Source organism: Pseudonaja textilis, chromosome 16 (genome assembly GCF_049901715.1).
Source record: "Pseudonaja textilis isolate UNSWEBS1 chromosome 16, rPseTex1.2, whole genome shotgun sequence".
Classification (NCBI taxonomy): domain Eukaryota; kingdom Metazoa; phylum Chordata; class Lepidosauria; order Squamata; family Elapidae; genus Pseudonaja; species Pseudonaja textilis.
The window spans coordinates 2,716,833-2,777,780 of record NC_142005.1 but is presented as its reverse complement, the minus strand read 5'-3'; the positions used below and the strand labels follow the sequence as shown (position 1 = coordinate 2,777,780).

At 52.3% G+C, this 60,948-nt stretch overlaps 5 protein-coding genes across 5 annotated transcripts in view; 3 read left to right on the top strand and 2 right to left on the bottom strand.

Annotated features, from left to right (window-relative positions):
• Positions 1-200: 200 nt before the first annotated feature.
• UBQLN4 (ubiquilin 4) lies at positions 201-9,840 on the bottom strand. The gene is given in 12 exon segments (XM_087913811.1): positions 201-983; positions 2,425-2,576; positions 2,579-2,601; positions 2,713-2,828; positions 3,019-3,102; positions 4,061-4,200; positions 5,046-5,274; positions 5,671-5,829; positions 7,093-7,355; positions 8,105-8,380; positions 9,301-9,451; positions 9,545-9,840. Coding segments are annotated over 12 exon segments (1,941 nt in total). The 5' UTR covers positions 9,740-9,840; the 3' UTR covers positions 201-830.
• Positions 9,841-10,048: 208 nt separating this feature from the next.
• On the top strand, positions 10,049-13,006 carry LAMTOR2 (late endosomal/lysosomal adaptor, MAPK and MTOR activator 2). The gene is made up of 4 exons (XM_026717750.2): positions 10,049-10,283; positions 11,595-11,757; positions 12,139-12,228; positions 12,822-13,006. The coding sequence occupies exons 1-4, from the start codon at positions 10,216-10,218 to the stop codon at positions 12,876-12,878; spliced, it is 378 nt and encodes a 125-aa protein (XP_026573535.1). The 5' UTR covers positions 10,049-10,215; the 3' UTR covers positions 12,879-13,006.
• A 4,584-nt stretch (positions 13,007-17,590) lies between these two features.
• On the top strand, positions 17,591-27,248 carry RAB25 (RAB25, member RAS oncogene family). The gene is made up of 5 exons (XM_026717749.2): positions 17,591-17,825; positions 22,163-22,358; positions 23,367-23,560; positions 24,122-24,202; positions 25,096-27,248. The coding sequence occupies exons 1-5, from the start codon at positions 17,777-17,779 to the stop codon at positions 25,230-25,232; spliced, it is 657 nt and encodes a 218-aa protein (XP_026573534.1). The 5' UTR covers positions 17,591-17,776; the 3' UTR covers positions 25,233-27,248.
• A 1,934-nt stretch (positions 27,249-29,182) lies between these two features.
• LOC113447438 (ras-related protein Rab-11A-like) lies at positions 29,183-37,998 on the top strand. Its single transcript, XM_026717660.2, has 5 exons — positions 29,183-29,470; positions 31,977-32,172; positions 32,733-32,926; positions 34,000-34,080; positions 36,596-37,998. The coding sequence occupies exons 1-5, from the start codon at positions 29,431-29,433 to the stop codon at positions 36,736-36,738; spliced, it is 654 nt and encodes a 217-aa protein (XP_026573445.1). The 5' UTR covers positions 29,183-29,430; the 3' UTR covers positions 36,739-37,998.
• Positions 37,999-56,630: 18,632 nt separating this feature from the next.
• The window catches only part of MEX3A (mex-3 RNA binding family member A), a 16,183-nt gene continuing 11,865 nt past the window's right edge, over positions 56,631-60,948 (bottom strand). Inside the window, 1 exon segment of the mRNA XM_026717695.2 lies at positions 56,631-58,862. Coding sequence (XP_026573480.2) covers positions 57,760-58,862 — 1,103 coding nt within the window. The 3' untranslated portion in view covers positions 56,631-57,759.

Below are 60,948 nucleotides of genomic sequence, written 5' to 3'. Positions count from 1 at the left end.
GGGGCCCCTTCAGGCACATCAATTGCCCCCAATCCCTTCAGACATCCCCCCCACCCCTTTGTGCTGGGACAACGCAGCCCCCTCCACGGCAGAAGCAGGTCCCAGCACCCACCTTGGGGAGGGCAGAGCCAGCTTCCCCCCGCCAGGCACACCGGCTGATGCCTGCTGCTAACTGAGAGACGGGAGTCGTCGTGAAAGGGACAGAAGAACTTCTGGTTATTTTTACTAGCATTTAACAACATTGTCCCTCTTTCTCTCCCCACCCCCACGAGACCCTCCTGGGCAGGAAGGCCACGGCTGGCGTTTCCTTCTGGTTTAGCTTGGGGGAAAGGGAACAAAAAAATAAAAAAGAAATCTAAGCACAGAGCAATTAATTAATTGAACACAACGGTTTGGGTTACCTAGAAGTTAAAACTTCTCTAAACTAAAAGGAGGGGAGGAGCCTAATTTTGAGAACAAAGTGGGGCGGGAAGAAGGGGGAGGAGGGGATTTAACACAGCCGTGGGGGGCTGGAATCCATGCACAATGCGGCGTCTCAGGGGTGCCCAACCTTAAGACCTGCGGACTTCAACTCCCAGAATTCCCTAGCCAGCCATATTGTGCTGGCTGGGGAATTCTGGGAGTTGACCTCCACGGGTCTTAAAAAGTGGCCCTGGTCTCAAGCATTCGGTGCAAAACTGGGCATGCTACACAGAACTGGAGGCGTTGTTATTCCAGTCTTTTAGGGATTGGGGGTGGGGGGTGGGGGTCCCAGTGGCTGGGTCTGACCGTGGCTGGCCCTGGAGAGGTCCTTGCGTGCCAAGAGGTGATCGGAGGCACCTTGCGTGGTGTTAGGAAGCCTGGAAGCCCAAGAGTCTTTCGATGGCGGCATTGATGTCTCCTCCGGTGGCAATGAGGGCCTGGAGGTTGGCCTCGCGGTTGATGAAGCCCATGGCGCTCAGCTGCTCCAGCTGTTGCTGGAACCGGACCTCGGGGCTCTGGGCCTGCTGCGGAAAGAAAAAAACCACCCGTGAGCTGCTGAGCAACAGGCGTGGCCGTCAGTCGGTTCCCAACCGCTATCCAAGGGGCATCACCTTCCAGCTGTCTGACCTGACCCGTATACCCTACTAAAACTCTGGGGCCGGCAGCCCGCAAGTGGGCAGAACCAGGCACTGCAGGGCAACCGTCTAGGATAGCGGTCACCAACTGGTGCTCCGTGAGAAAATGTTGGTGGTCTGCAGAGAAATGTCCCCCCCAAAAGCAATTAATCCAGGCTGCGCGGGAACAAAAGGCTACGCCGCCCACATAGCCTGCGGGAACACAAGGTTTGCGTCGCGAACAACACGAGACAGTGAGAGGAGGGGGGAGAGGCTGGAGTGGGGAGACTTGTCCCACACGCCTGGCCTGGCCACCAGGCTGCTTCTTTCTTCTGCTTTTGGCTGAACGCAAGGAAAGCAGCCAAAGTCTTTCTTTCTCTCCCCCAAATTCCGCCAGAAATGGGACTTTGGGACCCTGCAAGGCCTCTCCTGCTCCAAGAGGCTGCGCCGGCAAAGACTCATTCCTGGCAGAGTTTGGGGGAGAGAAAGAAAGACTTCTGCGGCTTCAGCTGCTTTCCTTGCATGAAGCCAAAAGTCTCTCTCTCCCCCCCTGAGAACGGAGCTGGAGACGGTATCCTGCGATCTCAAATAAAGAACGATCGATCGGTAGGAAAACGGGGTGGGGGATTTTCCTGCAGACTTTGGGGGGGATTTTCAAAGGTTGGCGACCCCTGGACCAGGAAGCAAGGTCAGTTCATGGGCTAATTTGCAAAATGGGTGCAAGAGCCCATGACTCTTGTGGAATTGAAATTTGGCAAACTTTATAAAACATTTTATGGCCTAAAAATTATAGGATGGCAAACGATCATAAAACATTTCCAGGGGGAATCAACCGCTGATGTTTGACTGCAACCCCCCGGAACATGGGCTACTTTCAAGGCGGGTCGATCTCTGACTCTCTCCTCCCTGAAATTTTGGGAACTTTTCTGTCCCCCCACAAAGAAGCTTGGTCGTTACTGAAGTTGATAAGGAAATATCTCTGAAACTATGGCCCAAGAAGTCATAGGTTGTCTAGTAGTAATTTGTTCTATTTACAAACCAACCAATCACTAAGGACCCCGGCCGCTTACAGGTAAGAATACAGGTTAAAAAAGCCCATGCGGTCCTGAAAGACACAAACCTCGAACCACACGACAATCAAGCCCAGGTGGAGCGAAGGGTCAGGCACCCTCTGGAAGAGATCGGGGGGCCACCCAAAGAGCCAGGAGGCCCCACCTGGCTCTCATTCCAAGGTGGAAGGAAAGGAACTTCCCAGCCCCCTTGAAGTGGGGGGCGGGGGGGGCAGCTGAGCAGTCAGAAGAGGACGAAGGCAGGTGGGGCACGAGGGGTGACCTCCGCCACCGCCTACCTGAGAGTTGGCGCTGGCCAGGAGCTGCACCATGTGCTGCATGAGCTGCTGGGAGGGGTTGGTGTCCCCAGCTGGGGAGGTGCTGGCAGGGGCCAAGCTGCTGGATAAGGGGGGCTCCAGGACTGGGGTCCCTCCGGCGGAAGGTGCGGGGGCTGAGGGGCCCCAAGAGATCCCAGGCTGCAAGGCAAGAACACGCCCGTTTAGCCAGGAAGCAACGCTGCGGGTGGAAGAAAGATCCCACTCCGGGACACGGACCCCACCACTGGGACCACCTGGGCCCCTTCGTACCTGGGCATGAGGCCTGGCGCCTCCGTCTGCAACATCTGGAGCCCCTGCTGGATCTGCAGCAAAGCCTGCATGGCACGAGGGTTCGTCAGGACCGAGAGCGAGTCGGGGTTCTGCATCTGTGGGGGCGTGCGACAAAGAGCCACAGGTCTTCCCAAGGCCACGGGGCGGGGGGAACAGCTCTCCTTGTGGGTCCAGCACTTGGACCCAGAGCTGCAATGTGGGGGGGGGAGGGGGAAGAGCGGGGCTGAAAGGGAGGGGCCGCGATTCTGGCTTCCAGGCCCCGCCACTTTTCCCCGCCAGGCGCACCTGCTGTAGGAAGGCGGGCAGCTGAAGGCGCAGCTGCTCCTGAAGGGAAGGGTTGCCAGCAAAGACCGGCGCGTTGACCATCATCTGCAAGGGAACGGCAGCCAGGCTTAGCGGGCGGAGCCTCAGCCCTCCCGGGACTTTGCCGTGGGGGCGAATAGGTGTGGGACAAGAGGGTGAAGGGCTCGTCCTCCGAGCTCGCGGGTTGGTTTCCGGACGTTTGGCCGGTGCGGGTCAATGGGCCCTCAACCTCGACCCACACCGAGACCAAGGAACCCCAGTTCGGTTGGAGCAACACCACCACCACCGGCCACGTTTCCACCCGCCACGCCTGGCCCTCCCCAGGCAGCTCCACCAGCAGAAACCCCCGGGCTCAACCAGCCCAGGAAAGAGTCGAAATCAACCGCCCAGCCAACCAGAGACGGCCCCCACCCTCGACCGACCACACAAAGCCCCCCGCCAGCAGTTCAACCCCCCCAAGGCCCTCGCCTGATGTACCCTCCCTGTCACCAGACCCTCGGCCCCAATCAGAAGACCCTCACTTGACCCACCCACCCCCGAAGCCCCAGGAACAGAAGAGCAGCGGAGGCCCCCAGACTCCTCGGAAGACGAAACCCACCACGAACCTCCCCTCCCCTCCCCAACTTCCCTCGCCAGGACCCTGCAGGGGTGACCGCGTCACTCCCACAGATCTATTATGACAGAGAGGAACCATTCAGCAACCACAACCGGGACCGGCCACTTGGTCGTTAAGTGAAGCTGAGTGAAACCATAACTGTGCTTTATCCTCCGACTTGAGGCCCCTTTGCCTTATAGGCCTCCGAAGGTCGTAAATGTGAGGGCTGGCTGCAACGTTTTCATCCCCATCGTAACTGCAAACGGTCACTAAACGAGGATCCCCCACCCCTGCATTTTCCCAGAGGCAACCATGCTGCAAAGCTGCCCTGCAGCGGGAGGGACAACCGTTCCGGGGAACCAGAGCATCTCTCCAACTCATTCCCCCCACCCACCCACCCACCCCGGCCGGGTGTGAAAAGAGACTCACCTGAGCGGCAACCTCTGGGTTCTGGGCGAGGGTCTGCAACATCGTGCGCATGTAAGGAGCCGAAATCACGCTCTGCATCAGCTGAGGATTCTCGGAGACCTGCTGGAGGAGGCCCTGCATCTCGGGGCTGCTGAACATCCCTGTGGGGGTTTGGGGGGGGCGGCAAAAGGGAGGTTCATCCGTAGGGAATCGTGCCATAGCGAGAATCCACCCCACAAAAAGCCTCTCTCAGTTGAAAGGAAGGAAGGAAAGAAGAATACAAGCGGTTTTGGGGGTGGGTGGGGGAAGAGACCCCGTCTGCGAAACACCCAGAAGAAAATGCCAGCGGAGTTACTGTCCTTTAGGGCAGGTCTCCAACCTTAGCACGTTAAGCCTGGAGGATTAACTCCCAGAATTCCCCAGCCAGCTGGCTGGGGAATTCTGGGAGTTGAAGTCCTCCAGGCTTAAACGTGCCAAGGTTGGAGACCCCTGCTTTACGGGACGAAGACCAGCCACCCTCCCCCCCGAATAAAGGGCACAGCTGGAGCCCTGCAACCCCAGGCAGTGGCAGAATACAGAAAGTGGGGCGGCCTCGGCTCTGTGGGGAGGGTGGGTCTTCCTCTAGGGCACGCCAGGGGATTTCACTCGTTTGCATGTCCGTCCAGTTCCCCTTCTCCACCCCCCCGCGCCCCCCAGCTAAATAGCCAGGAGCCTTCAGTTCCCAGCAGCCACAGCCGGAGTGGTTCAAGCGGCGGGTCCAGCCTTCCGCCTGCCCGCAAATGCCGCTTTGCCCAAACTCCTCCGGGTTGCGCGAGAAGGCGGAATCTTCCTCCCTCGCAAAGTCCAACGGGTATTCCGGAGGCGTCCCACGAAAAGCCCCTCCCCTCGCTCACCTTTTAACAGAGATGCCCCGGGCGCCAAGGGGAGGGGGCAGCTCGAGGCCTCCCCCCGCCTCCCTCTGAACGGAAGCGGAGGGTGCTGAGCAGGAAGGGCGGCAGGGCTGTACCTGATCCCAGAGCGGCTGCGTTGATGCCCAGAGGGTTGGAGATGGTGGGCGTGCTCCGGCTTGGGACCGGCTCGGGGTTAGGGCCTCCTTCGTTCTCCGGCTCCTGGCCCTGAGAAGCAGGAACGGGATTCCAAGGGTTGGGCAACGGCTCCCGGTTCTCCGTCCGCAGAGGCGCTGCGTTTGGGGCCTCCGAGCTCCCGGAGAGCGCAGAGAAGGGATTGTTCCCAAACTAGAAGGAGAAGCCAGGGGAAATGGAGCTCTGCACCCCGCGCCTCGTCGCAGGGGCCGGGGGGACCGGCAGCAGAGCAACTAACACCACCAGGTGAAACAGCTCAGCTGGCCTGGGGTGCCCAGAACCACCGCAGAGGGAAGCCCCGGAGAAGCTCGGCTACACCTGCGCTTGTCAGGCCATTCTGGGTTCGGCTGCGTCAAACTGCAACCCCTATTGGAGCCGACGAGGTTCTCTTCGAAAAGCCCCAAGATTTCCACCCGCCTGGGCTCCTAAGGACACCCAAATATACGACCCTCCCCCTGGAAGACTGGGGGGTGACTTTAGAAGAGGCGCAGCCCCGGAGTCCCTGCTGGTCGCGATTGAGACCGGGGGAAACGGCCGAGCCACGCCCACCTGCTCCCTGGCAGCGCTGAACATCGGTTCCTGGATGTCCGTGTACATGCGCCGCAGGGCGCTGTACCCTCCCGGAACGCTCTCCAAGTTGCTCAGGGCTCGGTCCTGGTTGCGCATCATCTCTTGCATCATGGCTGGGTTGCGCGCCAACTCCATGGTCTGAGGAAAGAGGCAGAGGGCTCTAAAAGCCAACCGGAGGGGAGGCACCTCGGTTGCCATCAGCTTCTTTGTGGCATGAGACCCGTCCGAGTAGAGCCACCTTGTAGGGGAGGAGGGTGGCGCACAAAAATTACATTTAATTAAACACGGTCTAGACTCTTTTTTTTTTTCCCCCTAAGAGTCTGCCTGAACCCAGGATTGACCCTCGTTGAACCGGCTTCCGGAGTTGCCGGCAGAGCGAGTGAAAAATGAGCAAGCGAGGCAGAACCTCCCTCTGGGTCAGTGCAAGGGGACCTGGCCAGACCCAAGTCAGAAACCGGGGTCCAGGCAGACAGGACAGGGTACCCGATACCGTTTGGAAAAGCAACTGTAGCTCTTGCCTGCTTCTGGAAATAGGCTGGGCAGGAAAGTGGCTGCTCAGGTCTTAAAACCGTGATCCGTTAACTCACACGCACACCTTCGCTGGTCTGCAGGAGGACTTGGGTCTTGGACTGCTGAGAGCTGCCCAACCTTTTCTCCACGGAGGGAGGGGGGCGAAGAGGAAGCAGGGCCTGGCTTCCGGCGTGCAGAGGACAGCCAGACCCAGGAAGAACCACAACCAACAGGGCCGAAGCCCACGGGGGAGCGTTCCCTCGCCCAGCCTAGGCCGTCCACCACATCCCGCAAAGCACAGAAAGCCCACCCAGACACAGGGAGGTGAGGCTACGGAAAGCTTCCACACAAAAGTTCTGTGCTTGGGTGGACCTTCCGCACCACCTATGTCTCCAACCACCTCGCCCCCTTCCACGTGGGAGGCGTCGTCCGAGAGAAAACGTACGGAAGGCATTCAGCAAACGGACCGGGGCCGCCTGAGCCTGCAGCCGGTCTGCCCCACAGCACCGGGCGCATCAGCCGCCCCGACCTCAGGGGCTCAGAAGCTTCCACTGAGATGGGACTTGGCATCACTCAGGCCTTCTGACCGGGCAGGCTGCCCAAGGGCTGGGCTTGAGGGTCTGCTGCCCCTGAGCCACCAAGACATGGATCCGCACAAACTCCTTTGCGCTGTGCAGGCCTTCCTGACAGCGTCCCCTCCTGTCTCCCTGCTTCAATGCAGGGAGCGTGCGACCATCCCTGGGCGCAGAACAGCAAAGGCCCCATACTGGCTGGGAACAGCTACCCGTCGCAGCTGAAGGAGGCTGGCGGGCCGCGCTGCTCACACCTGCCTTGGTCTCACCTGCAAAGGCAGCCGATCCCCACAAGTCAAAGAATGGAGGAGGTGCCCACCTGGCGCATCAACTCGGGGTTGTTCAGCATGTGGGTGATTTCTGGGTTCCGTTCCATCAGCTGCTGCATCTGGGGGTTGGCCGTGATCATCCGCCTCATGAAGTCCGGGTTGGACATCATGCTCTGGACCAAGGGGTTCTCCATGATCTGGGACAGCATCTCCGGACTGGACATAAGCTGCCGCTGCATCTGTTGCTGAAGCTCCATGAAGTTTGCCGAGCCCATCCCCAGGTGGCCAAGCCCAGCAATGCCACCAAAGCCGGCTGGGAGGGGACAGAGGAAGAGCAGCTCAGACCACGGCCTCCAAGGAAGGGGTCAGTTCTGAAATCTTCGGCCATCCAAAGGTAAGGGGTGGGGGGCAAATAGGCAATAAACACGTAAGGGGGTGTGATGGGAAATAGCGGGGGGGACGACACACGATAGGTTGACCAAGACCAGAGAAGAGGCGTGGAACCAGTTTGTGCCAACACTGAAGGCCACGCACCCCGAGAGTGGAATGTGGATTGCCCCAAACATCTCGACGATTCTCGAAACACCTATGCAGCTCTCCGCTGGCTGAAGGCGAAGCGGTCAAGGGGGCCGGCACTGTAACTTTTCATGAGGGAATCTTGGCCCTAGCCTGACTTTACGGCAGCCAGCAGCAACTTTTAACCAAAGAACCTGTCGCTTCACCCAAATGGAGTTGAGGGTCTTTCTTTCCTAAGGGATCGGAACGGCGGCAAGTCGGACAGCAGGCTTGGGGCCGACTATCCAGATCTGGTCTGGAACAGATCTTGAAGAGAAGCAGGAAAACGGCCTCTCATATTCTGGCTGCCTCTCCATCACTCCTGCGTATAGGTACTCGAAAGCCAGTCCCCTCGCCGTTTTTTGGCCCTCTCTGGATGGATGACCCTGCCGCAGGGCCACCTGAGACACTGGCAACTCAGACCTCCCCACCCACCCAAGGAGGAGCATCTGCCTCCCTGAGCTGCTTCCGAAGAGCTCTGCCAGTCAAGAGGCCTCTCTTACTTACACAGGATGGAGGTGGCCCCGCTGGGCGTTCCTTCCCCAGCTGACCCCGGCGTGCCGCCCAAAGCGCTGCTCCTCCAGCTGCTGTTTCCCACGTCCGAAAGGCCGCTGCTGGATGTGGATGGCTGGGAGGGGGCTGCAGGGGATGGAGGCGCCGCGGAAGGGGCCAGAACTACCCCAGTGGCAGAGGGAACAGGAGGGGAAGCCACCGTCACCCCGGGAGGTTCTTGCACCCTACGAATCAAGCAAGACACGGCCATTGCCATGGGGGAGGCAGCCACTGGGTGAAGGAGAGCAGGTCCCAAACGGGGGCGGGGCATAAAAGAAATCCCAGCTGAATGGACTCCACGCAGGGGAGTTTAAGGGTCGAACTCTTGGGTTTGTGAGGGGTCTTTCCTGAGCACGGCTGTTTTCTTGCAGGCGTTTCGTTACCCAAACTAGGTAACATCACCTCCGGTTTGTATGCCTCATTTTGCAAGGGAAGCCAGCACTCTTCTGTGACGTAGCGGATGGAAACTAACCAAGGAGAGGAGCGACCTGGAACTCAGGAGGAATTTCCTGACAGGGGGGACCATTAATCAACGGGGTGGCTTGGCTCCCGGAGTTGTGGCTCCTCCATCACGGGACGCCTTTAAAGACAGCCACTTGTCTGGAATGGTAGGTGGTCTCCTGCTTGGGTAGAGGGTTGGGCTAGAGGACCTCTCAGGTCCCTTCCAGCTCTGCTGTTCTGTTTTTCTTGCGAACGGGGGACCAGCAATGAAGAAACCTGTTTCAGCCATTCTGGGAGCTGTTCTGGCTGCTTGGGGCGGCCAAGGCTGGCCCTCCCTGCAAAGGAGCCTCAGCCCGTTCAATGACCCATCGGAGGCCGCATCCTCTGCCCGAGATCAGAAGCCGCCAAAAGGGAAGGACACCCCCCACCCACCCCACTGTGGGCAAACCACTGGCCAGACTGCAGAGGTGCCCAGCCTTGGCCGCTTTAAGGCTGGTGGACTTCAACTCCCAGAATTCTCCAGCCAGCAGAGACGATGAGCAGAGCCGGCTGGAGAATTCTGGGAGTTGAAGTCCACCAGGCTTAAAGCGGCCAGGGCTGGGACACCCCCACCCCAGCGCCCCCCACCTCCGCTCAGCCGCGCGAGGGGGGGGAGGCTGGCCAACGGGGGGTCACCGAAGGAAGCCCCTCCCCTTCCCCCTTCCTCTCACTTCTGGGGGTCTTGATGACCAGGTGCACCGTCAGCCCGTCCTTCACGCCGTGCTGGAGCAGCGAGTCGCCGTCCTTCAGGATCTTCCCCGCGAAGATCAGCACCAGCTGCTCCTGCTTGGCCTTGAACCGCCGCGAGATCTCCTCCTTGAACTGGGGGGTGAGAGAGGCCGGGGTCAGGCAGGCCGCGGAGACCCCCACCCTCCCACCCCTCCCCCCACCCCCGGCAGCCCCGCCCGGCCGGACCTCCCTGACGGAGATGCGCTCGCCGGTCAGGATCTCCTCCTTGTCCTTCGGCGTCTTCACCGTCACGCGGATCAGGGCGCCCGTGGCTGCCGTGGCCGCAGGCTCGCCTTCGCCGCCGCCGCCGCCGCCCCCGCCGCCCCCGCCCGGCTGCGAGGAGGACGAGGCGCCGCTGCCTCCGCTGCTCAGCTCCGCCATCTTGGCCGCCGGCGAGCGAGAGGGAGCGCGGAGAGGTGCCGGCAGGGTACTTCCGGCGGTCTGGGCGCACTTCCGGAACTCTCGGAGGGCCGCCGGCGGAGATCAGAGTTCAAGGGTGGGGTTATCCTGGGAAGCCGCGCCGTTCTTCCGAAAGCCCTGTCCCCGGGAAGCTGGGGCCTCTGCGATAGAAAAGCGTAGCGCCCCCTCCTCGCCCCAAAGAACGGCGCCCGGCCTCCTACGGACTAGGGCTCGGCGTCGCCTGAAGGACGGGCGGCGCAGCGAGACGAGCTCCCAGAGCGCCCCACCTGCCTCAGAGGATAGAGGCGCGGAGATAGAGTGGTGTCGAGGAAAGGGCAGGAACCGGAAGCGCCGGAGATTACGACTCCCAGCGTGCACCGGGGTGCGGGCCCGATCAGCTGAGGGAGCCGGCCGCTGGAGTGTCCCCCGTCTCCGTTCCTGAGCGCGCAGAGGCGGCCATGCTGCGCCCCAAGGCCTTGACGCAGGTGCTGAGCCAGGCCAACACGGGAGGCGTCCAGAGCACCCTGTGAGTCACCCTGGGGCTCGGCGTTCCCGCCTCCCCCGGCCCTGAAAGCGGGAGACTCTCCTTCGCCGCCTGGCAGTTGGGAGGCTGAGGTGGGGGGTGACAGGGAATGGGAGTGTGGCCCCGTTGGCTGTGGAAGAAACTGGGGAAGGGCAAAGTCCGGCTGGGCAGAGCAGGGAAGAGGTGGAGCAAGGCAGAAGGAATTCGGAGGAAGACCCGGGCCCACCCCCCTCTTCATCCTAGGGCACTCAGGGAGGAACGGAGAAGGGAGCAACGTGGGTTGCGTGGCTTACGGGGGAGGAAAGGGCCCTGATTCCCTTCATTAGCTGCAGCTGGGAACAGTCTATAAAAAGGGAAGTTGCCCACAGCAACTTATTGGAAGCAAATTATCTTTTATTGTCGAGGTGTATCTGGGTTCCTGGCCTCTTCCCAACTGTGTGTGTTTTGTTGGCCTTTGAAGTCTGCAATTCCTTCTCCTGCCCTGTCCAGTTAATTGGTGCAGCGTGATTTGTGTGGATTTTTAGTTAGAGTTTATATGTATGTTGTTCTAGGACGGAATTTCTTCCCTTTAAAAACTGTTCTTGTGAGTTTTTTCTCCAGCTGAAGGTAAATGGACAGTGTGGGCCAAGCTGGAGGTATTAAAGGAAAGAAAGTGACTTTATTTCTTTTGTGCCATGCCCCAGGTCATCGCATTGGTATTTAATTTCATTGTACGAGGTGCAATGACAAACTAAACTCAATTAAAATAAGAGCCAGTTGCCAAGTGGCTGAATTTTGATCAGGTGACCACGGAGATGCTGCAATGGTCATACGTCTGAAAAATGGTCATAAGTCACTTTTACCCTTGCTGTTGTAACTTTGAATGGTCACTAAATGAACTAAGTCGAGGACTACCTGTAACTCTGGGAGAGATTTCTTAATTGGCATTTCCCCCCCCCCCCTCTGGATTTCTCAATCTTGGCAACTTTTAAGATGAGTGGACTTCAACTCCCAGAATCCCCACCAATGTAGGACACTCTCGTGCTGCATGCTGGGTTACTGTTGTACAGCCCTGTATGGCCTTTCTGTAGCAGCATGTATGTAAACTGTAAGTTGCTGGAACGGTAGACAGTAGCTGCAGAGGGAAGAGAGATGTTCCGAAGTTACCCGATGACTGGTTTGTTCCGTACCATGGTCTGTTTTAGCAAGGTAGTTCTTTATGGTCACAATGGTTGCCAGAGTGCGGCAGTTTTATCTCAGAGGGCTTTTGGGCAAGTCTTCCAGGACTCCAGCCTGATCCCTTTGCTTTAGCATCCTCTCCTCCTCCTCCTCCAGGCTTCTGAACAATGAGGGTTCTCTTCTCGCTTATTCCGGCTACGGAGACACGGATGCCAGAGTCACAGCTGCCATAGCCAGCAATATCTGGGTGGCCTATGACAAGAATGGACACCAAGCATTCAACGAAGACAATCTGAAGTTCATCCTGATGGACTGCATGGTACGCGCACCAAGATTTGATTTTCTGTGGACACTGTTCTCCTCAGAAGCCTTTGCAACAAGGCTGAACAACTCTGGCCCCTGAGTAACCATGACTTCCCAGCATTCTGGAAGTCCACAGGCCATCAAGGGGCTACAGTTGCTCTGGAAGGCTGGAGGGTGATCAGGGCTGTAGCCAGATTCCTGCAGAGTTCTCTCAAGTTGCAACACGACCCCTTTCTCTATAACGTTCCTTATGAAAGAAACATTGGAGACAAGGCGGAAGTTGCCCCAGGTTGCTCTGGGGCCAGAGTGGACGGATGCTGGGGGCCAAGCTAAGAGATCTCCATTTGGGAATCGCTTCTCCTTTAGCCTCCCTTTTCTTTTCTTTCCCAAAATCCAGGAGGGCCGTGTGGCAATTACCAGAGTTGCTAACCTGCTGTTGTGCATGTATGCGAAGGAGACGGTGGGCTTTGGCATGTTGAAAGCAAAGGTAAGGGGGAAGAAAAATAGAAAAGAAAGGAGGTGTGTGTGTGTGTGTGTAAAGTTTTTGAGGGTATTTATATATAAACTTAAGAAAACATAGGGGGGGGAGAGAGAGAGATGGATTCTGATATTCTTCACCGCAGTTATAAGTACAAAGAAAGTTATATCATATTGCCCTTCTTTCTATAATCTAATAATCATAGATCACAGATTCATTTTGCTCATTTCTACACAAAAAATCCATAAGAGGCTTCTTGTCCAATAAATTAGACCAAAAGTCTTTGGAATATTTCCAGTAATATTTCATGACATGCTTATACATGGTTATCTTAAGTACTGGATAATGAAATTAATCCTAGCTGCACCCCCATGGCCTACACTATATTAGACAAAAATAAGGTTAGCCACTCCATAATTTAAAATTGAGTAAAACCCTCCAGAAAACCTTAGAAGCGGCGTTCTGTCTTTCTTCCCAGCAGCAGGAGAGGCCCTGGCAAGACAGCAGAGATCTGTACTGCAGCCGCTCCGGCAGCTGAGGGGAGGCCAGGCCTGGCTGCAGGGCTTTCTTGACAGACCCGACGTTTTCCCTTCTCTCTGCAGGCCCAAGCCTTGGTGCAGTACCTTGAAGAACCCCTGACCCAGGTGGCTGCCTCCTGACGGGGCCTGGCCGGCCGTTGAGTCTGGGAGTCCTGCCTCCCAGCAGACCACGAAGGGTGCTGAGCACCGTGTGCTTCTTTTCAGACACTGGAGGGATGCGGGGAAGAGAATAAAGGACGTCCTTAGCAGCTTTTCTCTGCCGGGTGGATGGATGGACGGAAGGGGCCGGGATGGTCTGGACCTGCCACCCAGAGCTGTCCGAAGGGGGAAATGGGGTGGTTAGAAATAACTGGAGCCATCGCTCCAGAAGGAAGAAAGTGGACGCTAGCATGGCAGAAGGGAATAATGCAGACAGGAGATCAAATCAACGATTCGCGTAAAGAGCAGCAGCGCTTGGCGTAACGGCCCTTGGCCCAAAGCCATAAGCTCAGGTCTGACTGGCTTCCCCACCCTGCTTAGCAGTGGGAATTCTGGTCCCAATTCTTTTCGTAGGTCAAGGATTATTATATGGGGAGGGGGGGAGGCAGGAGCCCCTCTTCGGCTGGGGTTCTTGAGTTGGAAGGCAGTACTGAAGGTGCCCACCGGGTGTCGCCCAAGGCTCAGGGAGAGAACGCCCGCCGGCTGGTCTTGCTTTCAGACCTGCCCAGCCGCCTCGGGGGACCCTTTTCCGAGGGAGGGGGCTGATACTGTGCCTTGGGAAAGACCCAAAGGGGGGGCTCATCGGGGTTGGGAGGGACCCTGTTGGCTCGGACTGCTTCTCTCAACCGACCCGAGACCCCTGGAAGGGTGGATTCTCCCCTCCTGGGAGTAGGAGGAAGGGCCCCGCCCTGGGTGGGGTGGCAGGTTGGCCTCTGTGCGTTGCGGGGGGGGGGGGGCCCAGGTGGGAGGGAGTTTCAGGAGGCTTCGAGTGCCAAGCCGCACCTGCCACACCTCCCTCTCAGGTCCATTGTGTCAGCCTTCAGGGGCGAGGCAGCCCTGAGTCACCTCACCGGGCCCTTCCTGGCACGCGGAGGCCTCCAATTCTCGAGGCTGGGAAAGGCTTCTGGGCACGCCGGAGGCCTCCGCTGCAGCTCCTCCTGACCCGAGAAATTGGAAGCGATTCCCGGGTGTCTCCTGAACTACCCAGAAGCCTCTTCCTGCCCCCGAAGCAAAAAGTAAAGCGGTTAAATCATCCCAGGGACCTCAGAAGGAAAGAATTGAGGTGATTCAGTTCAAAGTCGTTCTTCCTTTTTGGCAACGAACCTTCCAGCGTAGGATCACGTAGAGGATTTCCTGAAGATCTGCACGACCAGCCGTCCACTTTCACAGAGGACCTCAAAATGCTTTACAATAATTGCGGCAGGAAAAATAGGACAGCAACTGTGGGGAATGAAACCGAAACGGCCTGACCGTCACCTGCTGAAGATGGGGAACAGCCTGGCCTCCCTATGTGGGGGTGGGGGGCACCCAGGAGTCGCCCCCTGCACCCCTCAGGAGGCGGTGGCTGTCACTCCGGCTGAAGCCGCTCCTCACCGATGTTCTTGGCCAGCAACTTGTCCAGAGAAATAGCGCTGCCTGCTGCTCTGCCCGGGTGCCTGTTCCACGCGGCCAAACCCCCCCCCTTCCTCCAGCACACGATGCTCAGCCCCGGAGCTGAGGCCTGCCCATCCAAGCCGTCTTGCGGGCACCACAGATCAGCTTCTCGGTCAACTGGCTCTCTCTCCCAGTCTCGGCCAGTCATGCACCGCCACACCAGGTTCCGTGGTGGCAGAGACGCGGCTGAGGGTCACCAGCTTCCTTGGGATGTTCCAACTTCTCTGAGAGCAGACCCAGCTGGCACTGGGCTGCTCTTCAGCACCCACCCACCCCCAGGGCACCTCTGCAAATGACTGGCACTTGAGTCCTCGGGGCAGAGGGTTCACCACAACACAGTTTGAGGGGACTGGCTGGCAGTGGGGGGGTGGGGAGGGGCACACATTCCCCTAACAGCAAGCAGGGTTAACTCCGTCCCGGCTCCAGGCCCTGCGGTTCTTCCGGAGTCCCAAACGGGCCTTTCGCCCACCCAGGCGGGTTAGCGTAACTAGACGGCATCCTTGGGAATCTCCGGAGCGGGTGCTTCGGGAGTGGCTGCCCCATGGCCTGTTGACGCCAGGGGTCCCATGTCCCCCTCCCCAGAATACACCGAACCTCCTGCCACTTGGGGTCTTAGACCTCAGTCCCCATGAGCCACGGGGGTGGGGCTTGAGCTGTGGCCAAAGACAATGGGAATTACACCAGGTGCCCGCTCTCCTCTTACTCATCACACAAGTGCCAACCCTTAATTTCAGGCTGAGGAGAAAAAGTAGCCAGCCGTAACTGAATTTAGGGTGGGGGGAACCCCAACTGCTCCCTGGGCCGAAGCTTCCTAAAAGGCCGCGCGTGGCTCCTGTTTGGGCAAACTGCACTGACTATCTCGAGACTTCCAGATTAAATCCAGGGCGCGTGTTTTGACCTTTCAATCCCTCAAAGTCCGGCCGTTGCCTCTTTCGACTGGGATCCTCCCCCAAGGATTTCCTGGGTGTGGGGGGGGGGCCGTCCCAGGAGAGGCCCCGCTTGCAAGCAGCCACAGCTTTTCCAGGAGCAGCTGAAGGGATCCTCCCCCCTTGCGTGTTCAAGCCACTTTCCAGGGGAAATCCAAGTTGTTCTCTCTTTGATGTCATCTCAAAAAAACTCCAGCTCAGGCTTGGAGGGAAATTATACTTGATCTTGGCCCAAAAGGGATAAAATAGCAATAGCACTTAGACTTATATACCGCTTCACAGTGCCTTCACAGCCCTCTCTAAGCAGTTTACAAAGTCATCCTGTGGCCTCCAACAACCTGGGTCCTCGTTTTACCCACCTTGGAGGGCAGGAGGCTGAGTCAACCTTGAGCTGGTCAGAATTGAACTGTTCTCAGTGTGCAGAGTTAGCCTGCAGTACAGCATTCTGATTGGAAGGAAGGAAGGCCAATAGCACTGAGACTTCTATCCCGCTTTACAGCCCTCTCTAAGCGGTTTAAAGAGCCTCTTTCCCCCAACAATCTGGGTCCTCACTTTACCAACCTCAAAATGATAGAAGGCTGCCTAGTGAGATTTGAACTGTTGGCAGTGGGCAGAGTTAGCCTGCAGTACTGCATTTTAATCACAAGGAAGGAAGGAAGGGCAATAGCCTTTAGACTTATATACCACTTCACAGTGCTTTACAGCCCTCTCTAAGCGGTTTAAAGAGCCTCTTTCCCCCAACAATCTGGGTCCTCATTTTACAGATCTTGGAAGGATGGAAGGCTGAGTCAACTTTGAGCCTGGTGACATTCAAACTGCCAAATTGCAGGCAGTCAGCAGAAGTAGCCTGCAGTCCTGCACCGTAACCACTGTGCCACTGCAGCTCTTGAAGTGGTATTTCCCACCCAGACAGCACCAACTGGGCCGATCCAATGGGGACCTACGGTCGTGTTTATCTTATCACTGACTATAAATTTGAATGTTTTGTTTTGATGTGAGTTGCCACGGATGCTTTCGTCGCCTTTCGTTCACCGCCAAGGAGCTCGAGGAAAACGGGGCCTGGGAACGGAAGAGAGCCAAGCGGTGAACTTAGGTGAAAACATTGACTGGGGCACCAGGGAGGGCATCAGTCGGGGAAGAGAGGGGCAGCTCTGCTCGGCCAGAACGCCCACCCGCTCTCGGTTCCCCGTTCAGGGATCCTCTCGGCCCTGAAAGAGGATGTTGCCAACGGTATAATCAAAGTTCCGCTTGCTTTTTGAATGCATTTTGCCACAGGCTGCGCCTAGAAAAAAGCAGGTCACACTTCATCCAGGCCGCCCTGGCCGCCGCCGCCGCCTCCGGTTCTCTGGCCAACGCCTTGAGTGTCTCCAAGTGTTTTGAGCCTAAAAGTAAACAAGGTGACTCCGGAGGTTTGCCAGCACCGCCTCAGCTTGCCTTTCCACATTGCAGCCACGCTGAGGTCACCCCCTGCACATTCCTGCCTTCTGGTCTGACCAGATGGACGGGAGGCCTGTGGCGTCACAGGGGCCGAAGGAGCCCCTTCAGAGTCGGCTTCCTGTGGCCTACAAGGGGGGGTAGGGGGGGCGCACTGTGGCCAAGGGGCACATTCCTGCCTCCCAGAGGAAACGGGGCCAATGTGGCCAGCTGGGGGATTCTGGAAGTTGAAGGGCACAAGTCGAGGAAGAGCTGGGCAGCGATGAGAGGCGGCGGGGGGGGGCGTCGTTTTTGCAGCCCAGTTTCCCAAGCCGCCTCCCGCTTCTAATGTTCTGTCAGTCGAGAGTTTTCCATCGGTTGTTCCACCTGTACAACAACGTAACCTGTGAAACGGTCCCGCGAAGCCCCCAACTCGGGCGCCGAGAGAGGAAGGCAGCGCAGCCGAGGGGAGCCGGGGGCCGTCCGCGCGGCGGACTCGGGAGGCAGCAAAGAGCCGCCTGTCCACCCCACGGGCCGAAAGCCGAGCCGGGCTCCGGCAGACGAGTCCCGTCTCCCCCCCAGCCGGTGCAACGGCGGCCAGGGGCGCCTTTGGGGCTTCCCTCCCACGGACGGATCCCCAGGCCGGGCGTCACGCAGCGGCCGGCCGCCTCTTCCCCAGCCGCGCTCGCCGGGAGCGCCTCGGCCCCGCTCTCCGACCGGCGCCGGCCGTTTCGGCCAGGGGAGAACGGGGCTCCTTTGGCCACGGCCCGCCTCGCCGACCCAGCTTGGGAGAGCGAGCAGCCTGGCTCCGCTGGGCGGAGGCCAACTTGGCAAAGGAGCGCCCGAGCCGCCGTCGGCGGGGCCAAGGAAGCGGCAGCCCCCGGGAAGCCAGGCCCGTTTGCCCGGCAGGGCAGCGGCGCCCCGGAGCCCGCCCCCGCCGCTGCCCGCCTCACCTGCCGCCGGCCCCGCCCTCCCAGGTGAGCGCCGCCCCGCCCCGCCCCGCCCCGCCCGCAGAGCAGCAGCGGCAGCAGCAGCGCGCGTCCAGCCATGGCGAAGGCGGCGGCGGCGGACGACGACTACAACTTCGTCTTCAAAGGCGAGGGGCGGCGGGGGGCGGCCGGCGGGGTCTCCCTGCAGGGCCCGGCCGGCCGCGGTTCGGGAGGGGGAGTTGGTGGGAAGCGGGGCGCTCGGGGCGCGCGCGGAGTTGGAAGGCTCGGCTGGGGCTTCGGGGCGGCCGTCCTGCCGGCCCGGCTCGGCCCTTCCCTCCGCCCGAAGAATCGGTCCCCGCGCCGGGATCCGCTCGACGCCGCTGCAGGATTCCAGCCCCCCGCCCCGGTCCCTGCGAGGCGAAAGGGCCACTTTCGTTTCCCCGCCCCGCCCCCTTCCCCCGGCGGTTCTGTGGGCCGCGAGGAGGCTCCGCTGGGCTGGGCGGTCTTCAGTTGCCCCCGCCGCCCTTTCAGTCCGCGGGGCCTCGCTTAGTTCCCCGCCCCCCCTTCACACACCCCCATTCACACACCCCTCCGATCCCGTTTAGCTGAGCTGCTTTGCCAGCGAAGGGGGTGAAGAAAGCCGGATTCGGCCGGTGTGTGTGTGTGTGTGTGTGTGTGTGTGTGTGTGTGTGTGTGTGTGCTCAGTACAGGCAGAAACCTGGCAGCTCTGGGGCCCCAGGATGGGCCTCGTTGGGGCCCCTGCACCTCCTCCTCTTGCCAGGGGCCAGAAGGGACCGGCCTCTCCTTGCAGCTTCTGGGGGCCCCCATGTGCCCGGCAGCCCCCTCCTGCCCCTCCCGCTTAGCACCTGACCGCCTGGCCAGCCCAATTTGGGACATGGCCTGCTGCTTCTTTCCCAAGAGTTATATTTATTGTTTTAGATTAAAAATGCCCAGAATAGAATCTGCGTTGCTCTCCAAAGGTGTGAATGTTCTGGAAAGCTTCACTCACAACATTTTGAAAGATGCGGCTCTCCTGGGAGGGTTCCTCTCCCTGCCTCTTCCCCCCACTTGGGCTCTTAGAAATCCTTTCTTAGGGAGCACAGAGTCCGGTACTCCAATGCCCTGGAGGTGCTTGGCCTGCCTCCTCCTCCTCCTCCTCCTCCCTTCACAGCAAAAGGAGCCTTTTCTCTGTGTGCACAGAGCCTTTTCCTGCGAGGAGCCATTCTTACACAGGGGAAGGGGAGGAGGAGGAACACATACGTGCTGACCCTGACCAGCAGAAGCAAAGCACTGCAGCCTTATTCACCTAGTAGGAGATCGGCCCCTTACTCGCCGTAGATGGTTTCTGATTGCATTGACTGGCCTGCGCTGACCTCCTAAAATGTGCTGTGAAACGCAGAAGACACCAGCGATGTGATAGAAGCCTTAACCTTCGTGTATTAGAAAGTGTTAAAAAGGAGATGTGGATATTGGTGTGTAAACACACACACACAGTCACAATTATGACTGTGTTCAAGGAAGCAACAAGGGGGAAGCGGGGAGAGAGAGGAAATCAAAACTAGCAGGGCCAAATGAGAGAACTCTGCGAGGCAGAGTCCCTCGCCTGCTTCCTGAAAGAGTCATTTCCACCGTGAAAACAGAAACCAGCTCGAGAAGAAACGGCTTATGCGGGCACCACATTGAGTTTCCTCAACTACGGTTGTTGCTCGCAGCCTTGAGCAGAAAGGTGTATATAAATATAATAATGCAAACTGAAAAACAGTAACGCGTGTCAAAGAAGAATTTCCTCAAGGAACAGCCTAGATAGGTGCTTTCATCAACTTCAGATTAAATTTCCCTTTAATCGGGTGGTTCCTTGGATGATTTTGTTCCCCGTCTTCCGTGTTTCCGGCTCAAGGCAATTTAGCTCTTGGCAAGGAAATCTCAGGCTAAAATTGGGGCCCGTGCGGTGCCGAGGTGTTGCGGGATAAAAAGTCAAAGCGTCTTTAGACCCAAACGGATCATCAATTCAAGAGTCGGATTCCTGGTTTTCCATTTAACATTTTACGATTGTTTCGTGTTAAACTCGGGTCTCTTAAGTGCTGACATTTCATGGGGCATCACCCTTTTGTGATTGGCAAACTTCCTTTAACCGGTCAGTTAGTGCTGTATTTCTATTGACAAATGGAGATTTTGAGTGCTGATAAGACTCAGAAAGACACATTGGGGCCTGAATCAGACATTAGGCGAGGAAGACGCCTCACCTGGCAGCCTGAGGTCACGGGTGGCGTCTGAGGGGAGCAGCCCCCACACACCCTTCAGTAGGTGAGCCAAAGGGGCCCTCCCCCCCGGAGCAGGCCCCAGAACTGCAGGGGAGGCTGGCCAGGCGGGCAGACAAGCAAACGAACAGCCCGAAAGAGAAGCCAGGAGGTTCAGCCCCAGGGAGGGGCCCTGAGCCGGTTCCTCCAGGAAGTGCCTGCTCCGCGCAGGGCTCCCTCCCGCCTGGGGTGCGGCTGCTGACCCAGCCCAGCGCTCACCTTTGCCCCAGGAAAGTCCCGGGGGGTCTGAGCCTGCCTACTCCAGACCGGAGTCCCAGCCAGTCAAGCCAGGACATCCAAGAGCTTTGCCCCCCCCCCCCCCCCCGGCTGGTCACTCCCTGCTTGGGCTACTCCTAGCTGGCTTCTCCAGCCCCTCCCCCCCGCCTGAAGTGGGGGCAGCCTCCTTTATTAACCCTCAGGACTGAGGAAGAAGCGGGCGACCCGGCTGTCCTGTAGGTTGCCTTCTTTTCAGATACTGTTCTCCCCCTTTCTCTCTCTCACCCCCCCGTGGGTGTATACAAGTGAGAATGAGTGTGTGTGAGTGAGTGATTCACCTGTTCCAGCAAGGTGGAGCTCCTGCCTGGGGCCCTATAAAGTGTTGGGAGGAGCCACTGCGTAGGAGCCCCTGAGGGAGGCTGCAGGCTGCGCCTCCCGGCCGTACCTCCCGAAGCTGGATCGGACCTCGGGATCCAGAAAGTCCCATCCATGAGTCCCTGGGTGATCAGAGGATCATCTCTCTCTCTCCCCCCTGCCCCCCCACCCCCGGGCAGCTTTCTTTTCAGGGAATTTCCTTCGGCCGCCTGCGGTCCTGGGCTGCCCCTCCCGGTAGCGCCCTTCCCCCGGTTACGGCCTGTTGCACTTGCCCTTCCTGCCCCAATTCCGCTGCAAAACCTTCAGGGCATGAAATCCCGCTGCGGAATGAGTGCCTGGCCCAGAGCAGAGCGGCCGGCCGGCCGTGTTTGTGGCGGGGCCCTTTGGGGGGAGGGGGGAAGAGCAAGGGGCCCTTTGCAGAGGAGGCAGCTCCGGTCTTCGGGCCCCCTCGGAGCAGCCGGCTAGTCTCTGCCAGGGCTCACCCTCCGGGACCCGCTCCTTTCCCACAGAGGGTGCAGATCTGGTCACCGGCCGGTGGGGCCCAGTGGGGCCAGGTTTCCTCAGCCTGATGCTTCCATGGTGGCTGGGAAGGACGGGAGTCCAGCATCTCCAGCAGGGGTCCAGTTGAGGAAGGCAACGCAGCTGCTTCGCCCATTTGGCATTCCTGCTGTGGCCAAGAGAGGGGGGGGGAGACTGTGTTCTCCCTAATTAGCATGCGTGCTGGAGGGTCGGGGCCCTTCAGAGAGGGCCCTTGGAGGCCGCAGAATAACTTCACCCAGACCAGTTCAGGAGCCTGCAGCAGATTCTCTTGTAAAGAAGATACATCTATATTTGAGGGGTGGGCGTGTTCGTTGCTCCTATGGGGCAAGCCCTGGCTGAGGCAGCAAAGACACCCTTTCACAAATGCCTCCCCCCTTCCATGGTTAACTGAACCTCGGTTTACTCCACACCGTTTCCTGAGGAAGCAGAAGTGTGCAATTCAGGAACCGCAGACGGACCACATCCACCGGATTTGCACACCCTTAGCTAAAGTGCGGTTGGCCTCTTGCACAATCTCAGCCCCAGGGTGGTGGGGATGGGGGATGGGGGAGGGGAAGAGGTTGCCTTGCTGGGCAAAGGGTCCTGGGAGGCCCCTGGAAGGTCAGCATAAACCTTGGCTTCCCTCCGGGGAATCCTTCCTCTGTCCTGGGAAAACTGAGCCTGGATGGGCCCGCCTCTTCCCCTCTCGTGGTCCAAATCTGGACTGCACGTGCCTTGGCTCGGCCGTTTCCTGGATTTGACCCCCGTGCTGCAGGAGGTGCAAATCACAGCTGGCAAATGAGGAGGAATGGGGTGGTTTGGCTGAGCTCGGCCACTGCAGCTCCAACTCTCAAGAACAGAGGTCTCCAACTGTGGCAACTTTAAGACCTGTGGACTTCAACTCCTGAGGAATTCTGGGAGTTGAAGTCCACAAGTCTTAAAGTTGCCACGGTTGGAGACCTCTGCTCAAGAAGGTTGTCTAAAGTCGACCCCTGAGATTGGCTAACCCCACCCCGAACCCATGTTTAAAATGACCACGGCCTGAGGCAGAAACGCACGTAGCGTCTGACACGGCCTTCTCTTCTTCGTCCCCTCAGTGGTTCTGATCGGCGAATCTGGAGTGGGGAAAACCAACCTGCTCTCGCGCTTCACCCGCAACGAGTTCAACCACGACAGCCGCACCACGATTGGGGTGGAATTCTCCACGCGCACCATCCTGGTGGGAGACGCCCTGGTGAAAGCTCAGATCTGGGACACGGCCGGGCTGGAGCGCTACCGGGCCATCACATCGGCGTGAGTAGAGGCAAAGGGGGCTGCGCGCTGGGAGGTCCAATGTCTCCTTCCTCCCACCTTTCTCAGTCTCGTAGGTTTTATTGGTGCTTTGCGTGACCTGATCAGGTGTTTGCAGGTGTTTTCCACAGAACCTGTTGGGTACACGAATGAGTCATAGGAGAATCAGCCTGGATGTGGACGTAGCCAGGGCATATCTAGACGTGTCTTAGAGGAACATCTTGCAGGTGTGAAGGGGAAACTTGTGTCTGTCATACAGGATGACTAGAGTCACCTGTTTTCTAGGTTCAACATAAACGGAAGCAGCTGAGTTTACATCATCTGATACTAAACTTTCACACCCTGGTTTGATGGATGACATCCATGTAACCCTCGGGCCCTGTGCTGACCTGGTTAAGCAAAGTGAACACACTCAGTCCATGTATTGCTGTAAAGACAGCACAGATGTGGGGCCCTTGGCACTCTCTGAGTTTGTTTTCTTGCAGACATTTCATTACCCAGCTGGGTAACGTCATCAGTGCTATCTAGCACAGATGATGTTACCCAATTGGATAATGAAATGGCTGCAAGGAAACAACCAAGTTCGGTGAGGACCAAGGACGCCAGAGTTGAACCATGAGCTACAAAGAGTCTCCTTTACTGGTAGCAACGCTGTCTCTGCGCCCATGTATTTTACTCTCCTTCTGCGCTTAGCTGAATGGGAAGAACCCGGTAAGCCAAACTTCCGTTTCTGCGATGCATTTGTGGCACCAGAAAGGCACAGAAATGGTGTCCTTGCTCAGTGCTGTCCTGCAGATCCTTGGCTGCCTTGTTGACAGCCCTGGAGGGGATGCTGTCAGCGCCGAAGACTTTGGTTCCTCTGAGGAATGGCATCTCCTGGCCGAAAAAGGGCCACCAAACACCCATCCAATCCCTGGAGATACCAAGCAGAAGCTCAGAAGGATGAGCCTGGTGGCTCCTCTTCCTTTCTTGTTCCTTCTCTTCACTTTCTCTCCCCATTATCTGCCACAGATACTATCGTGGGGCGGTGGGAGCCCTCTTAGTGTTCGACATCACCAAGCATCAGACGTACGATGTGGTGGAGCGCTGGCTGAAGGAGCTGTATGACCACGCAGAGGCCACCATCGTCGTGATGCTGGTGGGCAACAAGACAGATCTGGCCCAGGCCCGAGAGGTGCCCACGGAAGAGGCCAAGATGTATGCAGGTAGGAAGGGGAGGCTGCCCTTCCCCAGAGGGGTGAGACCCGAGTGGCCGTGGGTGCAGCGCTGAGCTCAAGGCAGGACATGGTGAAAAACCAGACAGGCTGCTCCAGGCCTCGTGGAAGTTTTGGATGGCAATCCCCATCAGCCCCAGTAGTTCACAAGGATGGCATCTGCAGTCCAAAATAGTTTGGAGGTAATTAGTTGACTTGGTTTTCAGCTGGGAGCTGCAAGAGGAAGGAAGTGGCGTGCCCAGCAATTTATTCATCCTGATTTAATGATCTTAATACAACACATTAAAATGGGCATCTGAGAAGAAAAACAAACAGGCCCAAAGAAAATAGCAGACCAGTCCTTTTTTAATTTTTTAACTATAGCACCATCCTAATCTTTAATGTCGACATTTCTTCTCTAAGATGGCGGCTGTTTCCTGAAGAAGGAACCGGTTTCCCTCACACTGTCTTCCTGTGAACAGGAATAAATTTGAGTGGCTTTTTCACACCTTTTTCCGGTTAAACTCCATTGCTTCTTTGGCCACTGAGGGGTTTTTTTCTGTCTTCTCGCAGAAAACAACGGGCTGCTCTTTGTGGAGACCTCCGCCTTGGACTCCACCAATGTGGAACTGGCATTCGAAACCATTTTGAGAGGTAGGTGGGGGCGACCTGAGGCAGGGCTGCCTTGGGACGACGGGTTGCACTTTGACTGCCGGTCGAGATTTGGCTTTCCACTACACAGGGACGCCTCTAACGCCTTCTTTGCTTGGAGCTTGACAGACTTCTACCTGATTATCCAGCAAGAAGTAGCCATACTGCAATTGCCATTGTTTGGGGGGTGGGGTTTTCTATAGTGAACCTCTCTTAAATTCACCCGGAAGTCAGTTTGAAAATTCAAGATTTTCCTTAGTTTGGAGTTTGGGGTCCACAGCAGACTTCTGTCCTGAGACAAACGAGTCCTGCTGTTCAACAGAATTTGGTGGTTTCTGGACTTCTTCCGGATCAGAGTCAGGTTGGCAATGACCGTCCGGAGCTTTAAGAGATGCTTCTAGCCCTCGGCATGCCAGGGCTCAGCTGCCAGGCCCATTGCAAGGCTGCTCAAGGCGGGGGGGTGTAGATATTTATTTCTTCTATGCCCCTCCTGGAAACAGGTTAGATTCACAGCTCAGGCTCTAGCAAACTCCAGGGAAGAGTGCGCCCTTGTCACAGCTTCTCTTCCTCTTCCTTTGATCCTCCTTCCTCTCCGCAAAGGCCCTTCCGAAGGGTCAGGATTTCCTGACCCTCTGAACCACTTTCTCAGCATTGGCAACTTTCAGCCGGGTGGACTTTGACTCCCGTATTATTATTATTATTATTATTATTATTATTATTATTATTATTATATTATTTATTTATTTATTTATTATTATTATTATTATTATATAGTATAACACATATTGCATCATATCATATTCTAAGTTGTATATTCTAATACAGTATGGAGAATTGGTGATATCTTTGCTGCAGATGTAAAACACATTTTATTTTTATTTTTTTCCTGTTTCTAGATATTTTCAACAAAGAGCAGAAGAAGAAACAGAGGAGCCCTCTGGACAACAAGATCTCGCTCTCCACCGAAAATAGCGACGTGGCATCTACCTCGGCGGCCGCTGAGGGGAAGAAGTCCTGCTGCATGAACCTCTGAGGGGGCCAGTGGATGGGAGTCACCGGCCGGCTTCATGCACTGCATGAAGCCAAGAAGAGAGTTTAATCCTGGTTTGCCCAATGAGCCAGTGGCTGGGTTCACATTAAGCCAACATTAAGCCAGGATAGGCTAAAAGCCTGTTGTACTACTGCAGTTTAGCCATAGGTGGACTTCAGAATTTCTTGACCTGGTTTGCCTACGTCACCTCTGGGAACTTGGTCTGGTGTTGGAGCAACATAGGAAATCGTTCCAAAGCTGGTTCTGGATTGGATCCAGATTCACCCACATGTAGAACAGACTCACTGAAGCCAAGGGGCCAATTCTAAGCCCAGATATCTGGCTGTGCCTGTGAAACAAACACTTTCCTCCCTCCCTCCCTCCTGCCGGTCCTTCCAGCCACTGATGCCACGGAGGACTCACCAGTTAGGGCCTTTCGCTCCCTGGCAGCATTAAGGGCAGAACCTGGGCTGGAAGAGGAGCCGATGGGAAGGGGCTTCCTATCTGATCTTAACCACGATTCCTCAAAGATTATAACCCTACCTGAACCTCTATGTATAGTCATTCCGATGGTGCTTAAAAGTGTTTGCTGACCTGGGTTGGCGCGGGGGCTTTTTCTGCAGATGCCCTGGACACACACAAACACACACACACACACACACACTTGGCTACTTGGTGCTGCAGCAGGAACCCCCCTCCTCTCTTCTGGTCCTCAGCACTCCACACCCATTTCCTTCTCACCAGTTGAAAGAGTGAAATGAGAGGGTTAAAAAAAAAATCATGGATGAAATCGGAAAGAATTCCGCCATTTCTGGCAGAAAGACGATTAAAAAAAATAGTCTTCCCACCCGAACCAGGATCAAAGGTGCACGGGAATCCATCTTGGGAAGGTGGTCCGGGCAGAATCCCAGCCCTTCACTCTGGCCACCCTGGAGAGAGGTTCGAAATCTGGAAAGGGTTGCCGTGCAGGGAAATTCCCTGGCGTATGTGGAATCCGCTAATCTAAATGAAAGACAAAAGATTTTTTTTTCCTCTGGAAGGAATAAAGGAATTTTATTGGTCTGGAAGCAGAACCTGTGAATGGCGGGCAGGACAGAAGTAGTGTTCATTTATGAAAGTGGACTCCTAGGAAGTGGTGACGGTTGGTGGATGATGAGCCCCTCTAAGCAACTGGCCAAAGAGAACTTGACCAAGACACACACAAACCATGGTTACAAGCCACAGTAACCAAGTTCAAACAACATGCTAAAACCATGTTTTGCTAGCCCCTTTGAGCCATGTAGATCAGATGTGTAGCCATGTCAATTTAGGAAATGAATACAAAGAAGTCAACAGGCCGCTGATGTTCTAGCTAAGGGCAGTGGGTGGGCCCAGCTACTGGGTCAAGGAAACAGGAGTTGCGGCTTTCTGCACAGCCCACCTGCACCAAATTGTGGTTGGTTGAGAGAATTGTGCCTTATCATGCCTGTATATAGAAGTTGGATATAGATGATTCTTGAATGGCGGGGTAGGGGAACAAAGGAAGCCGCTTCCTCTTGCCCACCTTTGTGATGTTGAGCGATGTCTTCCCTTGGGAATAGTTGGCTCCATGGGGCCAGGGTGGATGGACCACGAGGAGACCCACAGATCCAAAGAGACCTCCGTTGAGTCTTCCTGGCTTAGGGAGCTGCAGCTGGACCAGTCAGCCCGGTCAGAAGCTTAAATTCCTTCCTTGCTTGCAGAGAAATGAAGCCGAAAGTCACAGGCAGCCCTCCCACTGTGGAGATTTCCTAGGTGGGCTTGAACCAGGTTGGGCCTGGTAGGCGCTTCTTATGCCCTCCTTTGGTGGCCTCAGGTGGACAGTCCTAACTTGCAGTCATTCCTTTCGCTTGCGTGCATCACTGCATTCTTTTTTCTAACTCCTCCATCCATAAGACACGTGACTTTGTGGGATGGAAGCCTCTCATATTGTGCGTGTACATTTATAAATATGTATGTATATATATATAAACATATTTCTAAATAAATTGTTCCGGATGACGGAGTGCATATTTTTACCAGGTGGCTTGATATGAGGGTCCTTTTAGGGAAAAGTATGTTTGGGGAGGAATGGGAGGAACGGGACTCTCCCAGACAGGCCACCAGCTTCAGAAGACCTCCATCCCTGAGGACCAGGCAGGGTTTAAGGGGGACCTCATCTTGCTGGGTGCAGGGAAACAGGCGGAAGAGGCCGCCATCCCTCCCTCTCCAACTTCCTCCCTCAACCCAGCCAGAAGAACAATGCCTGCCAATTCCTCCTCCTGGCTGAAGGTTGACTATCCACTCCTTTGGCTTTTCCTTCAGGGATGCCAACCTCTCTGCCAAGTCCAAGGGAGAGGAGAAACGATCACGGCAGGTTACCACCAGGAGTCAGCATGGAGACACCCAGAAGGTCATCGCCTTGCAGCAAGTTTAGTCAAATAAAAAATTGAACCCAGAACGTGGAATAATATTAATAAGAAATCTTGCTGATCAACTGACCCCAAAGAACTTCCTTATTACGTGGTGGGAAGGCTGTGGATGCTTTTGACAAAGTGCCCCATGACAGTAAAATTAGCAGGTTCCTTAAGTATGGGCTGCCTGACATCTCCAGGATATCAAATTAACATAATGTGGTATCTTGGAACTGGCTTTAATTGGTATAAATTTACACTTGCTAGCAACCAGTTCTTAAGTAGTTTGTTTTTAGTTGCGCATCATGCAAAAGGCCAGGAGACCAGGGCTCACCCAGCATCCCTACAATCTCGCAAAGGAAAATTCAGGTTACGCAGCCGGGCATTTTCCCAGCAATGAAAATAATATTAAATTGTCAGGCGCTGATTTTTAATCTGTTTCAGACTTTCAGAGGATCCCCCAGCAAGATCCATGGATTGCCATTAATGTAGCCAAGTACTCCCCACGGATAGCTAAACTCTGCCCTAAGAAGAACAGTGAATATCAATAACTGTTTTAAAAAATTGATTTGGTGTAATTACCAGAGCTAGGAAAAAATGATAAAAAATGATTTTTCCAGCCCCAAACAGCCGTGCTTCCTTAATTCAGATTTAAGCTCAGATTAAATGTACTATTAAAGGGCGAGGCAAAGTCACAAATGCTGTACTCGGTCTGTTCCAGCTGACCCACACACAGTCCTCTACTTATGTCCACTATTGGGAGCAGAATTTCCATAGCTAAACAAGGTGGGTTAAGTGAGCCACTCCCAATTTTATGACCTTTTCTGCCACAGGTGTGAAGTGAATCAAGCAGTTGTTAAGTGAGTCACGCTGTCATTAAATGAATTCAGCTTCTTCGCTGATTTTGCTTTTTGGATGCTGGCTTGGAAGGTTGCAAACGGTTATCTCAGTGACCCCGGGATCATGCGGCCACTGTGGCAAATACATGCCCGTTGCCAAGCCCGTTAAATTTGGTGCGACTACGGGGGATGCTGCATCTGTCATAAGTGTGAGGACAGGTCACAAATCCATTACAATGTTGCTGTAAGTTCAAACGTTTGCTAAACAAAGGGTTGAGGACTACCACCTTCAAGGGCATTTTACCTGTGATACCTAAATCTGGAAATGCATAAAAGGCAAAGTTTGCTGTCAGTAAACCTCGATGAAGACTTTTCCAAGAATAGCTGGCTTGTAGACAGACAGACAGACAGACAGATCCCAGACTGGGCTGATGTGGGAGGTTTCAGACATCTGAGGAAGTTTCAGCCAACAGAAGCAGCCCTGGTGGTCTCTATTTGCATAACTGACCCCAGAATTTGGCTTTGGGGGGTGCTTGGAAACAGCAGCTGCACACCCCACCTATTTCACTAGGATGGGAGTCAGTTCAGAAGTAGGTAAACTAAAAACCGGGCAGAATCCCGCCCTGGTTTTCTCCCCTTCAGGTGGAATGAGGCGGCCCCTTTAAAGAGCCGGAGGGAGCGCGCGCGCACACCTCCCCTCCTCCTACCTGGCCAGGTGAGCAGCCGGATAACCTGCCTGCAGTCAATAGGGGCGAGGCCGGGCCAATCAGCGCCACGGGAGAGGCACCAACCCAGCCCGGAAAGCCTGACCTCCAACCGCCTACCTGAAGCCGGCCCGACGCAGGAAATCGCCGGGCCGTGAGATCACCGCCAGCTCTTCCGGGCGAGAGGGGGGACGCGCAGGTGTGGCTGACCGGCTCCGTCGGGAGGCAGCGCAGAAGTCCGGGCGCGATGCGGGGCAAGGACGACGAGTACGACTACCTGTTCAAGAGTGAGTGAGAACTTGCCGAGTCGGCCTCCACCCCCGCCCGCCCCCCCCTCTCCCCTCGGGCTCACCTGCTGCCTGCAAACGCGGCTCCTTTCTCGTTTTCTCGGTTCCGGGGCCGTAAGAGGTTTGCAAGCCCCTCCCCGGTTTCGCCACGGCCGTTCCGCAGAGCCGGTGAACTTTCCCTGGTGCCTGCCGGCTCGTGGGGATCCCTCTTCCTTCTCCTTCCCCCTCCCCACTCCGGACTGAACCAGCGCCACCGCTTCCGTGGGGGAGCCTTCGCGGGGCGCTCACCTGACTGTTCCAGGTGGGCTGCGACCCCCCTGCCCAAATCCCGAGCCAACGTAGGATTCTGGGAATTGCAGCCCCAGCAAACGGAGAGGACAGCCCTGCAGGGGTAGCTTCATTCTGCCCCCCCCATACCCCAGGTAGGAGGAGCCACAGGTAGAGAGGCTGAGGGTCATTGTAGACCTGTAAGCTGCCCCCCCTCTCCCTTTCATTCCCTTGTCAGCAGGTCTCATCCCAGGCCTGGACCTCCCAGACCCTAAAATCTTTTCATTGACCTGACCAGGTGCTGAGACCTTTATTCAGCAAAGGGGGTGTGGGAACTTGAAGACCTGTGGACTTCAACTCCCAGAATTCTGCAGCCAGCTTTCAATCAACTTTTTAGCAACTCGGAGTGGGAAGGAAGGAAGGAAAACAACTAGAATTAAGCTTTACTAACTGTGGCATTCTGGGAATTGAAGTCCACAGGTCTTCAAGTTCCCAAGATTGGACACCCCTGAGTTAGATGCTGCTTTCCCACCGCCTTTAAGCCTTTGGTGCCCATTTCTCTGTTTATGTCAGTGTTTCTCAACGTCTGCACCTTTAAGGCAGGCAGATTTCAAGCCCTCGAATTCCCCAGCCAGCCAGCCAGGTATTTGGTCTTGGGAACCTGGTGCTGCCCTAAGAGAGCTTTCCAGCAGGTGAGTCAGGGCTGCCTGCCTCTCAGGGCGGCTCCTTGCGGGAGCTCTGCTCTCACCTAGCAGGGCAGGTGTGGGATGGGCCACGTGCCACACACGTCACATGCAGGTTTGCCAGAAGCCAGAATGAGGGACATGCCAGTGGTTCAGGAGGGGGGGCGGGATTCCCTTTTGTGGTTCTCTGGGAAGAGCAGAAGGCGCATCCTTTCCGCACGTCTTATAGGCACAAAAGTGGAAACACACACTTGTTCCCACAAGGGAAGAGATTGTCAAGGCGATGGAGCTAGCAGAGAGAGTTTGAATTGAAAGAGAAGGATTGATGTAGTTTTCTCCTCGGAAACCACTTCTGGACTTTTTACTCGAAAGATTTAAACAAATAAATAAATTTGATTTTAGGTTTCTAGGACTAGAATGATTTCGGAGTTATAGAAATAGCTTGAAATGTTGTGAAGTAGAAAACAGAAGGTTAAGATGAGGGTTGTTTTTTTGGTATTTTACCGCACTGAAAAAAAGTTGGAAAAATGTGCATTTTTATTTGATAATGAAACAACGAATGAAGAAAAGGAAGAGCGGAGCGGTCCTCTCTCCATAAACAGGCCTGGAGTTGCTTTGTGAAGCTGCCTTTACGCTCCTGTCTCCCGTTCTTTTTCAGATGGGAAATTCATGAGTCGGAGCCTCCTTGAAGTGTAGTGCAGGGGTCTCCAACCGTGGCAACTTTAAGACTTGTGGACTTCAACTCCCAGAGTTCCTCAGCCAGCAAAGTCCACAAGTCTTAAAGTTGCCAAGGTTGGAGACCCCTGGTGTAGTGCATTTTACTGTAAAGCTGTTGTGAGCTGCATTTTTCCCTCTGGATCCATAGTGCTGCTTAACAGGTGTAGGGTGAAGGGGAGGCATATTCTTCAAGGGGGTGAATCTGTCCTCAAACTTGACAGCTTTAAAACTGGGTGGACTTCAACTCCCAGAATTCCCCCTCCTATCATTTAGCTCAGGAATTCTGGGAGTTGAAGTCCACAAACTTGCCAAGTTTGAAGACCCTCAGTCCAGAGGGAACTGTTGCATCCTTTAACAAGAGTAAGGGGTTAAGAACCCAGCCTGAAACTTAGGGATGAATTTAAACCCCAGCTGCCCTCCGTTCTGTTGGGCCGGTGAGTTATGTTATTCTCAAGTGGCCATTTTGAGATCAATAAAAATATATCCTATCTCTATTCTAATCTACATCATCTATGTTCTATCATGTATGTATGTATATCTATTATATTCACCTATATGAAGTACTCCCCTCCATCCCTCCATTCATACAAAGAAATTTCCATCTCCCTCAATGTGTTCTGGGAGATTCAAATGCTCAAATTTTGTTATTGTTTGGCTGTGAAATGTGAGGTCAAATTGCTTGGGGTAAAGGCTGGCCTGTTCTTTGGCTCAAAACAATTCAGAAAGGTGGATGAGATAACCCGCTTCACAAAAACGGAAGGCAAGGAAGCACAAAAAACGCCATTTTCACAGGGTTCTGGGGGTATTTTAATTAACCGGAGTCCCTCGCCTCTTTGCAGTCGTCCTCATTGGGGACTCGGGCGTTGGGAAGAGCAACCTGCTTTCGCGCTTCACCCGGAATGAGTTCAACCTCGAGAGCAAAAGCACCATCGGGGTGGAATTTGCCACACGCAGCATCCAGGTGGACGGCAAGACCGTGAAGGCCCAGATCTGGGACACGGCTGGGCAGGAGCGCTACCGGGCCATCACCTCTGCGTAAGAGACTGGGTTGCTGCCCCTGGGTGCCCGTGGGGAGGGGGGGAAGGGGGTGCCCTGGCCAGGCAGGGTCTCCTTTTCCAATGGGAAAGTTAGAGTGGCTCCCAGCCTCTAATCTGGATTAGCTTGTGAAGGCTCCCCGGAGCTCAGACCTCCTGCTTGGCAGCCCAGGTGAGCTGAACAAATCCATCTAGGGTAGTATTTCTCAACCTTTAAGCCGGGGGGACTTCAACTCCCAGAATTCCCCAACCAGCCATGCTAGAAAACTGGAAGTAAATGCCATTTTTCTTTGTTTTTTGTGGCAAAAATACCATGAATTGCGGCCACCTGATCATCAGATGCTAGAAATGACAGTTAAATCGGGCCATTTCTGTGGGCTTAGCAAGATGTCTCCCCATCTACGCACAAAGTCCTGTAGCCCCCCCGGGAAGAGCAGAGGCCGCGTTGGGATGGGGGCCTCCCGTGGGTGGTGGGATTCAGAGGTTGCTGAAGGTCTGGTTCTGCAGGCAAGTGACCCTCCCCCCCCCCTCCCCTCCCCTCCCCTCCCCTCCCTGCTGTAGCTACTACCGAGGGGCAGTAGGTGCTCTTCTGGTTTATGACATCGCCAAGTACCTGACCTATGAAAACGCAGAGCGCTGGCTGAAGGAGCTGCAGGACCACGCAGATGCCAACATCGTCATCATGCTCGTGGGCAACAAGAGCGACCTGCGACACCTGCGGGCTGTGCCCACGGACGAGGCCAAGAGCTTTGCAGGTAAGGCTCCCAGCCCGTGGAGGGGCCTCTCCTTCCTTCCCCCGAGGAGGATTCTGCTAGCTCAGATCCCTTCGTCCGTCCCCCTTGGCCACAGGAAGGGACTTGGGCTCATCGCGACTCATCCGTGCTCTTAAAGGCGCTCATTAGCTAAGCCCTCGGCTCCTCCCCTCTTGTATCCTGAAGGGGGAGAGCCTCAGAGGGGGGCTGGGTCAGACTCTGGGTCCACGGGGTTGGGTGCCCCTCCAAGGGTTTTGACCAGGCGTTTCCTGGGCCTGGAGCAAGGGGGAGGGGAGGCCTGCAGCGGTCAGTGTGGGGACAGACTCGGCCAGGGGCCCACAGCTCCTTCCGCGAGTCCTGCTGTACAGAAGGAGCACTGGGTTTAAGTCTCTGTGCCTTTTCCGTTGGCCATTGGAGGCACGCGGGAAACCCAGGGTTGTGAAGATGTCACTGGTTTTTTTCATTCATTTTAAAATTAGGGGGAGGGACGAATTAATTCACTTAAAAACCCTTGTCTGCACACTAAGTTTCCAGGGAGAATTATAACTTTGGGAGATAAACATACATATTTTTTTAATTTTCTAAAGAGACACCTAAGATTCCTGGATCCTCATTCTGAACATTGTGTCTTCTGGACATACAATCCTCACTGTCTTTAAAAATGAAGGACTACTTTAGGACAGTGATGACGAACCTTTTGGTGGTGGTGTGCCGAAAGTGCACACGTATGCCAGCACCCACAATGCAATGCGCCCCGCCCCCCCCCTATACATGCGTGAGCAACACCCTCCCCACCCCCTCACCTGCAATGTGCATGCGTGTGCCTCCCAGCTGATTTTCGGCCCATTTGAGGCCGTTTTCGCCTTCCCGGAGGTTCAAGGGAAGCCTCTGCAGCCTCGGGAGGCTGAAAAACGGGCCTGTTTCGGCACTTCCGGTATTTCTAGGTTTGAGTCTCAGCACTTAATGGGGCGCCTGGCATCTGAGGGGCACATGAGGGTTGGATGGAGCATTTCACAGAGACAATGTGTGGACCGTCTCTGACGGGTGCTATCTTTATGTGTCTCCACCTGCCCTAGAAAAGAATGGCTTGTCTTTCATTGAGACGTCGGCTCTGGATTCCACCAACGTGGAGACAGCCTTTCACAACATCCTGGCAGGTACGTCCAATTTCCCTTCACACCCAACCTGGGCGGACACAGGTTGTGCTCTGATTTGGGAGCGGCAAAAGGCAGGCAGGCAGGCAGGCAGACCCACCTCGGATGTCACCAGCACCAAGAAAGGTTGATGGAGGGTTCCTTGCAGGGGGGGTATATGGAGGTCAACTCCTATATCCCCTCGGTGGAGGCAGGGTCCAAAACACACCTGGGAACCTCCTCCTGGGAATGTCTGGGCAGGCATAGAGGCCTCACATTGTACGTCTCTCTCGATCTCAGGAGCTTTAAGATGGGTGGATGTCAACTGTCTGGGAGGAGTTCTGGGAGTTGGAGTCCACCCACCACGAAACACAGCTTTAGAGGAAGTTGTGCCTAACTAACGTTGGGGCAAGAAGGGTTTGGGGAAGGCTTGGTCAACCTTTCACCCAGGGTGCATTTACCCAGCGGGTGTAAATAGGTCAAGCGAAGAGGGGCTTATTCTACCTTTGTACAGGTTTGTATTTTTGGCCTTTGGGTGTTCCATGACTGCCTTTCATTAGGCCGTTTTATACTTCAAAGCGACAGAACACCCTGTGCTAAGCAGCTTCTCCTCCTCCTCTGTGTAGGGGAGTCTCAGAGCCTCTGCAGGCTTCAGGACAGGTGGCCTCCTCCCTAATTCTGCAGTACTCGAACTTTCCTTTCAGGAAGGCCAACGCAGTACAAAAGAAGGTGACCCCTACAGAGCCATCTCATTGTGTTGTGTCACGTGCAAAGCTATGGAATCAATTATTAATGCATTACCTTCCACCTAGAGTCAAACAACTTACTGTCCAATAAGCAATTTGGTTTCAGAAAAAAGTTGTCCTGCAGTTTGCAACTTCTACACTGCAAAAACATATGCCCTACACTTCTTGACCAGGGTAAATCAATAGATGTAATTTACATTGACTTCCGCAAAGCATTTGACTCAGTGGTACATGACAAACTACTGTTAAAATTAAATTCTTACAGCATTTCTGGATCCCTTCACAAGTGGATTGCTGCCTTCCTGTCAAATAGGCAACAAATAGTAAAAATAGGATAACGCCCTATCAAACCCTGCACCAGTTATCAGCGGTGTCCCACAAGGGAGTGTTTTAGGACCCACACTCTTTATACTATATATTAATGACCTTTGTGATCACCTTATTAGCAGCTGCGTCCTCTTTGCTGATGGTGTAAAACTATTCAACGCCACCGTCAATGCTACCGTCCTTCAAAAAGACCTTGATTATCTGTTTGAATGGTCTAACAGTTGGCAGTTCCAAATCTCTGCCAACGAATGCTCTGTCCTACATATTGGTAAAAAAAAAATCTATATACCAAATACAAGCTAGGCAGACATGACCTTGTTGATGACCCTCACTTTGTCAAGGACCTTGGAGTTCTGATATTGAATGATCAAACACCAAAGCTCACTGCAACAGTATTGCCAAAAAGGCTTTAAAAGTTGTAAATTTAATTTTACGAAGCTTCTCCTCTGGTAATACTGATTTGCAAACTAGGGCATTCAAAACCTTTGCTAGACCAATACTTGAATTCAGCTCTGCTGTCTGGAATCCGCACTGTATATCAGAAATCAATACAATTGAGCGAGTCCAGAAGTATTTTACAAGAAGAGTACTACATTCCTCTGTTTGCAACAGAATACCCTACAGCACCAGGCTTGAGATTCTAGGCTTAGATAATCTTGAACTACGCTGTCTAAGATTAGAGTTAAGCATAGTACATAAAATGATATGTTACAACGTTGTACCAGTTAATGAATATTTCAGCTTTAACAACACAAGAGCACAGAACAGGTATAAACTCAATGTAAACCACTCCAACCCCTTGATTGCAGGAAGTATGATTTCTGCAACAGAGTGATCAATGTCTGGAACTCACTACCTGATTCTGTGGTCACCTGCTCAAACCCCCCACTCCTTTACCCTCAAACTAACCTTTATTGACCTCACCCCATTCCTAAGAGGTCTGTAAGGGGTGTGCATAAGCTCACAATCGTGCCTACCATCCCTGTCCTATTGTCCCCGATTATTAGTTCCTATTTCTTGTATTTAAACTTATATTGGTTCTTGTTTCTGCTATATTGTAAGCTCTTGACAAAATAAATAAAATAAAATACCTGGGAAGTTGTGTAGCCCGGCAGATGAGGAAGTCACCTGAGCCCCACCCTCTGCTAGGTGCCAGATCAAAGCTTTTGGAAATCCCCATGTTCTGACTGCTCAGTGTCTAAACACGGAAAGGAGAAGGACTCCCTGCCACCAGGGTTGAAGGGCTCCCTTTGCTGTGAGAATACGACATAATGCGGGCAGGGCCATTGGATACGATGCAGCACTTGATATGCTTCAGAAGGGAACTCGGCCGATCTTGTGGGATCTCTGGGCCAAAGTTATTTTTTTAGCATCGATTCTCTTTTCCTCTCATGGCTGCTTCTGGCTGAATGCCGAGCTGAGCTTCTAACTCCACTTGGCCTCCTCTCCCTTTTCTCCTCCTCCAGAAATCTACCGGATCGTATCCCAGCGACAACTTGCAGGAGGGCAGCCTGAGACAGAGTTCAGCCATGGGACCACCATCGAGCCCATCAAAGTCTTGCCCACCCAGCAGGAAGCGAGGCAGACCCCTTGTTGCCAGAACATTTAACCTGGGGTGGGACACTAAGGGAGGGGGCCTTTCCCTGGCGAAGGGGGGGGGCAGCGCCTCCACCAGGTGCCCGGTCTGCTCACTCTGCGTCCTGCCCACCCACCGTTGCCCCACACTGCTTGAAGCTACCCCTTGGCTGCAGCTGAGCCCCCCACCCCCACCCCCAGAGGCTGCCCAGCCCTGGATTCTCCTGAGGGAGGGGCTGCTCCTCAGCCGCCTAGGGAGCCGCTGACCAATTTGGGGGAGGGGGGGAGGAGGAAGCATGAAGGAGGCTGCTGAACGGCCCCCGGAGGTTCTTGTGGAGTTCCCCAACTCTTTGCCCCTCCGGATGATGGGCAGCAGCTCCCTCGGCCTTGAAAGAACTCGAGGGAGAGCCCTGGACCCCTTGGCCCCCGAGGGCCCCCCTCCAGCAGACCCAAAGGCCTCCGCTCTTATGGCCTCTGGCAAGGTGATATTGGGAGACTGGGATGCATCCTTAAAACAGGCCACTTTCCCCACATGACCCCAAGTCCTTTGGGTGACTTTAAAAGCCCCCGACTGATTCCGAACCTTGCAGGTGGCTTTAGCGACCAGCCTGGCCTGCACCTCTGGCCTCAGCTGGGCTTGCCCCTGAGTCTGTAAGGAGAGGGACTTCCCTGGGGACTCTGTGTGTGTGTGTGTGTGTGTGTGTGTGTGTGTGTGTGTGTGTGTGTGTGTGCCTGTTGTAAAAATGCAACTTGCTGGTCCAGCTTGACTTTTAACTGCTGGTGTTTAAGGTTGAGGAAGACTCTCTTGGCCTCGGAGTCTCCCAGGAGATCAGATCCTCGTTGCCGGTCGCTGACGTGGACTTGAGTCTCACCGTCGGACACCCCCAACAACCTACCTCTCCTCCCCCTTTTCCAAACTCTGCTAGAATTGGGCTCTTCTTACCTTTGTGTCTTACAACTATTCTCTGAGGCAGTTCTGGAAAGGGAGCGTGGCTCTTCCGGAATCCTTACGCAGTTTGTGTACCTGGACAAAGGGAGATTCCTGTAGGGTCCAGCCGAGACCCCCGTTTGGATGGCTGCCTTTGGAAAACCCACGAATGGGGATGAGCCTCGGAGGATGTTCGTGGATGTTCCTTCTCCAGAGGCCTCCCCACCAGAATTTTACTGTGGTTTTGCTCCAGTTGTGTAAATAATAAAACATGGGAATTTTAATGTCTGCCATGGGGTGGTCTGGAATTTGTCATCTTTCGGATTTCGCGTTTTGAGTGTTTAAATAAAATATGTCCAATAACGATGTTCTGGTGATAATGGAATCAAGGCTCTCTTTGTCTCGCCCCTTTGAAGCAATTTCTTGTCCTGGTGTTCAGATGGTGGAGAGGAGGAGGAGCAGGAGGAGGGTCCATGTTTCTGGATCCTCTGAAGAAACACTTCTGGGGAAAAGAGTGGGATACAGATAGTCCTCGACTTATAACTGGCTGTTTAGTGACCGGTTGAAGTCACTATATAAGTACCTGGGGGGGGGTGTGTTAAAGTTCTGACAGTCATGTGGCCACACCTGGTAACCAGGCTGCATTTACAGCTGTTTGTAGCATCCTGCAGTCCCGTGACCACATTTTTCAAGAGTTTTGTCCAAAACCTGCATTTACTTACGGTGTCAAGTAATATCCCCCACCAGCAAATCCCCTCCCCTCCCCCACCCCTAGCCTGGCCCTGCTCAGTCAGTGTCATTAGTTGCTGATGGGTGGAGAATTTAAATAAATTTGGTTTCCATGTTGACGAAAATAAAGAAAAATTATGTCTGGCCATTTAAAAGCACTTTTATTCCCACCCTTCTAAATCACAGGTCTCCAACCGTGGCAACTTTAAGACGTGCGGACTTCATCTCCCAGGATTCCAGATTGGAACAGCTGGCTGGGGATTTCTGGGAGTTGAAGTCCACACATCTTAAAAGTTGCCAAGGTTGGAGACTCCTGTCCTGAAAGGGGGGAGGGGGGGGGGGGGGGTTCCCTCTGGAGAGAAGCAGCCGTGAAAACCTTCTGACCCCTGACCCAACCTGAGCTTTGCAGGGCAGCCTCTCAAGATGGAATGAGGCCCTGGGAATTTCTGCAGCTGGAAAGAGGCATCCACTGTGTGTCTCAGGACATAGAATCCTAGGGCTGGAAGGGGCCTGGGAGGTCTTCTAGTCCAACCCCCTTGCTCAAGTCTTATATCATCCCAGTCAAAAGGTCTGTTTTTAAAAGGCTCCAGGCATGGAGCAAGTAACCCTGGAGGAAAGCTACTCCATGGATTCGTTGTTCTCATTCAGGAAAATTCTCCTTAATTCTCAGTTGGACCTCTCTTTGATAAACTTCCATTGTTTCTTGTCCTGCCCTCAAGTGCCGTTGGAGGACAGGCTGGCTGCCTCTTTTCTGGGATAGTCCTTCAAACATTGGAAGACAACTATCATGTCACAGCTGGTCCTTCTTTCCAATAGGCCAGAGTAGACTTACCTAGTTCCCTCCGCTGTCCCTCGTACAGTTTAGCCTCCAGGCTCTTTATTCTGTGTTTTCAGAGATTGAGCTAATGTCGGCTTACAAATCACAGGCCGCTGATTACAAATCACGATAACTCAATTCACGGGTGTTAAGCCAGAAACTACATTAATTCACATAGTAAGAAAATATTTGGACCTTAAGTCAAAAGAAGAAGATAATACGGACTTTTAAAGATGATAGGAACTAAACTGAGCTTATGCTTAAAATTCTGACCAGGAAGAAGAGTGTCAGCGTCGAGATCTCTTCTATATCTTTTCTACTGCTAGGCTCACTGCTCTCTTTCGGCTGTCATTAGTAAGGGGGTGGGGGGGAATTGGAGGGGAAGAAATCTGGAGGTGTTACATTCCTGTGCTGTAGATGAGAAGGAGGAGGTGGAGCATAAATTCTTGTCCTTAAGTTTCTATTTCCTTGCTAGCTTCTATCCCCTTTTGCGCAGCTGCGAAGTTTTATCAAAATATGTCAAGGTCAACGGACAGAGGCCTCATCACCACCTGAAGATGCCCACGCGATGATATACACAACTTTTAATTGGAAGAGTCTTTTGGACTTTGGGGGGGTGGGAACAATTCCATCCCTTTGTATATGTCATCTGCGCGCCTAATTTCTCAGATTCAGAATCTTCCCTGTAGCTTCCACTTTGAAATTTAGTAAAAGAAAAAAACTTTGCTCTAACCGTTGGAGTCCGGGTGTTTCTTTTTTGGATTTTGAACGGAGCACAGACGGACAAGAGAGTCGACATTGCAAAAATTAGGAGACGGGAATAAGAGCAAGAGTTCTGGAGGGGGTTGGTTTTGGGGAGGGGAGGGGAGGGTGCAGCTGGGCTTGGGGCACCTGGTGTCAGAAGCCCCCTGAGCCCGAGGGAGACTGTGGGAGTGGGTGGCCTAAAGGGACCCTGGCTGTGGCAGAGAGGCGGGATGAAGAAGATGGCACTGGGGGCGGGGAGGAAAATTCTCGGGGTGCAGGGGGAGTCGGGGTGTGGGCTGCTCTTGAAGAGCACCCACTCTTTGGGTCTTGTCTTCCAGCCCCTCCTCCATCGCCTGGTCTCGATAGTCTTTTGGCTCCCCTGCTGGGCTGCTAAAAGGATCTGGAGCTGCCAGACCCAGGCGAGAACCTGTGTCGGTGGGTCCCCAGGGGATCCCCGACCTGCCTTACGCACTCTGGGACCGGCGTCTGCCTCGGAGCGGTCCCGAGCAGTTGATCCGACCTGCTGAGGGACGCGGAGAGTGGGCCAGGGAGCAGAAGCGGCAGGCAAAACACCTGCAGCCCAAGTTGGTATAAGTCCAAGAAGGAACCTAAGCAGACTTCGCTAAGAGCTTAAGTAGAAAACGAGGACAAGCTGTAAGGCTGATGAGGGGGCCTTACTTCCCTGCTCCTCTGGAACCTACGAATAGCTCTCTAACAACTTGTTCAAAGTCCCATGATCCTTTTTGGAAAAATCTGGGCCAGACAATCTCCTGCATAGCTGATCAAAGAAGCTGCCCCCCGGAGGATAAGAATCACCTGGAGTGAGACGCCAGCTGTCAAGTCCAGTTAAGGTGACAGAAGCCGCATCTTGCAATATTCCTTGGCGTTAGTTTGAAGTTGTGGGTCTGGAGGAATGGGCTGCTCCTCTCTGTTATTAGCTCTACTCTCTGCAAATTGGACCCCGAGGGGGGTGGGTGGGGGGTGGGTGGGTACAGGTGGAGGTGAGGCGGCTTTTTCAGGAGGCAACCGGACTTCCTTGGTTTTTCCTTTTCAAGACGTGTTGCTTCTCATCTAAGAAGCTTATTCAGGATTTATATTCCTTGCAGACAGCTCGGTCATTTGCATCCTTTTATAAATCCTTCCCTTCTTCCCCACCATCCTGTCAGAGCTGAAGAAGCTTCTTGGGTGAGAAGTGAAACATCTTCAAAAGAAAAAACAAGCAAGTCCGTTGCCTCCTGGTAGAAAAGCCCTTTTGGGACATCCAGGACCTGGATGATGACTGAGCAGCTCTTCAGGCACCTCCCCAAGAAACCACTCAGCCTGAGTAATAATTGACCTGCTTCCAGCTTCTGTTTCCAGGGAATCATTGAATCAGCTTGGATTTGTGTTCTGATCCAAACCTTGTTCCAAAGAAACAAACACAAAACAGAGGTAACAGCCAAACCTTTTAATGATTCTTTACGAATTCTGTTCCTTCCCGGTTAAAAGGCTGTTGCAAACCAATTGTCTCTGATAAGGATGAGCCTTGCCAAGGTGGTGCAAGGCTGCCAAGAAGGCTAGATTAAGTTGCCAAGAAATATTTCAAACAGAAAGAGTCTCCAAAGACAAACCCAGATATCCCGAACGTCCGCAAGGCTTGAGTGCAAAAACTTCTTTGCTTCCTGCAAAGAACTCCACTTTCTCAGCTGGCTTTTATCTTCTCAGGGAGGGGCCATTACCTTGCAGTCTTACTCCCGAGTCACCTGTGCTGCTGCAGCTGCTTTTTCCTTCGAGCAGCCCTGCGTGCGTGTGCACTGGGCATGGGCTCCTCGGGGTACTCTTCCTCACTGCTGCCAGCCTCCATAATCTCCACTCCCTGATGCTCCTGGCCCCATCCCTGCCTCACATGCAGGCCCCTCATCCGAGTCCTCGCTCTCCGAGACCTCGGCCGTCTGCACCTGCTGCCAGCGAACCACAACACTTTGGGACCAACATTGCATTGATCCCTCTTGATGAGCTGTGATGGGATCAGGACGGTAGGGTGCCTTTAATAAGATATATGAGGGCAAGGGAGGTGTAATTGAAACATTCTAAGAAATAAAGTAGAAGTTTTGCCTGTTGGAATGGCCCCTGAGTTTGAGTTCAAGGCCAGGAAGATATCAGCAGAATTGATGGAGACATTTTTCAACTACTAGGAAACTGCCTTATGAAAGGAGACAGGCAGCTGCTTCCTTCTCAAGCTGGCTTAATCAGCTGGGATTGGCAAAAAGGAAATGCTGCGGAAAAACTGAGAAGCAGACATCACAGCTGTAGATCAAGCTGTTAAAGCTGCCTCTTGAGGCTTAAAATTGCAATATCACATCGAGCTTGGAACAGACCTGAAAGACTCCAAGATGGGCCATCAAGTGATCTTCTCACGCCTCCTGCAGGCAGAAGCGGAGACCGGATTTCACAAGTGAATTTGCAACAGCAAGTCCTCCCTCCTTGCTGCCTCTTTTGTCATGAAAGGTCTCCAAAGTGGATCTTGCCATGAGTTCTCCTCTGTCGCCTTGATGTTTCTTGGTGTAGGGTTTTGAGATAGGAGTCGATGGCTCTTGTGCCGTAGATGTCAGAGTTCTAAGCAGACATCAGTCGCTCGGTTGCAAGACCGCTCAGCATCTCCCGATTTGAGGAGGGAAGGGCTGGAGGTGGAAAGGATGAGTTTAAACAGTTACTTCCTTCTTGCCTGCCTGACAATTCTTCAGCTCAACTGCCTTGTTGAGGTTTCTCCCAAGCCAAGTCAAATCCTGCCAGGACAGGAGAGATTTGGGGAAAACTGGACACTTCTCCGTTAGATCTTCCTCAGCTAGCCAAGGAAATTCATAGATCACCTCCGTGCAGCCTGGCAACCAATTTCTTGGGCAGCCCAAGTGCCAGAACCAGAGGCAGCGTTTACAGCACCCCAAAGGTAGGAGGCCTTGACTGGAGGCCTCTCAAATAGCCCGCAGGAACCGTGGAAATTCTTCTTACTTCTATATATACTATACTATGGGGGAAAAAACACCGTTATAAGCAAAGGACCAGTAAAGAGCTGTTTAAGGGGCCTCCCCAAAGGGCTGGATGAGACAAGTCAACTTTCTGCTGGAATGAGCTTTGACCATAGTGAGGAAGGCACCTGAGGGAGAAGCCTGCAACCATTAGAAGAGGATGAGTAGCTTTAGTTGAGGACATTTAGCATTGAGAAGAGACAGCTGAGGAGGGGATTCCATGCCTCAAATAATGCCTGGAAGGACATCAGTGAGTGCTTTCGTGGTGAGAGGGAAGGTTCTGGAAGTCTGGATCAGGCCCTGGTCCCCCAACTCTCTTGGATCTTAGGCAAGAACAATCATCTAAACACTCCTTTTTGGAGAAGATTGTTGAGAAAATGATGGACCTGATTACAATGAATATAAATGGACTTAATTCAGCTGTTAAAAGAAGGAATTTTTTCCCCACAAATTAGAGAAATTAAAATTTGATATAATTTGTCTACAAGCAGCTTGACATTCTCATGAATACCCTGTGATGGGATCTGGAGAGAAGAGGAATAATTTATTTAAACAATTTAGGTGGCTGCCCAGGGACTCTGCGCCATGCAGGATTTGAGCAGTGGTGGGATTCAAGACTTTGTTTTGTTACTGATTCTGTGCGCGTGGCAGGGGAAGGATACTGCAAAATCTCCATTCCCTCCTTGTGGTTGACTGGCCTTTTGTATCTCTGCTAGAGTTAGGAATTGGGGTCGCCGTTCCAAAAGCAACTGTTGGAATGGTCAGGTGTCCAGCTGCCCCATTAAGGAGCAACCAGCAAGTTTGTCCCCCCCCCCCTTTCTATTTAACCATTGCAGGAAATCTTTGGGTCATGTATCATCCACAGGATGGTGTTTGTCAGTGGTACACCTCCATCCTGGGCCTTGGGGGAGGAGGTGGAATTTCGGATGGTGCCCGCTGCCTGTCTGGGTCTGGATGGGTTAAAAACAGACTCAGCCCAAACAAAATGGAGCGGTTATTCACTGGACCCTCAAGGGGGGCTCCCATTTTGCGAGTCCTACTGGATCTTCAGCTCTCCTCAAGTGGGTGAAACCTGGATTTTCTGGAAGAACCGTTGGGATCAGTCACAGAGCTAATTTCTACTGTTATTGTTATGATTTATCCTTGTCTGCTTTCATAGCGTGATTGGTACTCTTTAAGAAAATCTGCAAACCAGTCACATTCAGGTGGGGATGAAGCACGCAGATAAAATAATAAGCGCATTTCATTCAGAAGGTCCGGCTTCCCAGGGAGAGAACAGCCCTAGGATTCTACACTTGGGCCCAGGACAGGAGTGGTGACGAGGCCACCAACTGTCCCGGAGATACCCCAAGCTGAAGGTGAAGCCACCTGAAGCCACCAAGCAGGAAGAGCTAAGAAGTCACTCTCCTCCCGAGTAGTTTCATCCAATGTGGCTGAAATGAGGGGAGTTGGGGGCTGCAGTGGCCTTCAAGAGCAGATCTTACCAACCTGATGCCCCTCACCCCCCGCTTCAGCCTCCAAGTCCCACTCCCAAAGGCCAGACTGGGCTGCTGCTCCAAACCAGTTAGGATCTTCCCAGAATATATCCTGGCCTTCGATGGGCAAAATCCAGGTCTGTTGATGGGGAGGCAGGCAATGAATACAGCAATCGGTTGGGTCTGTTTAGCATGTAAAACATCTCACTTGAAGGAGCTGTTACTGCATTGGGGCAAATGTGGAGGGGGTCCCTCAGTGGAGGGAAAGTCAGAAATCGCCTTTATTTTTACAAACATGCCCAGTTCCTCCAGGAATGAATTAAGTCCACAGCTGTGAGTTTCTTAAGTAACAATACTTTAATAAAATTAAGTTCTTAATGTAATTTAGCACATTTAATACAATAACCTTTTCCCTTCTTTGTTTTCCTACAAGTTGTGCAACATCGTTATTCTCTTTTTAAAATTTTAACTTTTAAAAAATCTTTTTTCACTATATGCCTCAACAACAACAATTTTTTTTCTTCTTCTTCTTCTTCTTCTTCTTCTTCTTCTTCTTCTTCTTCTTCTTCTTCTTCTTCTTCTTCTTCTTCTTTTCCTTGTTCTATCTTTTTTTACTTTTGGATTTTTAGATAGAGAGAGTAGAGATGGAATCAAAAACAAAATAAAATCTGAATCCTGCCAGGAATGTATGATCAGCGTCCAAAATTGACTACAAGTTTCCTATGTTAAAGAAATTCCAATATTTAACAAAGAATGGGCTAGAAACACCCAGGACCATAGGAATACAAAGCGAACCATGGATATTAAATACATATGTGAATTAGAAAAACATTTCAACATCATATTAACAGAAAAAGAAAGTTTAAGTCCACAATAGTCCTTATTTAACCTACAACAACTCTGGTTCTTCAGGTGTTGGGCTACAACTCCCAAAATCCTCAGCCAACCAACTGCTGGCTGGGAATTATGGGAAATACTTTCCATCACACTGGATAGAATCAATGCCTAAACCCCATAACCTGAACCATTTCAAGATTTCAGCCCATTCCTAACCAGTGAATTTGACATCCTAAACTGAACAGCAAACTTCCCATTTCTCCAATGAAAACGTGACTTCAGGTGCAGAGGTCTTTCCTCCTCGGACACCTAGAGAAGTTGATTTACCTGAAACCTAGATGCCCTCCCCCTCAGGAGGTCGGTAAGAATTCTATTTTTATGGCAGTATTAGGTTTTCTGCTTGCAATTAAGCATTTAAGGGGAAGAGTGTGGAAAACTGATTTACTCTGTCAGGCTACTTCCTTCCCCACCTTGTGTGATCCAGAATCGGTTGTCGGTATCTGGATAGCTTTCCTGCAAGATCTCAAAGTCTTGGAAAGAATGGAGTCCAGTCTGAACTGGAGAGACGGTGGCTATTTTCCGGGCCACCAAAGACGATGGGTTTGTGTCCCTCTTGTGTAGCTCTCAGCAAAATGTCCTGAGAAATGTTTTGTGAAAATTGTTTCTGAAGGATCATGGAAGAACTCTATTAAGTTCAATCATCCTTCCATTTGGAAGGAGAACTATATTTCCACTCCAAAGGTTCCAGGGCACCAGGAGCGCAAATTCCCCTTCCTGCCCTCCAAGTATGTTGGATCAGCTGCTCCAGAAGACAAGAGGTAGCAGAGGGGGTTTCTGTTTGTGCGGTCAACCTGGACCCGAAAGACCATCTCTACAATCTTTCAGATTCCTTCTCCTTGGTCACCAGGAAGGAGATGCTCGCTTTCCTCTAAGCTAGGAATTCAATGTCGCTATCATCTCAAAAGTAAATTCCAAATCTCAAATAGAAGGACTTTGAATCTTTCTACTTTGATTTCTTAATGCCCCGAGCAAAATCTGCCTGTTCTAGATTGGTTCCGAAACTGCCTTGCCTCAACTTCTATGTCCTCCATTGAATCTGGATCCGGTCAGTTTACAACACACATAGATCCCAAGAGAATCTGAGTTTTCCCTGGGGATCTGGAAGGTGAAATATTGCTTTGAGATTTTGATAATCTCTTTTCTTTCCACAGCTGGAGAAAACTCCACACAGCTGCACGTCGGAACTGAACAGAAGTCAGTAAGGTTCTCTACAAGAGCTCAAAGAGAACAGATCCTAGATTTCTAACAGCATTAAACAGCGAAATCAATGCTCAAGCTTTCCCCAAGAACTGTGATCTGTTTCTTGAAAAGTGAATATTCTGTCTGCTTCTAAGGGTGGAGAAGAAATCCTTATATGTTGCCTTGACCCAAAGCGAGGATTGCTGTTAGAAGTAAATCTATTCTACACAGATACACCAGTTTCTTGTAACATGACTTTTCCTCAAGTGCAGTTTTGGCAGCTTTAGAACCATCATTCAAGATTTGAAAAAAAAAAATCTCAACACCCTTGTAAAAAGACTCTTTGGAGGAAAAATGCTAGTGATTAGAAGAGTGGCTTGAAACCAGCGGAGATTTGTGAGGTAACTATAAAGTGCGCCTGAAAGTCAGTCCTGGCATTATTGTTATTAGAATTCAAGTATCAAACAGAAATAACAAAACGAGGTAAAACTAAGTGGAAACAGATGATGGCTTGGAGGGGAAGCAGCTTGCTGATCTTGCAAGCCCCTTTTAAGAGGGGAGGATTCACCACGTGCCTCCAGAAGAGAGAGGAGAGCAGGATGGACAGGGGGCTCTTGGGGTGAAGAGAAAGGGGGGGGGGGCTCTACTGCAGGGTTCCAGAGCAGGCAACCTTCACATGGGTTCGCCAAGGGGCTCCAGGGTCACATTGGCCCCAGGACCAGGAGAAGTCGGAGTCTGGATGAAAAGGGATCCAACAGGCAAGGAAGGAGGGACCGGTAACAAACAGCGACATCAGAGGCCAGAGAAGCCTTAATGGGATGCTTCCAGCTCAGATGGACTCACCCCATCCGGGCTGAGAAAGAATAAGGAATGGACAGGCTGCCCCCCTCAATGTGGGAAGGAGCCTTTTACAGCAGAACAAGAAAAGGGCGCAGAAGCTTTCAGTCAAAATCAACCTGATAAGAGTAACAAGCCCATTTGTTTTATCCGTGTTATCATTTGTAAGGTAACACAACGATCGATTCTTATTCCTCCTTTTGCGGTGCAGAGGCAGCAGACCGAGCTACTCTACGGCTCTCCAGGCCAGAAAGGTGGAGGAAATGGAGAAAGGGCAATGACCAACCCTCCCTTTCTAGAATATTTAATATCCACTCCTTTGCTTAATCAGAAACTGCCCAGCTGACCTTCCGCGTCCTGACTAATCCCTCAAACACGTCCAAACGCTGCACTCTGTTGGCTGGCTAGAATGGCCTCCTTCCCCAAGGATGTGGGTGACCAACAGCCTGGCACAAAAGCCGGATGGGATCCGAGTGAAGGGAAAATGCTGCATTTCTGCAGGCGGGGGATCCTGTTTTATTTCTCTGGAGACTGACCGGGGTTCTGCTCTGGCTGAGGATGGAAGAGGAGCTGGGAAAGAGAGGGACCAGAAGGACTGGGGCAGGGAGGGAGCTGCCCATTCAAGACCCCCTGCTGCACGGGGTCTTGAGAAGAAGAACCCTAAGTCCGCGGGCAGAGCTGGGCACCTTCGCCTGCTGCACAGAGACCCCGAAGTTTTCTCTCTCCTCCAGGGTTTATTGGCCCAGCTGACTTTCCATGCGGTTTCACCTCGGGGTGAGCCAGTTTTATTCCAGATTATTCCACGGGAATTGGTTTTGGCTGCTGCATATTCAGCAAGAATGAAAACAAGCAGGAGCGGGTGAAGAGCAACTAGCCTAACCTTTCCTTCAGAGGCAAGGAATCTACGGGCAAACAAGTCAAGATGGTATAGCAAAGTCCCACCTGCCTGCTGGCGTCCAAGCTGGGATTATCAAAGGTCTTTCCATTTCAAACATAAAAAGTAAGAGAACTTCGAGCCCTTAATGGCCATCGACTCCGTTTCTTTCACTATACTCCAGAGACAGCCCTGGCTTCTCTGGTGCCTTCCATCTATCGTGTTGCTTATGGTTATTTATTCGATTTATATGTGGAAATCGTTTTGATAAATCTTCCAAACTTCTTTTGGTACTTTTGAAAATATTCTTCCTTAACTTTTTCTTTTTTTCTTCCAAGGAAAACAATGATTTATCTTTCAAGAAACCTTTAAAAATCTCATTCTCCTATTTCAGTTGCATTTTTTTTTTAAAAAAAGACAGCTTCCTAGCATAGTACAGGAAGTGTAAATTTAAAAGTATAAAGACTAATATTTGTCTGGTATTGTGTTCCACAGATACACTTTAAAAGATCAACAATAAAAAAAAGGTTTCTTTTTTTTAAAAAATACATATTATCAGATCTCATAATTTTCCCATTCTGTAAAAAAATAACATTATAGCTTAGACTGACAGAAAGTTGCAAGAGTGAGGATCAAATTTCAGCCAAAGAGTAAAAGATCAGCTGGGAAATTAAACCAACCCAAAGAAAGAACAAAAACCTTGCTGTGATTATGAGTTTATTTTACATTCCACTCAGTCTGGGATTATCAATTTTCTTATATTTTATATGGATAGCATCTACTATTCATTTTTATCATTTTCTATAGGATTATAAGAAATACATTAGAAAGCTTATACTTTTAGAAAGATTCTTCTTCTTTTTTTATATATACTTAGCTATTCCTTTTCTCTTTCTCTCTCTTTTTGGTTAAAAAAAGGCTGCTGGAGTTCAGCTGGGACACTACAAGCAGAAAGAGCCAGAAATATTCCTGTCCTAAAACAAGGAGGAACTCGGAATTGCCTTGACTGGAATCGAGAGGCGCTTCTATCCAGAGAGTTCTGAGGAGCGATGCTTCCTTCTCCCTCTTGATTTCAAAAATCAGGGAAGAAGAAAGTATTGGAAAACGGGAGAAGTTTAGATGGAAGCCAATCTCCCGGACAAAATCTGCCCCACAAGGCCTCACCTGGAAGCCCGGAGGGTCTCCTCGGTACACCCCCACCCCCTGGCTTAATGCCCGTGCCTGTCTGCCCAGCCCAAGCCCAGATCCCGGGCATCCTCGCCAGTCTGCTGGGAAGGAGGCTGCCCCACCTGGCTCTTCCTAGCCCAAGCCTGGGGACAAAGTCTCGAGTAAAACAGGACCCGGGTCGGTCCTGGGAAAAAAAGGAAAGAACTGCTGATGTCGCTAAACTCTTGGGAAAACAAAAGGGCCCCTAGCTCTCCCCTTCTAGTCACTGCTGCGGCTTAGAGTCTGGAGGGCCCCGGAAGGGGAGGACTCCTCTGGACGGCTTCGTTTGTGGAGACACCCCAATTGTCCACTCCAGGACAAGCGGGACCCTCCTGGCGATCCATGCAGGAGGAGGCCGGCCAGCGGTCCTTGGGCCTGGCTCTGCCTTTGGCTCCGCCTGCTTGGTTGAGGTGGGCTTCCTCCTCAGTGTCGGCTCACGCAGGACTGAGGAGCAGTCAAGGCCAGGACGGAGGATTCGGTGGGCCACCCCATCTCCACGCCTGGTCCCTTTTGCAGTTAGGGCATCTTAAGTCAGAAACAACAACTTGCATTGCTAAAAGTGGCACTGCCTTTGTCCAATACCTAATGCTTGCCATTTTTAATTATTTTAACATACAACTTTTGTGATAGTAGCTTTTTAATTTCTGGGAACGGCTATTTTTATCATAACTATTCACTTATACAGATACACACACACGCGCACGCACAAAAGGGAGGGGGGAAAGAAACATATATTAAAAACACTTTTTTAAGCAATACTCTGGATACAAATGTATTTTTAACCTACATATATTCTAAACTTTCTAGTCTTTTTAAGGATCACTTTATCATAAAATAAAATATCCTTTTCCCTTATAATAAATTACCTAATAAAAAGTATTTTTATTTAGCCCAGTTCCTTACTACATTTATATGTAATAAATGCATTTATTAAAATAGAATATTAAATTATAAAGAAATGATTTAATTTTTTTTCATCTCCCCCCACCTCTCTATTAGGAAAAAAAAAAAAAGAACTCAAACAAGTAAGCATGTAAATGAACGGAACAAAAATTGGTAATATTTGTTGCTGTTGATTTGATTCAGGAGAATTAACAGTCAGAGCCTTTGTATTGTTGGATAGTTTAAAATTACATCTGAGAACGAGTGAGGGGTGTGGCAGGGAGGAGAGAGACCGTGTAAGTATTTCCCCTTAGCAAAAAAATATTTCTGCAACTACGTTATGGACAGGACAGCAATTTTGATCGTATCCCCTCGTTAAAATATAAATCCAAATTTACTTTTTAACATTAAATGCATTATAATAATACTATTTTCTATATATTTAATATCAGCGAAACCCTTGTCACAGTATGACCGTTGGAAATACCTCTCTCCCTTTCACAGAAACACACCGACGCCTCTGGTTTCAAACCTTATACAACTTGGCATTATTTTCAAACATTTCCCCCCCCCCCACGACCCCCCCAACCCAATGCAGACCTCGAGGATGAAACACCCTTCGGGGAGAGATGAAAACAGGGGCGGGGGGGCTCCTGCGTTCTGTAACTTGGCATTCAGAATGGCAGGAAAACTGCTGAAGACTGAAAATTCCAGAGCTTTTAAGCAAGAGCCACGTCGAAGTTAAGCAAAACAGTGGCACAGGCAGTCCTCGACTTACAACCGTCCACTTAGGAACCATTTGAAGTTACAACAGCACTGAAAAAGGGGACTTACCACAGGTCCTCGCACTTATGACTGTGGCAGCACCCCCGTGGCCTTCCTGTGACCAAATCCGGGCCCTTGGTAACCGGCGTGTGTTTGTGCCGTTTGCAACGTCCCAGGGTCACATCATATGATACGTCCCTGCGACCTTCCCCCAGCAGCTTCTGACAAAGGAAGTCAACGGAGGGGGTCAGATTTGCTTAACAACCGTGTTAGCATCTATTCGCTTAATGACTGCAGTTATTCACCTAATAATTGTGGCAAAACAAGGTTGTGGAATCAGTTACAACCGCCTATTATTTAGCAACGAAAATTCCTGTCCCAGTTGAGGTTATAACTCGAGGACTACCTGCACATCAGAGCTAAGGTAACATCTGTTTTAAAAAAACAACAAATTCCACCAATTGGACATGACTTGTGTTCTTTTTGGTCACAGCAAGGAGGGGCAGCTCCTGGTTAGCCTGGACTGTCCAGCCCTGGGTGGCTTTGGGGGTGGGAGACCAGGAAAGTGAAATAGGTGTGGCTGAAGGGATCCCCCGGTGGCCACGCCCAGATTCTTTTCAAGCCAAACAGGTAAATGTCCCATGAGACCATCAGAACTCAAAGGAGTCCTGAGCCACTTTATAATGGGTTTGTATACAAGAGTTTAAAAAAACTAACAAGGTTTTTCTGGTCTACATTGGAGAGAATGTAGTCTATAGCACCTATGTTTAAGACAGGGTTTCTCCATCTTGGTCACTTTCAGATAGGTGGACTTCAACTCCCAGAGTTCCCCAGCCAGCACAGCACAGCTGACTGGGGAATTCTGGGAACTGAAGTCCACCTATCTGAAAGTGACCAAGATGGAGAAATACTGCTTTAGAGTATTGCTGGCATAAGGCATTTTGTAGAATATTTTTAAAAAACAGCCCTGGTGCTACTTTTCTGTCAAAATAATCATTTCTGCAGATGCAATGGATCGAAATAGCTGGTCATTCAATTAAAAAAAAAAATCAATGAATATTCCTTTAACTGGATGAGGCCCTGTTTTTTAAAAAAGTTGCTAGTTATTTGACAAGAATGAAAAGCAAACAAGAAACATCCCAAATTATTTTACCGGTTGATAAATTGCTGATAAAGAATCTGTGAAGATCTAAAAAAACATTCTCAAAAATCTAAATGCCAAATTATGAATTTCGGTTCTTAAAGCGCCAACCTTAGTGGTTTCCTGAATTTCCCCGTTTAAGAAGAGGTTGGACAGCCATTTGTCCAGATTAATAGAGGGTTGGATAGAAGGACCACCGAGATCCCTTCTAACGCTGTCATTCTATAGTTCGTAATTTCCCCATTAAAGATGGATAAATCCCAGAAAACTGGATTTTCATTGGAAAAGTTCTGCTTTAAGACTTGAAATCAATCCCCACCCTTGGTCTCCTGGGGGTGGGTTAGGGGCTTGGGGCAATGCCAGCCAGGCCTGGGTTCCTTTGAAAATTGTGAAGTTTTGAGGTTTTGATTTAGAAACAGAATCCTAAGGCTGGAAGGGGCCCCTGAGGTCTTCTAGTCCAACCCATCCAAGGCAGGAGACTTCACTTCAGTACTTCTGATCCAGTGATTATAAAACACAACAACTTCAGTGATTCTATTATGGTTCGGCAGGAGAGCTTAGCCTGACTGAGCTGGTTGAAGTCTACTCTGCGGTTGATGGGTTTTTTTTCACCAAGGGTGCCATGGAAGGCACCGCAAAGACACTCCAACTTCTCCTTCAGGCCCCTCCAAGCCTCCTCACTTTTGGCTTGCCTGCCGTAGGTGCTCGATGCCCCTGTCCCTACACAGCAGAACCGGCCAGAACGTGGGGTAACCACCACCGGCTGGATTGGGTGACCAGGGTCTCCCCCGATCGCAGGGTGGTGCCAAAGCGGGGTTGGCGGGCGACCAAGCGCCCTCGGGCACCGGCCAGGCTGGCCCTTGGGAGGTTGGTGGTCTGCTCAGATGGCATCAACACCTGCCACTCCTTGCACTGGTGAAGCACCAGGAATGGCTTCCTCCAAGGAATTCTGGGACATCTCCTCGAGGTCAGCCGGCAACAGGCAACGTCTTGATTCCCAAATGCCCCAGAAAACAGCCCCCCCCCTCCCAGAGAGAGAGAGAGAGAGAGAGAGGCCAAGGAAGGAAAGGAAGGCCTTCCAAATGCCCCAAGCTGGCAGCAGCGATGGGGGCAGCCGTGGGGGCTGGGAAATGCTTTTGCCTGCTCACCCCAAGGCCGGTCGATGCCATTCCTGGGGACTGGCATCCTTGCCCCCGGTGCCCAGCTGCTCCCCATCTCTGCTGCAGCTCAGTCTTTCGTGGTCGGGTGGGGGGGTTAGGGAGGCAAGACCTTTGCTGCAGATCCCATAAGCTCCCCTGATCCTACTGGAAGGATTTACCTGGAGGGGAAAAAAAAGAGGATCTCATCAATTTTTCTCCCCTTTATTGCTGGTGAATCAGACCAACAAGAGATCTCTGTTTCCCTGTCAGGGAAGATACAGGTCAGAGCAAAAAATTAAGGTCATGGGCATTTTTAAAAATCTTTTAAGTATATATATGTGTGTGTGTGTGTGTGTGTGTGTGTGTATGTGTGTGTGTGTGTGTATGAAGCATGAAGTAAATATACATACATACATATATTTTTAAAAAATTATTCTCATGCCCTTCCTAGAAGAAGCACAGGGAATTTCAATGTGTGAATGCCTTCCACAGGATATTCCTTTCCAGCTGAATGCAGGATCTTAGTTTTGCATGGGAGGATCTGCAACTCTGGTCAATTTCTTTTTTTTTCTTCCTTTTTTTTCCTTTTTCTTTCTTTCTTTCTTTCTTCCTCTCAACATTAAAAATAATGACAGGTGGGCAGAAATATATATATATATATATATGTATGTATGTATGCTTGTATGTATGTATGCTTTTATATATGTATATATATATCTTAAAAGGTGGGAGTTAAAATACTGCTACTAAACTAGAGGTGTATGCGTATACATACTATATACACATACATATACATACATACATATAAACACATACACATATATATACATATATACATACATATGTGGATATACATACATACATATATATGATAGATAAAAGATTATTGGAACTAAAACGTTATTCTTTTTTAAAAATTAAGAGGGGTAAGGCCAGCCTGGTTCCTTACCCCTCCAGTTTTAATTAGGTGGATTTTATATTCACATCTATTCTTTAAGAGGGGAAATATTCTAATATATTCCTCAGGGGTGAATATGGTGGAAAGGTGGTTTCAACTTTCCATCTTACTCAGGAGATAACGGAGGTGGGGGGTGGGTGGAGTAGGGCTAATCCACTTGCCCCTCCGGGCACACGGTCCTTCCTGCCGCCCCCCTGCCCCCCAGGATAAGGGACAGGTGTTGTCTCGGCCCCCAGCCTGATAGACAACCGTCAGCCGGCAAAACCTCTTCGCCTCTCCCTCGCCTGGCGTAAAGTAACCCAACATTGACCAAAAATGTTTTCACGTGACTTCCAAAACAACGGCCAAGAACTCCTGGGGAGCCCCAGCGTCACTTCCTGCCTTGCCCACAAACTTCAACCCCCCTTTTATCTACATCAGCAGAAGTGGTCTGCCCCCCCCCCACGCCCCCTCCCCGAAAGGACTGAGTTTTCCTGCCCCTCCTTTCTTTCCGCTTCTCCTGGAATAGGTAGGTCTGAATGTGTGTGTGTGCGTGCGTGTGTGTCTGTATGCCAGCAGAATAGATGTGAAGGGAGGCATTCAGAACTTGGGGTATCCATGAGGGGTTTACGGTGAAAAGAAAACATGGAGCCAGGGAATCGCTCAGTCTGGTTCTGGCTCCCGAAAGGAATGCATAGAAAATTGCTTGGCTGGTGTGCTGGGATGGCCCCCGCCCCACTCGCCCTCCCCTGCAGAGGCGGCACTGCATTCGGGCACCTTTGCTGACTCGGGGCCAACAGAACCGCCATTGTGGTCCTCCTCTGGTTCCATCTGGCCAGAAAATGTTTTCCTGCTGCTGAATGACCGGGGTGGGTGGGTGGGCTGCTCGGTTCCGGCCAGGTGAGGAGGGGAGCCACCCTGGAGCGCTGAGACTTCGGTGCACGCAAGGGGGGCTGCGGGGAGTTTCACGCAAGGAAGCTTCTCCAGGCCCAAAACTGGCTTGAGTAGCCTGGGGGTGAAACGCCACTCGTCGGGATGCAACGGCCTTCAGGTGGAGCTGCAGTACAGACCGAAGCCACTTTACCTTGCGGGACAGGTGCAGAGGCCCAGGTGAAGCTGACAGGTCCCCGTTCACTCAAACATTGTCTCGGCATGCAGAACATCAGAGCGAGTGAGCGGGCATGCATGAGCTTGGCCCTGGCTCCTTCCACTCCTGGGCAAGACCTGGATGCTCTCGTCCTAAAGAAGAACAGCCGCCGCAGTGGCCCTTCCCCCACCCCCCCAAAAAAGAGAGATCCTTTGGCCCAAGGTTGGCCAGGCTGGCCCAAAGACAGGGCTGCGGGCATTCTCTGTGCTGAGAAAGCATGGCTTGAGGTGGGATTTGGCATCGTGAGAAGTCGGGGCAGGCGGGAGAACCTCCGAAGCTGAAAGGCAGGGGCAGGCATCCCCTGCGGGGTTGCGGGGGGCTTCTTCTGTGGCCACGGGAGGAAGCATGGGGTACATGCATAGCTGTGAGCTTCTTCCCGAGGCAGGGATTGGCTACGCCAGAATGGAGGGGGCATGGCTGCAAGTGGTGGACCTGGCACCGTCCGTGAGGGCCTGGGAGAAACCAACCGAGGTCAGAAAGGTGATATTTGGGACAGAGAAAAAGGAGAAATTTCCCCCAAGAACAACGCTACGTGGTGATGAAACAAAAGTCTTCCAAGGCAAAACCCAAAAGCAGAATCTGTTGTCTTCTCCAACCATCTCTGAGCTTGCAACGTGTCCTTCTGCAAACAAGAAGTTTAAGGAAATGTAACAGGAAATAGGCAGAAAAGGAATATGTATGCGTGTGTGTGTGTGTGTGTGTGTGTGCGTGTGCGTGCGTGTTGTTTTTTGTTCCACCCCTTTGCAGTGTGGCACCCAGCAGAATAAATCTACCCACGTGACGTGGCTGGATGTGAATCCACAGGGAGATCAGTGCAGCGGCTGCCTCCATCCCAGAAGTTGGACCGGGGATCTGAGGTGGCGAAAGCAGCAGTCGAATGTCTTGAAATGATTAAAGGATGATCTGCAAGGCAATTCAATAGTAGGGGTTTTTTTTTTCTCTCTTTTTTTCCCTTATTTTTTTGTTTTTTTTGAGCATGTGTCTGCTTCATTCTGAAAAAAATAGAATATATAAAACTAGATAACCTCAGGAAGATCCAGATGAGGACAGTGAAAAGAGGTTTTGGTCCATAAGGAAATATTCTTTCTTTCTTTTCTTTCTTTCTTTTTTTTTTTAAATCTTTTTACTTGATTTTGAGTAACAAAACTTTTGGTCCAGTTAGATAACAAAATTATATATGAACAGGTTAATTTGAATAGTTACTAGTGTGTGGTGGTTGCTTTGTTGTATTTTTTGCATTGTGTTGGGTTGTGGATTAAAATGGGGCTTTGTTGCCAGTATTGCGCGACCATTTTCTTCGGTTTTAATGTGAAACTGTTGTTAAAATCAAGCGAGGAAAAAAAGGGGGAAAAAAAAATACTTCTCTTCTGCATGGATGTGTCTTTGAGATTGCATCACGAAATGCACGCTTATGGAGGTCAACCCCCACCTGAAATTTGGAGGGCTTGATTTGCACGCGGGACTTTTGTTCTTTTTTTTTTTTTGGAAATACCCTGTTAGTGACTCCTGATTCTTATTAGATGAATCCCTGCTGGAATAGAAAAAGAAAGCTCAGTGTTCAAAACCCTTTACGGTGGCTCAGAAGACTCCAAACGAAAAGGTTAAAGTAGCCAGGAGGATCCACCCAGGGCTTCTTCCGACCCCTTTGCTCATTTTCCCTGGCCCAAATATTATTTATTTTCATTAAACTCCTTTTCTTAGAAAAAAATACAGGAAACAGAATATAAAGGTCTTTAGCTGCTTCTTTTTTTCTTTTTCTTATTTAAATGTTGAGGTAATGCAGTTGTGCCCTTGTTTGATCACCTTCCCAGGGGCTTCTCTCTCTTTCTCTCTCTCTCTCTCGTCCATTCGTTTCTCCTGTCCTTCTGACTGAGTTCCTTCCAAAGCTGTTGTCTGCCAGGCCGGCCAAGACCTTCCGGCCACGTTGTGACCGCGACCAGAGCTGGGGGGATTGGGGAGAAGGGGAGCAGAAGCCCCCAAGGAGAAGTCCCTCGGTCACCAGGAGGTGCCCCTGATCCACCGGAAGGCCAGCCAGCCCCACCCCAGACCGTCTTGAAAAAGAATTCACCACCGAAAATCAGCACCGCCAACCACTGCTATCAAATCTCCTGCCCAAATATTTATAGGTTCTCCAGTTAAATCGCATCCATCCTCTTCATCACCATCCTTGCCACGATCATTATTTTCTTTAAAAATAACATACATTGTTCCTAAAATAGTTCCTCTCCTCCTTAAATGAATGTCCGTTTCTCTCCTGTGTTTGTTCCCGCTTCAGGTGTCCTTCCATCCATCCGTCTTGTCTCTCGCTCGCTCTTCTTCCTGTTTGCCAGGGTTTCCGCGGCTGCTGCTGCTTTTAAGAAAATATCCTAATGGCTTGAGTCGCTGCCGCGTGGCAGACCGGGCACTCGGGGTCGGTCCGCTCGCAGATCCGCACGGCACACTCCATGCAGAAGAGGTTGTGGCCGCAGGGCACCAGGGCCGCCGTGACCTCGCTTTCGAAGCACACCATGCACTCCCGGCTGCTCGAGAGGGATGTCCGGCTGGTAGCGGAAGCACCCAACTTGGAGAACCCTTGCAGGGGCTCTCCCTGAGACCGTCTCGGAAGCCCGGAAAGGGGAGGCTCTTGGATGGACGACGAGGGGGAGCGGTGTGAATTGGGGTGGAGGGCGCTGGCATTGCCCGAGCGCTGTTTGGAGAAGAGCACGGAAACTGGGTTGGTGTTTTCCTGGCCAGCCCACAGCGGGGCTCCTGACTCGGGGACCCCGTAATATAGATCTTGCTTGTTGACCCCATAGTTAGGGAAGAGGTAACTGTAATTGAAATCGTTTTGGTCGTTCAGCCGGGGCGTCTCGTAGGCAGGGTCCAAGGAGCAGTCGCCGATGCACCCGAGGCTGTTCTGGCGGAAGGTGGAGAGGGGCTTGCAACCCGGGGCCGGAGTGTGGACGCGCCAGGCCTCTGAGTAGCGGTTTTCCATGCCTGAGTCGGGGCTGCTGGACAGGAAGTCATTCTCATTGTTGTACTCTAGGATTTTGCCTGTCCGGACAGCGATGTGGGTTTCGATCTCCTCTCGGGCTCGCTCCACGTTGCCGGGGGCCCCGGTGATCTCAAAGACGGGGTCTCGGTCGCGGCTGGGCGTGATGATGTAGGTGTTGGTCTGCTGCTGGATCCGCTTGATGGTGGCTCCCTTGGGGCCCACCACGAGGCCCACCACGCGGTAGGGGACCCGGACCCGGATGGTGACTTGCCCAGGCAAGGTGGGAGCGCTGCCAAAGGCCGGGCCGGCCTTGTTGCGGGAAGCACGGATCATGGAGAAATGCTCAGCGGCCGAAATGATTTCCCTCCTGGCCATGGCGACGTCTTCCCGTCGCCCGGTCACCATGAAGACAGGTTCCTCGCCACGCACCGGGGTCTTGATGTAGGTGTTGGTCTTGGCTCTCAGAGCTTTGATTTTGCAACCTTGGGAAGGAGAGAAGAAACAAACGAGAAAGAAAACTTAGTAGCTGGACCCAGACGGAAGGAGGCAGAGGGCGCAGGCGCCTTCCGACACACCGAGGGAAAATGCACAGAAGGGGGCTAAAATGGGAAGGCAGCAACTCCTCCTCCTCCTCCTCCTCCTCCTCTCTAATATGAAGAGCAGTTTGACAATCACACACACACACACAGACACACACTGGGTGCATTCCAGCTCAGCCTGGATACTATTCACCTAGGACCACTGTTTCTCAAACTTGCTAGAAACCAGACGTAAATGCCACTTTTCTGCAAAAACATTTTGAATCCCTGTCATCTGACCATGGGATGCTGGAAATGGTTGTAAATATGAAAAACTGCTAAGTGGGCAGTCACAAATTGAGGACTACCTCCTATTCTATTTTGTTCTATATTCTTTTCTATTCTTTTCTACTCTGTTCCGTCTTCCATATCCTATCCTATCCTTCCTTCCAATATCTATTCCATTCTGTTCTATTCTTCTTTATCGAAGTTGTATGTATGACTCTATTACATTCAATTCTACTCTCCTGTTTTTCTTTTCCATTCCTTTGCAACTCTGACTCTGGGTGATATACAGTAAAAAAGGAACAAGCATAAAGCACAGTTCAAAATCCAAATGTCTGGAAGGGGCCGGGGCAGGAGCCGGGGGTGGCAGAGCAGATGCTGGCATAAAGGAGGCACACTTCCTCCGCCCCACCGGGGGACATCGCCTAAGGCAGGGTTCCTCAACTGCAGCAGTTTTAAGGCAGCTGGACTTCAGCTCCCAGAATTCCTCAGCCAGCACGAAGTCCACCCATCTTGAAGTTGCTTGGGTGGAGAAACCATGGCCCAAAGGAAGGCGCTGGGACGGTGCCAATTGTGCCCAGGCTGAGGAGCAACCAGGGAGGACCAGAGATCCCTCCGGTAAGTAGGTCTCCTGCAGGGAGGCGGGGTAGGTGTAGTAGCCTGAATTCTTCCCGCGGGCTTTTGATGGCAGAGCAGAATTATCTGGGACCAGTTGTAGCTTCCCAGCAGCCTTCAAGGGAAGTCACACGTAAAGCATATCGCCGTAGCCCAGGCCTGAGGACAGGAGTGACTCTTGGAAAAGGCACCTTTGTGCAAAGGTCTTCTTATCCGTCAACAGAAGCCAAGAAGGACCCATATTGTGCACCAGTTCTGATGGGGGGGTGGGGGTGTAATTAACAAGGAAAGATCCTGGGCAGCGACTGGGCACACTCTTCCCTGCCACCCTGCCATAAGGTCTCACTTATGCCCACCAGGTTGGCTGCCTCATTCACAGTAAGTAGCCGGTTAGGAGGCGCGTTCCATTTGGGCGTCCTAAGGCAACAGCCGGAATCGAGGGCCGCCGAGGATCTGACACCCCGGCCTCCAAGGATGTGGGCTAAGGACCGGAAGGAAACTACCAGACCCATCTTCCTCCTGAATAGCCCGTCCTCAGCTTCCCATCCTGTCTTCCTTGCTGGGCCCGACTACGATGGAATTCCTGCCTTCTCACCCCACTCATCAACACCCCTCCCCGCCCACTTCGGCGATCCCCCCCAGCCCCGGAAGACCCCCCCCAAACATTCCACACGCATCCCTTGCACCCCCTAGCATGGCACTTCTGGGCTGGAATCCCAACTCAGGGGTAGCCAGAAGGGCATCATTGGTGGTGGGGGGGCACAGAGAGAGCCCCGTCCTCCAGAGACCGTCCTTCCTCATTGGCTGTGTATTTGCAACAGGCCTGAGTGGATCCCGCCAACCTTCCTTTGCACCCACTCTGGTCTGGCCCTGCTGCTTTGGACCTGCCTTGGGCCGTCTCCACGCAGGTGAGCCTCTCCAGCTGCTTCACACCCCAAAACGGACCTAAAGACCTGGGGCAGAAGGGGGCTGCTTGAAGAGGTCAAAGAGGGGAGCTTCGTGCATCCTCTTTCTCCGGGATTGGCCCAGCCCTCCACGTCCAACCGGCTTCCGCACTTTGCTAGAATCTGGGGGACAACATTTTTGAGACCAAAATCCCTCCGGGGAGGCTGCCTTTCCTAGCTTGCTGGTCCCGCAAAGGTTTCCCCCC

What these genes read in the sequence shown, in the direction of transcription:
- RAB25 (XM_026717749.2), top strand. Translation starts at nt 17,777, where the DNA reads ATGGCGAAGGCGGCGGCGGCGGACGACGACTACAACTTCGTCTTCAAA. An exon ending in AGAGGCCAAGATGTATGCAG is followed by an intron (nt 23,561 to 24,121) that starts GTAGGAAGGGGA and finishes GTCTTCTCGCAG; the next exon opens with AAAACAACGGGCTGCTCTTT. An exon ending in ATTCGAAACCATTTTGAGAG is followed by an intron (nt 24,203 to 25,095) that starts GTAGGTGGGGGC and finishes TCCTGTTTCTAG; the next exon opens with ATATTTTCAACAAAGAGCAG.
- LAMTOR2 (XM_026717750.2), top strand. Translation starts at nt 10,216, where the DNA reads ATGCTGCGCCCCAAGGCCTTGACGCAGGTGCTGAGCCAGGCCAACACG. An exon ending in GGAGGCGTCCAGAGCACCCT is followed by an intron (nt 10,284 to 11,594) that starts GTGAGTCACCCT and finishes CTCCTCCTCCAG; the next exon opens with GCTTCTGAACAATGAGGGTT. An exon ending in TCATCCTGATGGACTGCATG is followed by an intron (nt 11,758 to 12,138) that starts GTACGCGCACCA and finishes CCCAAAATCCAG; the next exon opens with GAGGGCCGTGTGGCAATTAC.
- LOC113447438 (XM_026717660.2), top strand. Translation starts at nt 29,431, where the DNA reads ATGCGGGGCAAGGACGACGAGTACGACTACCTGTTCAAGA. An exon ending in TACCGGGCCATCACCTCTGC is followed by an intron (nt 32,173 to 32,732) that starts GTAAGAGACTGG and finishes TCCCTGCTGTAG; the next exon opens with CTACTACCGAGGGGCAGTAG. An exon ending in CTTTCACAACATCCTGGCAG is followed by an intron (nt 34,081 to 36,595) that starts GTACGTCCAATT and finishes CTCCTCCTCCAG; the next exon opens with AAATCTACCGGATCGTATCC.